Source organism: Haliotis asinina, chromosome 15, assembly GCF_037392515.1.
Source record: "Haliotis asinina isolate JCU_RB_2024 chromosome 15, JCU_Hal_asi_v2, whole genome shotgun sequence".
In the NCBI taxonomy this organism is placed as follows: Eukaryota; Metazoa; Mollusca; class Gastropoda; order Lepetellida; family Haliotidae; genus Haliotis; species Haliotis asinina.
Genome location: NC_090294.1, coordinates 24,872,406 through 24,939,776, shown reverse-complemented (window position 1 = coordinate 24,939,776; position 67,371 = coordinate 24,872,406). Strand labels below are relative to the sequence as shown.

Here is a 67,371-nt window from a genome sequence, read left to right as displayed (position 1 = left end):
TGGCCTTGACCATAGAGCTCAGTGACCGCGGTGTCTTCGACTTCAGTTGACGCTATTTATGTTAGTGATGTATAACTGTATGCCGGAACGATTTTTTAATATACAAATGTATTATTACATATACCGATGTTTTACAAAAATTCATGGGAGTTTTACTAATACATATTTGTTGGATACGAACAGCTTTAGTCACGGTCTGCGAAGCGTTCGTAACATTACGACCTGTCGGAAATCTATATTTTTTCATAGGATTACGAATGCTTCGAACGCTTTATGGATCGGTGCGCTGAGTGAATGAGTCAAATGGACATCACATATTGTACACATGTGGACAACTGAACCTGGATCTTCGACATGACGAGCGAACGCTTCATCTACCCGTTTGTTTTTACGAAAATGTATGCCAGCTTCATTGATACAGAGATGAAGGTTCTGTAGAGTTTTTGTCGAAAACGGATGCGAGGTTTACGAATGTAGATGTAAGTTTTGCGATAATAGGGACATAATTTATGAATACGGAAGTATGTTTTACGAACACAGATGCCATTCGCTTCAATAGAAGTGTGTACGCGTTACGAACATAAATGCTACCATTATGAATTGATATATGTCAATTATAAGATTGGTTTATGTTATTCAAGTGAATATACATGTTCCTTTCTTCTTTCGTACATATGTTTGCCTCTTAAAATAATGATTTTTAAGTGAATAAAGAGATAGCTATGCAGTCCTACGCAGTAAACACAACAAAGAACGAGTCATGTTTCACGATAGGATACTGTTCTACCAAGGCGACATTTCCGAAAATTCGAACATACGCGAGCAAAGTGCTTACATCGTAACTGGGACAGCGGTATATTTTAAATGATAGTGAATCCTTATAGTTAATGATTCACGCTGGAAGGCAACTTCTGAATGGTCGAGAACTATAACCAGAAGGAACAGTAGCAACAGCAGCAGTAGTAGTAACAGCATCAGAAGTTGTGGTGGTAGGAAGAGAGGCAGTAGTAGTAGTAGTAGTAGTAGTAGTAGTAGTAGCAGTAGCAGTAGTAGTAGTAGTAGTAGTAGTAGTAGTAGTAGTAGTAGTAGTAGTAGTAGTAGTAGTAGTAGTAGTAGTAGCAGCAGCAGCGGTGGTGGTGGTAGTAGTAGTGGTGGTGGTGGTGGTGGTGGTGGTAGTAGTAGTAGTAGTAGTGTATGAGCAGTATTAGTAGATTCAGTTCCATCAGTTCATATTTCTACACTGACTGCCATATGCTATACAGAACTTCGGTTCAGAGCAATTAATCAGTTACACTGGGTATAGTTGGTTATTATCGCTATTTGAGTAAAGACTGTTAAAACGGTTTTGCAAGATGCAAGTGATACGAACTCGAAAATATTCTACCTTTGACTGTGACTTTATTAGAGACCGGAAAGAGACTTGTATGATCGTTCAACACAGTAATGTGCTTATGCTTATTTTATGTTTATAACTGAATTCATTGATTCTAGATATCAGAATTTTAGTTTGTGATATATGATACGCTTGGCCCCGTCTCTTCAGCCCATGTGTAATGTCGACGATGTGTTCAGAGTGCGGAGAACCAGTTTATCACAATTCTAGATTTTGGTTGTTAATGTTGGTGCATTTCCCTGTATATAGATCGGTTATATAAAGACAAGAACATCTTTACAATAATAAGAATAACCTTCAGAACAATGTAACTCCCTCTTATATAAACTGCTGTTAATTACTGTCAATGAAATATGTGGGTACAAATTCAGAAATGCTCGAAATTTATCAACACCATTCGTTAGAACACACATTTGTTTCTTCTATTGCAAAATTTTTGAATGATTCTTCAGTATCAATTACAGCCCAGTACATAGAGCTCCTTTAACACAAATAAAAAGAACATGTGTGATACGTTTACATCCTCTCTGACAAATGTGATCTAGTACCGCCATATTTCATGCTCTGTATCTCTTCTTACATAACCTGAATCATTCAAAATCTGTTTACAGCGAATGGTTTTGCGCCGCTCTTAGCACCAGACACCATAAATGAGCTTCACACAGTGTAGCCATGTGGGGAATCGAACCCGGGTCTTCAGCGTGACGAGTTGACATCTCAACCACTATGCCACCCCGCCGCCCCTGTATGTGTATGCAGTCACACCCTAGGGATAAAACATGCAGAGCGCCGAGGATTCGAACTCAAAACCAGAGCATCCAGACTAATTAGGCAACACGTGCCTTCAAACATGATTGAACAACCACCTCTGCATGTCTGTTCTGTGATGAATCATGCGTTGGTGTTTATCGATGAGTTGCCTATGGCCTCATGCCACTTTCGTCATGACCGTGACAAATCGGGAAATGAAGCACACTTCCAGTTTAGAACTCAGGTCGATATGTCATTGGGATGGAAATATCCGGTGATCTAACCAACGTCAGATGCTTGAATCGATAGAGACGGTAAATATTAATTGAAGTTGTATAAAATCCTCATCTAGCAAGAATGGGAAACTCCTTACAGCGGTCGGTCCCCTGAGGAGCTTTCGTCTCAATATTCATTCGTTGCGAAAGGGTCAATGGGTGAAAAATTGCCAAAGGGAAGTAACTCTTGATACCCTAATTCCATTCAACAACACATTACGTCGAAATCGCCAGGCTATTGCGAAATTGTCACATGTGACGGAAATAGCGACGGGTTTTAGCGTCATGAAACTCTACCGTTTCCACCGAGTCACAGCTATGTTCCGCCCTTCGTGAGTCAGGTCTATTACTAAACCTGTGAAGTAATTGTTAGTCACATCGTTGCCTGGTTACAAGACGTAAATAAACAAATGCTCTCATCGGATTTACACCTGCGGTAACTGTATATATCACTAAGTATACAAAACACGCATTACACAAGAAAATCAAGTACGCGTGCGTGATTACGGGCTGTGGTGATATCAATTGCCGTGCCAAAGAAAACATACACATATAAAACAAACTGACCAAAAAATTCACAAACGTTAACAAAACGTTACTATGGTGAAAATAATCGCCAACAAACTGTAAACGTAACGTCAAAACACAAATGTAATACTGCTTTAAACACATAATCATCAAATCCCCATTAATTTCCATTCTTGTTATATTATTAGCGACCATCATTCATGGCTGTGTACATTCTGTTGCCCGCTCAATATACTTAGTTTTTAGGGTGGCTGAGTGAATTTAGTTTTAAGCCGCTTTCAGGAATATACCAGGAATACCACACCAGATATGGATTTCACTCATGGTAGCCATATGGCTTCCGCGTTAGTGTTTAGAAGTGAAATTATTCTTGTCTCTTGTTGCAATGGACTGCTTCAGGCTCTGTAATGGATATCGGTGTTGAACACGAGTTTGGTGTTTTAATATTGGTAAATATGTTTTGAAATAGCTGACACATAATAAGAGGGAGGGGGGACATTAAAGCCATGGGGTTCGGGGTGGATCGCATTTTAAATACTCATTTGTCAGCCAAAGATATTATGAGAGTACGTCTATTTCAATAGCATGTGGTCCCCTTACACAATTACATATGTTCTTATGTTCTTTTCAAATTGTGTGTATGTGTGAGTATGTATATGTGAGAAAGAGTGTGTGTGTCTGTCTCACTCTATTTCTCTTCTCACTGGCATAGGCCTAGATTCTAAAGTACACGTACAGAGATCATTACTTACGTCACCGGTGAGTATTTCACTGGTCCAAATGTAAATTTACTCTTCAAGACTGGGGTTCAATATATTAGGGGCGGCTAGGGTCCACCTCGGTGACCAGATGAACTAAGACATGATATTTTGTAACAGGAGTAGTCAGTAATTGTTTATATAAAGTAAGATTTATTACAAGGGAATATCTGTCATGAATGACTTCAATCAAATTAATTGTCAACGATTACAAATCAAACCGAACCAATTCCTTCTGATGGCTGATGTGAAGGAACTGTTTGTATGGCTATGGCAACTGACACAGAGAACGCATGTTGAACAACTCCAGTCCCCTCTCCCACGTAGTTCTGGATCTATACCTTGTCACGACTAGTTAACCTGTTAGATTTTTATCTGAAATGTGAAAGTATAACTCCACAGGCTGCAAATAACCCGGGGACGAAAAGAAGTACCTTATCTCCTGTTGAGGTCTGTGGGTAAATAAATACACTGCATCGGATTATCTCGTCTGGATGATGTGTTCAAATAGCCCAGAATGTTTTATGGCTCACTGTGGCATACATATAACTATAAATAGTATATACAACCCTTGACCCCGAAGCGATGACCTGACCCCGGGCAGGTGTGAGAGCAACACGCCCCAGGGGATGGAATTCTTCACTTCGACGCTGCTTTCGAGAATACCTCGGTCCAAGAATAGCAAGTTGGCCGTTCATTGCAACAGTATTTATGTGTCACTGCCTGGAGCTCATACTTAGCTGTACATCTTAATGAGCGCTGCCACTTTTATAACCGCTGTGTAAGGAGTTGAAGGGCTCGCTTGCCCCAGAATCTCTTGTCATAAAGTGATAAATCGTTTTCTTTGGTGACACAAAAAATTCCAAATCTGTTGAAAAATGTTTAAGTATATACTCCGAGGTCCTGTGTTTTGACTGTCAACAGACAAATGAAAGGCCACTCTTGGGAGAAACGGTTTACCATGAAAGATCAGTACGTGTAACTTACGTGGGAATCGATTTGTGGAAAAATGTTTCTCAGACCGTAATGTTCATGCTATATATTACTTACATTAATATTATCTCTTATGTCAGGCGATCTCAGTATCACGAGTATATTAAACACATTAGTACATTACGTGGCGCTCCTTTCACGAAGCAACCTTTAAGGTTATCCCAGCTTAATAGCTTAATTCTCATTCTTTAAGATTGCACCTAGCGACATACGATAACGTTAGTGCTTTCTGAAAGGATACCCAGCGCAATAATGCATGCGCAATCGTTATTTTTCAGTTGTCATGCACAATGATTCTGGATAATATTTGCACCCTAGTCGATAAAGGCTACAAGTGGTTTAGAGGTCAAGGTCAGTGATTGCAGGTCACCGTAACCCTGATGAAGCTGGTCGTTGTTCTCAATATCAGTCACTAGTTTGACTTCACAGTATCTGTTCCAAAGGGATCAAACATTTGATATATCTGGCATTACGCTTTCAGAGCAAGACACGTAATTTGTGGAAACTGTGCGGTGTCTGACTTTGTGTTTGTTTGTTGCTTAACGCCCCACTCAGCGATGTCCCAGCGGCGGTTTGCAGGTATTTGAGCCTGAACCAGACGATCCAGTGATCAACAGCCTCAGCATCGATCTATGCACATGGGATACGATAACGTGTCAGCCAAATCAGCGAGACTGACCACAAGCCGCTACTGGGTTGATGAAAGCCAGTACTGCCCTTCACGGGTTCTGACCTTGCGTGCTATCAGTTTGGTGCCTCACTTTGAGAGTGTGGGTGCTTGCACTGCTTGTGAAAGCATCGCAAATGCATAGCTCGCTGTTCATTCCTCTTTCTACTTAACTGGATTGTATATAAAACAATCCATAAAAGCACTAGCGCAAGCGTCGGATTGTATTATATCATCGTAATCTAAGACACGTACTGATATGAAAGCACAGAAGGATGCTTCATGTCTTCGTCTGTCACTGCACTACCGTCACGAAGTACACTCGACAAGGGTTGATTACCAAGGTCGCGGTGCCCTGAATCTGTGTAACGAAATCTTGACCTGTTAGGACGTCATGTTTTCATTAGCTGACATTCGTTCGGCTATTATATAATTTGCGACGGCTAATGGCACTCGCATTCCGCTTTGAATAATTCATTGACGTAAGCTTATTTATCAATGTTGACGGACTTCGCCAGGAGACGAACATGTAACATACACGTCAGCATGCTATGGTAGATCACCTGTTCAATTTAACCCAGGGCCGTAGACAACTGTTCTTAATAGGAAGGTGCGGGCAGTATCCAAATTAAAAAGAGAGCGGTATATCAATAATTTCAATACTTTGTTGTACAAACTTTGATCTGTAAAAAAATTCTAATGCCGAAGACCCGGGTTCGATTCTCCACATGGATACAATGTGTGAAACTCTTTCTGGTGTCCCCGTAATATTGCTGGAATATTCCTGAAAGCGGCGTAAAACCAACTTCACTCCCTCACTACAGCTTGAAGTGGAAATTGAATATTCATGTGGTTTTGCGCTTGCCGGACGAGCACTGACGCAATAATGATCTGATGACATGCACAATACTACGTCTTCGAGTCTGTCCATTTTCGTCAAGTATGGGTTGTTAGGACCTACGCATGGGGCGGTGGGGTAGCTTAATGGGTCAAGTGTTCGCTCGTCACGCCAAGGACTCCCGCATTGGTAGAATGTTTTAAGCCCATTTCTGGTGTGTTCCGCCGTGATATTGCCGGAATACTGCTGAAAGCCTAACACCATTCTCACTCACTAAAACCTGATTATTGTAGCGCCGATTCCCAACTTGTATGCTTGAATGCCTGCCCGTTAAACTAATAACGAGAATACCTACAGCGTTACATTCTAGATTTACGGGACCTTCCCCAAATAAGTGTCATATCTGACCTCACCTTTCGTTTTTAATCCATGTGGCGTCATCCTCTGAAAATGTGACCACTCTGACAAAGGTTAAATATTAACGAACGCGGCGTAGATCAAAACACACTGGCTCTTAGTCTGGTACCCGATTTGGAATTGACACCCAGCAATATGTGCTTGTCGTAGATACACATCGACAGAACGGATCAAGTGGTCACACTCGATGATGTACATTGGTTACATGGATCGATGCTCATAATGTCAGTCACTGGTTGTCTTGCCCAGATTCCGCCTATTACAGGAGGTAATAATTTAGAGTTAGCTTGTGTGTACGCTGTTTTAGCAATATTCTAGCAATATCACTGCCGGGGACACCAGACATGGGTTCCACAAATTGCACCCACGTAGGCACTCGAACCTTTGTCTTACTCATGAGGAGCGAACGCTTAACCACTAGGCTACCCCTCCGTCCAGTTCCATATAGAGGGACTACTGGTGATTGGCACAGGTTGATGTGGGCCTGTTGTAATATGGAATCCCCACAGAACCATAACTAGGTTATTATTGGCGATATGAAATAAGGTCGCCGCGTTATGATTTTATCTCCGCCATCGCTGCATGCAACAGACCAAAACCAGCCATCAATACATTACAGAAATGACTTCAAATGCAAATTTCAAACAGCAATATGAGACTTGGGTTGATGTGCATATTTTGTCTAGTAAAGCATAGCTTTGTGAATATCCGGTTTCAACACATATGTACATGATTTTTGTTGTTTTTTATTTTGTTTTTTGTGTGAAAACGAATGAAATTTTGATTTTCAGGTACATTAACGAGTCTCATATTTAACAGAGAAAAGGCTCATAATTTTAAAATAAACAAGCTCTGAGACTTTCTTAATCTAGAAGTCGTGGAAATCTTGACTTTCCACACTTTTTAGACTTGCCTATGACAGACTAGTTGCAGGAAAAGCAGCGTCTTAAATTTCTAAACATAACCCTTGTTTCATCAAACACCTGTAGTGTTTCTCCAAGGCACATGTAAGAAGAAGCTGCAACCTGCCCTTTAATTTTTTTTGTCCCATTCTTTTTGTTTCAGGTCCTGAGTATTGGAGGTTTTATGGGACTACCAGGGCCCTTATTCTCGAAACGTTCGTAGCCCTAAGAATTTTTAACTTTGATCGTAGTCAATGTGTTAAGAATGGGTTTATGAAGTTCGTAGGGTTACGAACGTTTCGAGAATAGGTAGCCAGGTGTATGAATGGTTCTGTTAATAGTCTGTTAACAGATCTGTGTGTTTCTTGTTTAAAGCCAGTACTGCCCAGTCTTTCTCACTGTTGTTGGAAATTATAAAGCTAGTGACTGATATTGTGAGCAAAGTCACACACTGTCGGTACAATGTCAACATTCAGCCAATTTTCCAAGCCTTTCCTTGCTCAAATTACTGGGCACCTATTCAAGCTTGAATCCCAAGGGGTCTTTAAATATTCAAATCAATGCAGATAGATGGATAGCATGAAAAAATGATTGTTCCTCTTTGTCGGCAGTCTGTTCAGAGTTGTTTTTGATGGCTGTTATTGCATGACTGAGGGTGTGGGATGGGACTCAACCTAACAAAGTACTAGAATCGGTACATAACTGAGAAGCATGGGCTGCTGTGTTGGCGGTTTAGACAAAACCATCAGTCTTATTTTCAGCAAGACCTTTGAAATCTAGGTATTTCATCCCTGTCTGGGCAGTCTCAACTTTACAATGAACAATCACAGACTGCTTCCATGAATCCACTATCTTAAAGTGAATACAAGACTTGATCTTATACAATAAGACTTTTATTTGACGCATCCCATTACAATAGGTATCCACAATAAATTATGTCACCTCTACAGGTTCAGATACTACAGAAACCACTATGTAGAAGGTGCACCATTGCCAAGGCAACATACCCAGTATCATTTTGGGGTTGACCTGTTCAATATGGAGAGGTGGACCAGCCCGAGTCATCGATCAAAAGTCAAGGTCGAGCGGAACCCATATTGCATAGACGGCAACATAAAAACCTCAAATGCCCCAAACTCTCAACAGGATATTTTGGCAAGTACTCATGCACGGTTAATTTCAAAATTCAAAATCAGATTCAGAAAATAAATCATACACTGTTTTTCCTATCTGAGAAAGGGAAAAGAATGAATATTGTGTCATGCAACTTCAGCGACCCACTAGGTCTTTGAGGCTGAAAAATACAATGCATGAAGACATTCCATAATTATTAATCATGAACTTATCGAACTAAATGAACCAATTTTCAGATAAATACATACTTCATAATGTGCATGACAAATGAGCCCTGGGGCCCCAAAGCAGGGTGGGCAAGGGGAGGGGACAGGGGTATGTGGGAATCTATAGGCTAAAATGTAACTTCAGGTTGTTAACTAATATCCATGATTTGCAGTAAACCAACACACAGCACTCTCTAGAGAGAAATTTGAAGTATGGCTTGTGCTGTTCATCATACAAACAAAAGTAAAAACATCAATGTCAAATTGTCATCAGAAATAACAACATAAAATTTCATTCACCTCAAGCGATACATACAGATATTTCAACTTAAAAATACACCCAATCATTTTCTTTGCTAAAATGTAATCTTCTTGTTCAGTGTACAATCTGGACTAATTTCTGATGATAATTCATAAGCTCTAATACAACATAGACATGAAGAGCAAGTTCTACAATAAAACAGTTCATCAAAACTCAACAAGACTCCAAGGAGATCAGATACCAAGAAAGAAGTAAAACACAAAAGGCCATGAATCCATGGAAACCGAATCCTAACTTATTGCTGTTTACAATAACAAGTGACAGACAATAAGTAGAATACATACAACTACTTATTTCAATCTGTGATTAGTTCTGACACTGCCATTTGACAGGCTAATGAAATCGGTAACAGCTTTGGTGCATAACTCTGACATAATCAGAAGCTGTTGTCGATGGACAGGTGGTGGAGTAGGACATTCATAAAACACAAAATATTTGCCACAGAATTACAGAGAAACCCAATTGAAATAGACATCTCCCGAAAAAGTTCAGAATTTAAAAAATTCTACATACCAAAATAGCCAAGTAGGAGAGTCTTTGTCGATAATATTCAGACTTTCCCAACACATTCGGGGCTCAATTTAGTGCTTTGTAACTTGCACTGGTGGAAATAATTCAATGGCATATTTCTGTCATTACATATTGCAATATAAGCAGTGCAACTGAAAATAGGCTGGGGCAACTTTTTAGCTTAGGTTGCATATCTTAGGTTTCATAGAATCTCTTAAATAAAGCCCTGTATCCCCTGAGTGAGAGAGTATCTGCATTACAAGGGTTTCACTGTACATGGCTTGGTAATGAGACAATGACAGAACACTGTGCAGTTGTTCATGGTGTTGTATCCTAGATCAACAATTTAAATCTTGCAGATGACCACTGACGAAATCCTTTCAGAGACATGCATACTAACAGTTTCATCTACCTCACATCTATGAGTATGCCACATTGCTATAAAGCTTGAGAACGATGTCCTGAAACGTTTCTTGATATAAGTAACATGCATGAAACAATTTGGTCAAAAGTTGTGCGTTCAGCATTTCAAGAACTCATCGGTCACATCACTGCAGAAACTTTCACACAGCAGTGCGTGACAAAGCAGCACAACACTCTTCATCAACATCATAAATGCAAATGAACTAGGAGGATGATTTCATGATCTGGCACGGAAACTGGGAAGAAAGTGCCTGATAACTTCGCAGCCACCAATCTTATTGTTATCTGGGCAATCCCACACGATGTTTATCACATGAATGAATAGTTGCCATGTTGTTAACCTACACAACATGCTGAAATTAGTTTTCACAGTATTACTGATATTTCGTTGTCATGGAAACTACACAACAGTCTATCTACAATACGGGTCAACCCAAATTACTGCAGTTAGTAAATGCAATTACAGAAGTCAGTGTTTCTGTTTAACATGTTTACAGAACCTGGAATCAGTGAACCTCGAATGATTTATCTCAGCTAGTTGAGTTCAACTTTTGTCCTATGTGGAAAACAGCTGGATAAAATAATTGAACTATAACATAAACAACTGACTGATTAACTAAGCAAATAAATCATTCAAAAGTGCCTCTATAGTCACAGTAGAGTTCAGTTGTAATACACATTTAGACATGCATTCCACTCATTTTCTTCAAAGATGCAATTTCATATCATTGATAAACACATGATAAACACCAAACAGATAATATACTTAATTATTTAATTCTTTTGGTTATATAACTTTTCCCTAATATTCTTGATACAAAGTATTATAAAGATTAGTCCTGAATAAATGTTTTATCACATTTAGCATAGCATTAGCTGATTAGCCACTATGTAAGGTTCTATATTTGGCAGTGGGTCGGTCACATACATCAACTAACATTCAGTACCACGTTCATGTCCAACAAACAGTATCTACACAATTAAGATAAGAAATTCTATTATAGACAATTCTGCTTAATCATTTGGATCACTGTATCAGTACATAAGTTAAAAATAAGTTGGGAAAATGTACACATGACAATACATATCTATGAAGCTCAATGCATGGCTTAGGATAAGTCTAGTCATACACTCACAGCATGACATATCAAGACATGTGAATAATACTACAATGTTGCTTTAATGCTGATCCATTTGACTACGTCCATGTCAATCCCAACGTCGATTGATGAGTTCATGGGTGTTAATGACATTAGACAGTTTGGTTCAACACTGCTTTTAACAGTATTTCAGCTTAATAACAACATGTCAGCTTGGAGTCGAGGACAAAGATGCTCACCACCATTTTGAGCCGACGAGTCAAGGATTGGTGGTCATAAACCAAGCATTATAATTGGGTGAATTGAAAATCTGAACCAACATCATGACTGATGTGCCTAACTGTGCTTAACTGCGGTGCTGGAGATGACTTTGCAGCTGTGTGCCCTTCCCCCAAACAAGTGACGATAGAGATCTGACCATCCCTGTAATTTGTGTGAGGTATATAAATGTCTCACAGATACCAGTCATCAGCATGTTTGTGGAAAAAGCTGGTCCATAGAAATGAGGAATTATGATGAATATGTAAACCACATGACCAGTGATGTTCACTGGAAAAACAAGCCGGTCCCTTGTCAGAAACGATGGTCCTATCATATGTCTCTTAATTTTTGCTTGTGACGAGCCAATATTTCTATCTGGTTTTCAAAATTGTCACTCTTTCACAATATGATAATTAGACCAAATGCAGAGAACCTGCAAGCAGCAGCAGCAGCGATACTGAGATGAATCACATCATGAAGGACTGATGCAAACCTAGATAAGCAGTATTCAAAGTTAAGGGGATTCCTTAAGTCCTTGAGGTCTTCTATGGTATTTGAATCACGTGAACCATAAAGATTTCACTTACATTACTGTAATGTCAAAGACTCCTTCACTTACATGCTTAACCTTGAACACTTGTAAGCATACATTCAACTGAACAAAAGAGTCAGACGTAAACCGCATTCATAAACAAATTACCATGATCATACTACTCATTAACTCCCGGGTCCGCTAAGAGGAGTTTGGATGAAGTCAATACATAGATGCTAATGGGTGATGGAGATCTAGAAGCATTCAATACCAGTCTCAATGAATATCACATGACATGACATCAACAGTGAAAGATCGTGTCCTCATCACGGGGTTGCGATCACGGGGATGCATGCGGCCAATGAAGCTTGACGACGGTGGCATTCACTGGGTGTACATTTTGATGATTCGCTGAGCTTCGCGGTAACCGGTTAGTAGAGCGCCATGAGTTGTGGAGTAGAATGATGGGTGAGTTGCTTCCCCTGCAAACATCACCTGGGGCTGGAAAAGATTGGAATTCAGTATTATAATCAGTCATACAGAATAACTTTAGTCAAATGACAAACCTGGGTGTACTTCAACCTGACTAAGTTTTCAATATAGAACACACCCACCCCAACCCACCACCACCCCACCCCTAAAAAGAGTTTGGTCACAGAAATTACAACATGCCATGATAAAGAGCATCATATATCCTCATCACAGACAGTGGTTCGGGGTGCAGTCAGCAGTATTCCAGGTATATTGACAGCAGCTGGTAAACAATTGAGTCTGGACCGGAAAATCTAATGATCAACATGATGAGATTCAACCTGCACAAATGGGATGTGGTGACAATGTCAAGCAACGCAACAAGACCGACCATACGATCATGTGATGATAACCATATGATAACCATATGTTGCTGTAGACCAAATCTTTAAAGGTATTACTATTAAATTGCTATCGAGGGCGAGAATTTCCATGGGAAGTCAGAGATTGGAGATCTAGAGATGCTGGCATTTCAGACAAAGCTGTGTTAAGAGTGAGTGAGTTTGGTTTTATGCTGCTTTCAGGAATATTCCAGCAATGTCACGGCAGGGGACACCAGCATTGGGCTTCACACAGCTGTTACAGCATTGGTCCATGATACTTGACAGAACTGAGGTATGATACCTTGGATAACTACTGATGAGATCCTGGACCTCAAACTATAATATATAGTGGCAGACAGTTAAAGTACTCAAAGCATGTCCAAACAAATAATGTTCAATTGGCCCCAATGTGCAACCAGTATGGTTAAGTATTATTAACCTTGACAGAGTGGTTCGGTGCTTGTGCCATCAATAAATGGATTGTTTAGCTAAGCATTCAAGTATAACCTGCAATTTATGACTGTAACATGCTGACTATGGTGAAATACATACTTCACTCACCACAAACGCACAAGTCAGGAGAACAGCTGAATGTGGTGTAAACATTCACTCACTACAACCAAGCATTGCAGGAGCACTGTCCACTGAGTCTCACTACAAACATGTAGGGTAGAGGTCCCAACGACTGTATTGTAAACACTCACTATAAACATGTAGAACAGGAGTATTGCTGCTTATGAGTGAGTGATCGAGAAGGGGTATGGGTGAGTGAGTAGAATATTACATCATATTTATTAATATTCCAGCGATATCACGGTGTGGGACACCAGAAATGGACTTTACACATTGTACACATCCGGGCAATAGAACCCAAGTCTTTAGCTTGAAGAGTGAATGCTTTAACCACAAGGCTACCTAACTGCCCCTGATGCAGATGGTACAAACTTCAGTAACAGTCAAGGACCAACCTTATCCATGCCTGGTGCTTGTAGTGGCTCCATGAGAGCATACAGGTCACTCTGACAGGATCCGACAGCTACAAAGCTGTAGGAGCCGCGGGTAAATGGATTGTTGCCCCACCTCGTTCTGCAAGACATACAATACACTTACACACTTCAAATATATTCAAAGCAGAATTAAAACTCACAATTTGTCCCTAGGTCTTACTAATGCAGAACACAAATAACAGGAAACAGTTAAACTCTTACTGACTCCTCATATTCTACATGTTTTTAAACAACAAACTCAGTTGTGGTCATTAACATCAAGTCCTGCGATTTATAGACATAAAAATACTTATGGTTCTTGTTAAAAAACTGATCAGCATTCTTGAAAAAAAAAATGTTATGAAGAAGTCATAACCAGACTGAAATCCACAATGTTCAAGTTCAATGTCGAGGACAGTGATCAAGGCACTGACCTCCAAACTTTAATTATAAAAATCATCCAACATCTCAAACGTACGTGTAATACGTGTTGACTGTGGCAACTCACCTGAGTACTCGCTTGGGCGGTGGAATGTCATCTTTCCTGAGGAACTTTTTCAGGACATTGACACAATCTTCCCCGATTTCCTCCTCAGTCAGGGATTCCATGAAGAGTGCCTCCTTGCCGGATAGCCAGCCTGGAACAATGCATGTCAACATGAACACAGTGACACTCCAACAGCACTGGATGAATTGCAGTATAACAAACATAAGCAGTCCTGTTACATGCCACAATAATCAGTCCCACAATACATGGACTGATCACTACTGCACCATCACTGACATAATTCTATAGGGCCTCAGGTGGCCAAGACATAAAAGCCGTTGCAATTTGCTGTACAGTTGCATACCAGGGTGGTGATCCAAAAACGCTCATAATGTTAAGTGTTGGAACTCTATAGTTTATCTATCATAGGCTTTACCAATGTTGTAGCACTATGAACGCTTTGCGGATTAGGACCCAGAAATCTGTTTTAGGTTTCAATCCCAGTTCACTCTATTGTTTCATTGTCAGTCAACACCATACCTGTGCTCAGAGGGTTCCAAGTTGGTAAATGTCTGAGACTTGCACCACTCAAGGTCTCCGTTATTTGTTAACTAACGCACAAAGATATAACTGGAAGAGATCCCTACAAAACTACCACTATCAGTTGTATGACCATAAGACAGCTCTTCATCTCTAAATATATATAATTTTGCGATGTGTGAAATTTAAGCTGGTCCAGTGGTTACTGGCTAGTAAAAAGTTTGCAGTGGTTCTGATGGTCAGTGAATTATTGATGTAGATCTACAAATGCTCTTTGGACCAGTGAACTACAGACTGGGCCACTAATTATTGTCCAGTCACTGGCCCTGTGCTCTAGTGGGATATTTTGAAAGGTTCCTTTCCCTGATTTTGATAGCAGCAAACAAACCCATCTAAAATTGAAAAGAAGACCCAAGGAGACTAGAGATTCATGAACCTGCTAGATTTGCCTCATTCTGGGATTTAGCATTGCAGAGGTGTAGACAGTACGGAAAATATGGTTCTGGGACTGTGAGACAGATAATATAACTACATGCACTTAACATGCTCAGTACAGAGCTCCATCATGGCAAATATATGTTCCTGTTCACTGACGTGTGACCAGGCCTGAAGAACATGCTAGAGCAGCCATTTAACAGAGCTTACAATAGAACAGAGCGGAAATAGCCAAGAAAGAGCCTGCAGTAGCAATAATGCTACTTCCTGTTTTTCAGCTCCAGGCTTTTCAAGATTGTGGACAAGGAAAATATAAGCTGGACTCAAATTTCAGAAGGAAACAGTTTTCAGAACTGACACTTTATGAGACTTGACCTGAGGTCAGGGTTAAAATGTAACGTGCCTCAGTTTCTCTGCAAATATTTTGCGTTTCAACAGTTGCCTTCTACCAAATTGAATAATGGAGTTCACAAAGAAGGTTCCCTGGTTCTGCCTTATCATGAAGGCTCTGGCCAACCGTCTACCATTTCTTTCAAACTTAGGCCAAGTTCATCAGTTACACATACAGTCTATAAAACAAATTAATACACAATAAAGAAGCAGTGGGGTACAAGGACCTATGTGGGGACAACGTACAAAGCCCATTTCTGGTGTACCCTGCCATTATACAATGTAATCTTGACTTTTCTTAGCTGACAAGATTGTTTTTTCCTAATTTAGAATAGACTGTTTTGGTTTTGATGTCATGAAGACATGATCCAAATGGGGAGAGAGAGGGCATGAGAAATTGGCTTCACATACTGAGCCCTAGACTAACAGCTAGTGTCGGACATGAACATATTTTACTGAAAAAACATTCTCAGTTAAAAAAAAAATAATATAATGAAATGGAGCCCTGAGACTTTCTTCTTTTTCAGAAGCTATGGAAATCTAGACTTGCCACATTTTCTAGACTTGCGCGGGCTTTCTTGGATATATATACTTCAGGGTCTGTACAACAGACTAACTGAGACCATGTTTGGGTCTTGTTTATGATGAGGTTATCCCAAGTCCCTGTCGTTGTATGAAGCGCTGAGCATAATTCAAGCAATGTCATTGGAGCCAATATGTAGTTGACTCTGGGACAAAATACCAAGTGACTAATACTATGAGTGACATCCAAGGCTTTTGGAATACAGGCAAAACTCAACACCAGTCATGTGATTATCATGCTCATATCAATAACACATTGAACGATAAAGATCAACATTTGGATTTTTCAATCCCAGTCTTTCAAGAGCATTAGTCAAATTATTTCACTTGAAAATATAATTTGAACAGCAGGCAGATGTATTGAAGATTATTTTGCGAAAATGAAACATCTGTGATGATCATGAAACACTATGATACCTACCTGGAGTCATAACTTAATATTGAACCTGACCATTGCTACTTGACTATAGTCTACATGACTAGTCATCAGCATGGTCAGGGAAATGGAACTAAATTTATTATTTTCAGTTTTCATTTCAGATAATGTATTCTATTTTTCTGAACATGTTCTCTGAGCCACATGCGGTGATACTAAAATGAGTTGAATTAATAGGCTACCAAACAACATATGGTGGATATGATCACATGTAAATGAACAGATGAAATAATGAATAACAAGGAAATGTTAAGTACTTCATATGATGAATAGTCATTACAATGAGTCATTGAATATGTGTGTGTGTGTGGTATGTGTTTATGTGCTGATTATATGCATGTATTTATTCCTAACATAAATATTCCTAACATCCTAAGTACTTCATATAATGTATAGTCATCATAGTCATTACAACGAATGATTACATGTGTGAATGTGTGTGTGTGTGAATATGTATACATATTTAATCCTAACATAACTGATGGCTTTACTCTTGAAATATGTGTATATATGTATGGATGCAAAGATTGGTGGGAGGATGGATGGATGGATGTTGGGTGGATGGATGGATGTTTGATTTTATTTTGTAATCATTTATCATATCAATGATTTCAGTATGATTTCCCATGAATTGGTCCAGTATTGTCTTCTATGGATGGTTTCAGCATTACATTCAAAGAATCATGGTTTCAAATGCATTTCTGATGATCTGATTCAGCATTCAGCACCCATGTGAGGAATGTCATAGGCATGATGAGCGAAACCTTTAATCACTAGGCTACCCCACCGCCACCACACCCAACTCTCCGGCTTACTATCAAGCCCAGTTCACAAGTGTTCTATGAATTCATAACTGTTTGTCGGAATAACTCCTGTTACACAAGCAAGAATATATATTACTACAGAAAAAAATCAATGGAACTTGACAAAGATTTTAGACAGGAGCTTACATTAAAAAACAATACATATTTCAATATGTTCAAACCCAATTCCTGATGTAATCCAAATTGGCAGCTTTGACATTGTTAACTAATGTTCGAATATTTACTTACTGTCTCTAGAATTTATACTTGTGTCTGTTAGCACAAATTCTGACAGAATTCAATAAATATGCACAACATAAATAACAGCTGACAAATACAAGTCAGTTCTCCAGGAGAACATGAAAACAGCATCTGATATGAAATATAATGTTCAAGGACTATCTACTCTACAGCTCCACTGAAGTGAGAGGCAAAGTAGATGGGACTCCTACCATGAAAACCTGCCCTGAGCTATGGGCTTACATAACATGCTTCATTGAATGCACGATCGCAGGGCTGCTGTTGAAGTCATCTTGCAACATGTACTAGACATGACAGAACAAGAGCTGAGTGGACAGGGAGTTGTTTTACACAGCTTGCAGCAATATTCCAACTATATGCCTGTAAATTATCAAGTCTGGACCAGACAATCCAATGATCAACAACATGGGCATTGACCTACGCAGCTGAGATCTGACAATGTGTGTGAACCAAGTCAGTGAGACTGACCACCTGATCACCTCTTACGACAAGCATGGCTTACTGAAGGCCATTTCTAACCCAGAACTTCACAGGTTTGAGCTGGAAGAAGGCCTGCAGGGTTTCACAAATTGACTATCTTTGTGTTTACATTTCAAACGCTCACTCAGCAAGATTCCAGTTGCAAAATGTAAATAAGTGGAGCAGACAATCCTGTGACTGATACAACCATCAATATAGGGTATAATGACAGGTAGTGCTGGCTATCAATCAAAACATACAGTTTGATAATCAGAGGTTAGTAATCAATCAATAATCAATAAACAAATTGATAGGTCCGAAACTTTTAAAAAATATGCAAGAACTCCTTCTACCTCTTTAACAGCATCCTTGATATCTCCAGTGTACTAGTATACGTTCCAATAAATCTCCACTATACCCTTGATGTATCTATGGGCATACCAATCACAACTCACTTAAATTATTGAACTGATTCAGCTTGGCAACCCAAATGATGCAGAGGTACAGTGAAAGCATCCTCGATATCTCCACTATACCCTGGATGCATTTGGTGGTCTTATAAATTTTATTACCCTCCTTGGCTGGCACAGCATTTTCACAATAGCCAATCAGCTAAGCCACCGTTACAGCTGAGCTTGCCAGTGTCAACAATGATAGTGGTTGCTGCTGCGGTTTGGGGGAAATCATACAAATTGACAGGTCTGAAACTTTAAATAAATTTTATGCAAGAACTCCTTCTATCTCCTTCAGAGCACATGTGCATGGTTTGTGCTGCCAAGTTTAATTGGTTGGATAATCTGAACAGCAAACATGGCAAAAGTGAGATGTAATTCACTCAACTTGCCAGGGTCGACACCTGATTGGTTAAAAAGCCAGGCAAGGTAGGTAATAAATTACCCATAGATGCATCCAGGGTATAGTGGAGATTTATCAGAACGTATATCCTGGAGATGTTGTGGATGCTGTGAAAGAGGTAGAAGGAGTTCTTGCGTATTTTGTAAATGTTTCGGATCTGTCAATCTGTCTGTACGATTTCCCCCAAATCTGAGTCATACTGCAAACAAACCTTCACAGCTACAGCTGCTATCTTTGTTGACACTGGTAAGTTTGGTCATAATGGCAGCTTAGCTGTTAGGTTACAGTGAGCCAACAAAGGGAGGTAATAAAATTATCAAAATTAGTCATAGATGCACCAAGGGTATAGAGGAGATTTATCGGAACGTATTCCCTGGCAATTAAGAAGATGAGTGTTCCAAAGAGTAAATCAGTAGGCCCAAATTTTTGTGTTCGATTATGAGACAATGTGACAGATTGCTTTGTCGTTCCGTCACTGTAACCAATCTTTAATAATTTCAATTATTCAGACCCCCAGTACTAGGGACTCTCAGTAGTGATTATTGGGGGATATCATACATGATATAAATGAAAATAAGTCCCAGGGGATGACTGTACCAAAAACTAATGAAAGATAATGTTTCTGTGTAGACAAAACTGTATAACATAAAATTATGCGTACTAGTTGCTACTTCGTGTAAATGTTTTAAATTTTCTTATATGATGTAGTTCACTGGTGAAATATTGTGTATCTGGAAAATCACTTCGATGATGCAGGAGGGGCTCACATATGAATCGTTCTCAGGAAAAGAAAATAACATGCCGAATCACTTCAAGTTATGATACAAATCAAAAGGTTCAGAAAGTTCAGGATTTCAGAGCAGTCCTCATTTCTAACTACTATTCCTGCAGGGAAATTTGTCAATTCTATTGCTGACGCCCTTTTCGGGAAAAATGAAAATATAACTGTTCACGTCAATATTTACATCAACACATGATTTGCAGAAAAACAACAAGGAGCAAATTTCACAGTTCTTATGTGAAAAAACAACATTTATAATATTCACTTCATTTAACAGTCTACATGATCATGAAACAATAAACAGAACTGAGAGTGAGGAGCAGAATATTGGGGAGCAAAATATTACTGTCATGTCATGATTTTCGCCTTTCCATGTCATGACAACCAGAACTGCCTCTTCAGCAATATTATACATTTTTGCAATCTCATGTCATAGCATATGCACATCATACAGGTGTTTTAAACATCTTGTCTACCATGTTTTCCGCCTACATTCCACTGATTTCCTAGATGCAGAACTCATTTAAAACACATAACATAGTGTTTATATATCTCTTCTCTGCAAAAGTGATTTCTGTAACAGGTGCAAGTGCAATGAAAGGACAGTGTGTAGAAGCATGGCGAAACATGGGATAGAAGGGATTGGATACTAAAGCACATCAACATATGGCCAAAATAATCACTATATTTCAAGTGTTCAAAATCAATCAGGTCCGGGAGGCTTGCCACTAAAGTTTTGGAATCCATGAAGCCCAGATCATCAGTTTTAGGTTATAACAGAGTCCCCTGATTGAAATATTTACATGAAAATCTAATAATCTATCTCATTCTAATATATACCGAACAGCAAAAGAAAGTTAAAAAAAAAGAAAAAGAGAGATCTCATAAAAGTATGCATTCATGCTTACTTTTTCTATTAAAACACCTTGAAACTTTTGCAGTTTAGTACAGTAAAAATCAAAAGAAGTTATAAAAGAAATAGCAAAAAGACACAAATTCAAAGTTTTCCAGATACACTATACTGAAGGATATCACACATTATCAAAAAAAAGCCATCATCTAGACAAAAGAAAACCATGTTTGACAATGGTGAACTCTGTCTTTTTCACAAAGGACAACTTCCTGAAGCATATATGCTTAGTATAACTACTTCATGAATAGCAAACAAGTCTTCATATTTAAACAGCCGCATATATTGACTTACAATGGCATCCCACAAACTTATTGACAATGAACTGGTTGACAAATTTGACTAGCTTGGTTTTGTCCTGTTTGGGCAGATCTGCATCAAACCATCACAATGTTCCATATGATCATACATGACATAGGTTTCCGAAATTCTCTTAGCACTAAGATAGTCGTAAGTTAATGTTAATGTATAGCACTTATGACTATCTTAGTGTTAAGAGAGTTTCAAAAATCTATGCCAAAGAATATAGTGATCATGCATAACAATGCTGATGACTACTTGAGGATGACATACATGATGGTGAATTTCACTGAATGTTTGCAGTGGAGCAAGGGTGTTGATTGGCAACTTATGATCTTAAAATTGCTGGGCAAAAAGCTAAAATGGCGAACATACCCATGATAAAGAATCTCTTTGTCTCTATTCGTCCTAATTCGCTGTCATTTTCTGAGAAGAAAAAAATCAATTAAATCTGTTTCCAGTTGATGTTTCTCAACAATAAGGAAAATATGATTAAGGAACTAGAAAGATAAACATAAACTGTATCAACATTTTCTGATATACAATCTATGTACACATAATAATCAAGCTTCTGTACTCATTGGAATTTATTTTGATCTTGATAAATTTATGATTTCAAATTTGATCATGATAGTTGTCAAGGAAACTTATTTAAGATGAAAATATGTTAAATAACATTAAACAGTGTTCATTCAACATGATAATACAAGCAGGACACTTTCACAAAACTTATTACCTACATGCAACAGTTAGATATATAGTTTCAAAAACGAGAAACTTCAGACCACAAACATAAAATGCACTATAAACATTAAATCTCCAATTGTCAGTGCTGGTATGGTAACATAGGGAATACGCAGTGGGCACACAAGGGAGTGAATGAGTTTGGTTTTATACAACTTTCAGCAATATTCCAGCAACATCACGATAAAACCTGACAGTTAACTATGTCAATGACAGCTGTAGCATCTTTTTGATCCAGCTCTTGGTTTGGCTTAAAAACAACTGTTGCTGTCTTCATCCCACCCATTTCACTTTGGAAATGACCAATAACCATCAAATACTGCCATTTATGGTGCTAAAGACAAGCGATACTTTCTTAAAGCTTTTATGCATACTGAATGAACACTGTAATTGCAAAGAAAATGGAATCTGATTTGCCTGATTTCAGATTAACACATGAAGTTTCCTTCTAAACATACCAAAAGTTATGTGTTTAAAAATGGCAACTGTTTGCCTTAAAATTTCCAGTCAACCATCAAGACTATCAGTAAATAGTATCTATAAAAAATGATAAACAGCTCTTTTCTAGAAGCAGATAGAAAAATAATGCTGAAATAAAAACTGAAAGGATCTAATACATTTACCTCTAAAAGCAAATTTGACCAGAATTACTGAATCTGACCATGTTCACCTAGATGTGCAAGTGGCTTTGGACTAACAGAGAGGCTACTTGAACTCAATTGTTTGAAATTATCACTGAAGGTATATCCGACAGGCACATGTATAGTCATGATGATCCCCACACCACTACAAAAAAAACAAAATTTTCAAAATTGACAATTTCTGGAATCAGTAATGACCTACATGATTGAAAATGTGAAACTAGATTCACTAAATGACATTAAATGATGTTGAAGATGATCTACAGATTGTGTGATGAATCTTAACATAGATGATTTGTCTTTCCTATCACTGTCTGCGTATATCAAATTAAGATTATTATCTCTGAAACTATACTTCTCCAAGTGCAGATCTGACAACCACTCCCTACAGATCATATCAGGTGAACTTTGGATTAACCAGTTGTTTCTAAATTCAGTCTGTGTCAAAGAACAGCTTTTCAAATTGCTGCTTGTCAAAATCTAATTTATACAGTCAATTCCAAATAATGAATATGAATATCAAGGATGTAAAAAGACACAGTGGATATGTTTTCAATACATCCAAGTCTGCAAATGTCTACACTCAAATATACCAGAAAAAATCATATGACTACTTTGTAAGTTAAATTTGTTGGAAATCAAACTTCAAAATTTCTAAATGGAAAATAAATGAAGCCAAATTATGTGAGAAAGGTGACACCTGAGTGGCTCAAGAATGTGTTCTTCATTTAGACAGGGCAGTCAAAGTTCACTTAGGGTTCACCTGGAACTGCCTTTGGTGGAAGGGTTGTCTGTCTTCACAAAGAGTGGTATCGTATGTCCTATCAAAGTCTGTCTACACAGACAAGTACAATGAGTGAGGGCTGGGAAACAGTGGTCTCGTACAACATCACTTCACAGACCATAATAGGATACACACAGATCTGTGTTGACATGGTCGACATGTCAGCAAATCTGACAGCACACATAGCAATATAAGGTCATCTGCGCAAAACAAAGTGCAAAAGTCAGCAAGATCAGCGTGCAAGGCAGTGAATTAGGATAATTCTGTAGTCAAGACAAAATTAAATTCAATCAGTCATTGTCTTTGAATCATGTGGGCACAGTATTTGTCAAGAGCTGAAAGTAATAAAACTTTGGAGTCACTTGCTTGATTTTGTGCTTTGGCAACACTCTAACATAGAGTTCAACTTTCTACATTGGTTTTTAATGCCACAACTTTACAGAGTGATATTCTAAAACTACTTTGGTTTTGGAGAAGTGGTCTTAGTTAAGCTTAGCATGTGCTACCTGATCTGATATTGTTCTGACAGAGCTCACTAAATGGTTAAAATCACGAAACGTTCATTCCTCAATCTTAAACAATGGCGAATCCATTCATCATATTCATGCCTTTTATCTTCAAAAGGTACATGAGATGATAAAATCAATAAACACATGTTCAGTTCCTTGAATAAACATAGACAAGGGGTATTTTGAACCATAAGTCATTTATGAATCATGTTGGCTAAAGAGGATTGTGCCATATCATCATGATCATACTTGTCTCTTTGGATCCTGTTTACCCAAAACTAGCGTTCTGGCATAATTTTGAGTTACAGCATGCAGTTAACCTTTCAGTTAGGCAGTCTTGATCATTTGGAGATCAACAGCAAATTTAGTAGACCCTGGATTACAACTAGTGACTTTGTATCACTGCAGTTAAACAGTTAAACAGAATCTGCCAAAATGTATTTGTGTATTCATGGCATCCATGAGGTAAATAAGTGTTTTCTGAAAGACTATGACAAAAAGCACCAGAGGATGGAGAGCTTTGATTTGTCACAATCTGTTTGTACAGATATAGCATAACAACCCATTCTTGAAAGCTCCAGTCAGAAGGGCAATTAGAAATGAAATGAAGGAAAGAGAAGAACATGGTTATCATCAGATCGAGTACTGAGCTATCAGCAGAACAGATAGTTTAATATCAGTAAACATATTGTTGTCTCAGTGTAGCCCTGGGTGTTGCACAGTCACACATGTAGTAGTACTACTAGAGATTCATACAAATTATGGATCCATTTTACCAATCTGTGCAGAATGGATGAAACAAGCCCACAGGCTCCTTCCTCACCACAACAGAAATCACTTCATTTGTAGTGCCATAAGTGATGTTTTCAGTAATCCAGATTATAAACTCAGTAAACTGAGTTTGATCCATTTCTGTCATAACAAAACTTCATGGCCATGGTGCCTTCATGTGGAAGAAACACCCTAGTTGAAAATGTTGATGCAGTTTTCAGATATTTACTATTTGGATGAAAACAACCAACACCTGTAATTAGTGCAAAACCAATCTGAGCACACAATACCTGGTTTTGAATATACCAGGTTTTTAACAGATGCAACTCTGACAAGCAAACAGGGCCATCCTTACCCGCATTTGAAATGGGATAAAGTATCTTCATCCCCAAACCTAAAGACTGTTATTTAAGTGCTAGATTTAAACACAACTCATAGACTAATCTATGGTTACACTGGTAATAATATAGTCACCAATTATCTGACAGAAAGTTTTCCAATTTTCTAACTATCTGTGCCAAAAGACTGTTTTCATTATAGCTGGTACACATGTACTTACTTTTTGCAGATTTTGTTGTTAATATGAGGAATGAGGACAGTCATAAGCTGAGACAACAAGACACAAAAAAGATATACTAGAAACAGCCTTCAAAATTGTGGCAGACTGCTATCTGTGTATCCAATATTTACCTTTCTTCAACCATGAAATACACCAAATAAGCAAAGCATAAAGGACAACAGCAGTACACCATGGTACAAGCAATGCTGAACTCTACAGAAAGCAGGAGCTGAAATTCTAAAAGGGAAATCCACTCAGATTTATACTTACCCACAAGAATGTTTTCATGAACCACCTCGAAGGAATATATTTTGCGGTACCATGTTTTCCGTAAATCTCGCAAAGGGTCTTTTAACTTATCCCAGAGAAGTTCTATCCTAAAGACATCGTCATCCACAATGGGTTGATCAAATTCCAGAATCACTTTGTCTACTATTCCAAAGCCTAGATTGTCAATAGCATGCAGCTTTTCCTCCGTCAAAGAAGGGTTGAACATCCTATCACATGCTGCTTTTAGTACACCTAGCGACACAGTGGAAATAACATGATTTGCATAGAACTTTTCACCATTTTCACATTCAACACACACCTCCCCACATGACTTATCCTGCATGTCCCAATGCACAGTCTTTACAGGGGTGTTGAGGAGGATGTTTTCTTTGGGGATATTTTTCTTCAGGATTTCAAGCACAGTTTCAAATCCAGGAGGAATAGTGTAATGGATGCCAGGGAGTTCTTCATAACACCCAAACTCTCCCAGCGATACTTCCTCCAAACGGTCACACCCACTGATACAGCACTCCAGCAAAGTCCTCTGGTTGAATATTGATTCTCGCAGAAGTCTGTCTCCATTGGAGTATTTGTTGAGCTTTTCTTGAAACTCACGATGCAGGAATGCACCCACACTATCATTCTCCTCTGGGGTGGGCAAGTTGGATTGAAAGTAGTCCTCACACTGCTGGATGAGCATTCCGTAGGTGAAGTCCACTTCTTTGACCATCTTCTCGCTGATCATCTCTCCGTCCTCACTGTAGAACAGGTCTCTGCGACGAAGACTCTTGTCTTTGTTACGAAGCTGCAGTAGATGATTCTGGTCTGCTATCTGATAGATGGGGTTCCGCTCAATCCCATGGATCCAGTTGGCACCAAGTTCTGCCTTGTGTCCATCTTCACCTGGAATAATGGAAGACCAGATTAGAAAAACAGAAACCCAACATGTCAAAGGGTCAAAACAGAAAATGTCCTACCAAATGAAACGAAGTTAAACCATCAGCCCCTTGTCATGCTCATCAAAAAACACCATTACCTTTGCCAAACACTAGAATCTACAGAAATATTTCAATATGTACTGGACAAAAAAAAAATTAGGATATTGTTATTTTTATGATTGATATTTTATCAGTGTGTCCATGAATAATCAGATCATTATTCATGATTTCAAAATTTACACATGATATCCCTAACTATTTTTGTCCAGTATATATAAAAAAGAGCACATATGAAACTGAAAGAAACTTCATACCCTATACTTAGCATCACTGGAAACTGAGCATAAAATCAAAGTGTTCTTGTGATAGAAATAATATTCTAAATTGAAAATTTAAAGGGTGCAGATTCAAGTTCAACAATAAAACATGATAAAATCTGCATGCAATTCCCTAATTTCAAACACTGGCAGAAGCCGTTTCAATTACATAATAACAAATTATTCTTGACCGGTATAACTAACATATACAAAAGTCTAAAGACTAGTTGAGAAATTAATCTGAAAATTCTTCTTTTAACAGATCGATATCCATGCGGACAACATACAAAACACACTGATTCAAACACTTCAAACTCTTCATGTCGGGTTTAACATCTGGCAAACTGGCCAAGTTAGTGATAATTTCAATCTCTGCTTAATCATGTCAGAGCTATATTTCTTGACTGCAGCAGTGATTCGCTCCAACACTTGGCAGTTTCTAACCACAGACGAACTTAATTTGAAGCAAGTAGAGGCCGAGGGCATGTGGTACCAGCCAGCTGTTTTGTTGCGATATCTCCACTTATCTACTGTAGACACATGTTACATGGTCTGTCTGCATGTGGGGGGCCAGGAATCTGCAACACTGGAGCCATCCACTCATTCTCCGGTATCGGGCAAGTGTACTAGCTTATTTAAAGTACATCTCTACTTTAAACTCATGAGTAATGAGTAATGCTGTTTGACAATCTATGAAAACAGATCTCAGCTCAAAGCATTTATCTTTGACAAATTAGTGCAGATTCTAATTTAATCATGAACAGACTTTCATCTTACAGTTGCTGTCTATTACATAAATACTTTAGCGCTACTCTCAGTCGAAGCATCAGGCGAAATGCATAATATTTCAATGCATAGTCAGTACATTGCTGCCAAGAGTCACAAACAGACATAAACAGATTAGTACCTAGAGATTATTTTGAATAGGCACTGCAATATGTAGATCTTATTGGGAGAGAGTGAGTTTTCGTTTATGCCACACTCAGCAATATTCCAGCTATATGACGATGATCTGTAAATAATCAAGTCTGGACCAGACAATCCAATGACCAACAACATGAGCATCAATCTGCGCAATTGGGAACCGGTGACATGTGTCAACCAAGTCAGCAAGCCTGACCATAGGATCCTGTTAGTCGCCCCTTACGACAAGCTAAGTCGCTTTTAATGGTAAGCATGGATTGCTGAAGGGCTATTCTACCCCGGGACATTCACGGGTCAGATCTTAATGGACAAGATACGTACAATAGCAGTTGGGTCACAATAAACAATAACTTGATATAACTTATATCAAACAGTCTGTGATTGTTGTGCATTTAGACATACAACTGTGTTTTCAGGAAAAGGACTAGTCCCTACTGCAACCTTTTCCAAACTCTGAATGTAACTATCCTAGCAAAACTCTTTGCCAGATTTTCAGCAATGCTTAGTTGCTTCACTATCAGCTCTTATTACCCGAGCTTGCAAGACCATACAGAACTGTACAAAAATCAGGTTACCGATCAATGAATAGTTTTAACTGTCATCATACATGTTGCAATGCCCACATGAAGAAGGATTAGAAAACATCCACTTATAGAGGATCAATTGAAATATGAAATCTGTTAACAATTTTCTACTTTGCTGGAATGTTAAAATGGACCTAGATGTACAGTGAATGTATTTTCACTTCCATTTAAAATATAAACTTAGTGAACAGCATGTGGATGAGCAATGTTAACCCTAAAACATGTCTCAAATGAGACCCTGTACCAAACTGCGTACTTCCTGTATCAATCATTCAAAGGTTGAGTTTGGGTAAATGCTAACTGATAAACTGGCAGTAATTCTGTTCCAAATAGATCATGGTTGACAAGTGTGTGATTCTGTCTAATCACAGCAACCTCTGTCTTTATCCTGTTTCAACATGGTAGCACAGTTTAGTGGGGAAATCTATTCCTCAACACAATAAAGGCCCAGGGTTAATTCCAAACACTGGTTCAGTTTGGGAAGGCTATTTCTGCTGTCTCTGAAAATAATATTACGGGACAATTTTGCAAAGTGACATAAAATCACACAACATAGTATTGGTCTGCAATGGGTTTTGAATATAAAACATCACATATGGCAAATGAAATGGAAAGACAGTTCATATGCTTCAGACAACAGCTGCACAACTTCAAGCTAAAATCTCATCACATACCCACAAACTGATGCATTATTAAATTTTTCACATCGGTAATATAGTTGATACAAATGCAAAAAAAAAACAAACTGAATATATCATTTGCTTCCTTGTACATTTATTCAGATTACCATTAATGAATTGAGTATTTGCGTAAGTGAGTTTAGTTTTACGTTGCTTTTAGCATTATGCCAGCAATATCAACACACGAGTCCCCAGAAATGGGCTTCACACAGTTTAACATGTCGAGAATCGAAGATGGGTCTTTGGTGTGATGAGTGAACCAGTGTTAGATTTGGGTGAAATTTTGAGTGGGTCCAAATAGATGAAAATAATGTTTCTGGACCCCTCCAATGTTAAATAGATGGGCAGATGTAAAATAGAGGGGGTCCTCACTGACTTTCATGAGTCAAAACACTCCAAAACCCTCTTTTGAGCCAACACTAAGTGAACGCTCTAACCATCTAACTATCCAACCATCACACCAGCGTTTCCCTGACACAAAAAACCTGTGTATTTGACACAGAGACTAACTCTAATATGCAGTGAATTTAATAGCTCAGGTCATTGTTGATGCAATGCCATTGGGCCCTGTTCAGATAAATCCAGAATTTGTGTGATGACTGCAATGACTGGTTTTATGACAAAGGAGTTTTGTCGTTAACTGCTCAATGCTGATTAAATATCTGACCTGCCCTAACTTGCTTGTTCTTTTTTCGTTTTTTTGTCGTTCCCAAACAATCACATTTGATGTCTTGATGAAAGTTGACTCCCCACAACATGTACATGACTCCCTCTCAAACTCATAACACCAGGGAGTCACCATGACTAGTAAGTTTTTATGCCTAGGGAAAACACTGCAACCAAAGGCAAAATATTTTATTCTAGAATTAAATGGATCGGCCGAGTTTATATTTAGAACTAATATTGCACCTATGACAGCAATTTTTTATCCATACACCCACACAGACTAATTTAATGTTTTCTAGGGACTAATTAAATGTTTTTATTGATCTACATGTATACTAAAATGTCTAGTCAATGAAAACTCCAGCTGTTCCTGCTGAATGGACATTTGGTCCAGATCTGAACTTCTCTTTCACTTGGATTACTGTACATGTGCTAATTTACTGGGAGTGGCTGCCCAATACAGATAGCCTGGCTCACATTCTGCTCAACAGATAACACAGTAAGAAGGTCTCACAACAAGATACCAGCCACCATTACACACGCAATCAATGCCAAGAGTGGCTGGGGAGTACACATTTTCTTGTCTGTAACACGAAAGATGATACAGAGGTGGGGATGGTGTAAACTAAACATAGTTCACCCCTTTAAGTTAACAGAGATTCGTACACTCACTAGACAAAAACCCTCCTTAAATCTAAATACCATTAAGATCATGGGGCCATTGCTACAATCTTCTTTGGTACAATGGACCCTGTTCATGGGCATTTATGGTTAGTGTGCATTGTTTTGTTGAGTAAGCATTGTTAATAATCACGAAAATATATTTTATGATTATGATGTGTCATCTGTATATTTGCCCAGTTACTGCTTCAATCTGACACTCCTTCAAAGCAAGAGTCAAGTAACATTCTGTTTGGTTTAGTGAGGTCATCTTATAAATATAATTGTTCAAACATTTAAAACCTTCTGAAGAAGACCCCAAAAGTTATATTCAAGTGAGTAGGGCTAAATAGAGGGTGACACAGACTATGGCTGTGTGACTGACAATACTGCTTGGATTTTTAACTGAACACCCTGAAGCAGTCTTCAAATATATTTTGAAAATATCACTGAAGGAATTTTTCCACAGCACTGACATATTATTCCATATAGGCAAGCTGGTAAAATATTGTGACAGTTATCAATTTGCCCCAAGGATATTCTCAACAATAACACTGGGCAGATTGCCTCTGGTGAGTACCTAACCTTTGAGTGGAATGTGTAAATTTTTCAGTGCAGACTCCAGACTGAAGACGACATCTCACATCATGAGAAGTCATAAATCTCTAAAAATAACTCTGATCGAAACAAGCAATTCCAATTTAACAAAAATGAAGCCCATGGACAATTCAGTCTGCTTAAAATCACAGAACTACAAGAAGATGGAAGGAAATATATCACAGTGACTGCAAGACCAGTATGGGATTCAGATGCCCAATTCTTATAATCTTTGAAAAACATTTGAAAGCATACATCGATTTAAAGACCTTGAGTTAACTTGCACCAGGTGCATATCGAAAACTAAAACCCATTTGACACAAAGAAAAACAGTTCACAGTGTTGAAACAGATGCATAAACACGTCTTAATAAATAAACCTCTGACGACTGTCAAGATTTTACATACACAAATCTTGATGCACACACAGCTTGATGAAGTCAAGCAGAGGAAAGCATGACAAATTACATGTCAGTGAGTGAGTAAGTATGGTTTTACAGCGCATTTGGAAATATTCCCGCAACATAACAACTCGGGACACCAGAAATGGGGACTCTACACATTATCTTACTCACACATGAATGTCGCTTTCCGATAGGCAAAGCGCTATTCTATTATTTTCAATGTACCCCGCTTACAGGCGATGTATTATTTTCAATGTACACCGCTGGGAATTCACAACTCTTCTGCTGCTTCATGGTAGTACTTCTTTGCCTCGAATACCATTGAATCACACATAAAGCACAGAAATTACTGATGTTTCGCGATTGAAAATCAATGGAAGGAAGATGACTCTAAATATGCTTACCTTGTGTCATCTGCAGAATGGAGATTCACCTTACATTCAACAGAAGTGCTTCATTCAGGGACCATGAGCTCATGTACCCTCGAGGTTTGTCAATGCTCCCCGAGTCCTCGAGGGTACATGAGCCTATGGCCCCCTCGCAACCAGTGAACAACTTACATTGTACCCATTTCGGGTAAATGAACCCCTGCCTTCAACGTGACAAGCAAACACGTTAACTACTGGGCTAACCCACCGCTCAAACACTACACATGCCACACTGATTAGAAAAGTAATATCGGACAAAAAGCTTAAGGTTTTGTTAAGTGTGTCCAAAGACTGTTTCATGTGAAAGTAAATATTACAGGTATTAGTCAGACACAAACTTGAAAACATTTCAAATTATCTTGGTGATGGAGACAAAAATACTATGTTGCATTTTTTCAAAAACAGGTTGTACTGGCAGGGTTTTACAGTTAAAATGAACCTGGAAAGAATGTACTGACAACAAAAAGACAAATACACCCTGGCAGTGTGTGTCAAAAGTAATCATAACATACATGAGCAGGCAAGCCAGACACATAATATACAGGCATTAGTGCTTTTGTGTGATCATGCAGCAACTTCAAAATAATGATATGTGCCACGAATGTAAGCTGGTGTTCACAATAAACAGGTGAAACTGGCAATGTAATTTCTACCAGCTATGGAGTTTATGCATATTTTAGGGTGTACAAGAGTTTTTATGTTGTTGACCTGTGTACATCAAAACAAGGTGTTATTGTACAGACCTCCCTAATTCTATGCAATGTGTACTGGTAATATTTTTCAAATAATCATTTCCTGGTTAACACTACTACCAGACTAGACAGGTGCTTCCTAGTTTGTCCAAATTACTTACAAACAATATCTGAATGGAGCCCCGGACAGGTCTTAAATTCCAACTGTGGCGATCTAGACATGCCAAATCAGATCTAGACATGCCAAATCATCGTAGTTGGGCTCATATCAAGCTTATTCTCCAATGTCTCGGTGGGCTACAATTACAACCAGTCTTAACTAAGGAAGATGTCAGCTTTGTGATAGGTCAGTTTGTCTTCTCATGAATAAACGAGTTTCTAACCCAGACATTATCTTTACATGACATCATTATTACCAAACATGATGCTACGTTTCTGGTTTCAGACTGAACAGGTTTCATATGATGCTGGAAACTAAGGCAGATACTTTTCTTCTTATGTATAATCAGATTGAAGAAACTCAGAAACCCTTTAACTTTGAACATTTTGCTTGTTGAGTGAGTGAGTGCAACATTTCAGCAATATCATGACAGGGCCACCAGAAATGGACTTCAGACATTGTACCCAGGTGTGAACACTTCAACCACTAGGCTGCCCCACCACCCCAACATTTTCTTATGGAAAGCGCCATGACTTTCATACTGTGGCACACTCATGACCAATATATAGAATTTTTAGAACATCAGATCACATAAACCATAGCTTGCACAATAACTGCCCCCACAGTGGACTGAACCTTGTGATATTGGTTTGTCTGCTCCAAGCCATGGACCACCCAAATATTGATGAATGGTGTTAACGTATTAGCTGAGATGTTGCTGACTAACACTGAAAACCTCTTCCATTTACACCCAGTCCCACTGCAAGACATTAATATCCCTCAGGTCAATAAAAGGCTGCCATGGCTGAAGCTCAAACAACAACTGACAAGATCACTCAAGTTACTAGCATAGATTTGCTCACACTGCTTTAAGCACTGGAGTGAGAGACTGTGTCTGGTGACTTCAGCTGGATATTTGGGGAGACAATAACAAACACTTTACTTCGAAAAAGCAGAATAAGAACACTCAGATGTTACTCTCAATCTATCATGGCAAAAGATGAAAAAGGTTTTGAACACAAGCTTAGTCTGTTGTACAGACCCTGAAGTATATATATCCAAGAATGCCCACGCAAGTCTACAAAATGTGACAAGTCTAGATTTCCATAGCTTCTGAAAATGAAGAAAGTCTCGGGCTCCATTTCATTATATTATTATTTTTTCACTATGAATGTTTTTCAGTAAAATATGTTCATTTCAGAGACTAGCTGTTAGTCTAACACAAGCTCTGCAAGTTACATTATATTTCTTACAGGTTGTGTTAAGTTTAGAAGAACGCACCTTGAAACTGTTCAAAACTAAAGGGAGTCTGGAGCCCTTGAGCCTTCTCCAGTAGCACCTGAATCCAGAACATCCATGTTCTTAACTTTAATGTTAGGGTTATGACATAAAGGACTCATAACTGTCACTCTCAAACAATGAGATACATATACCACTGCTCACTGACGAACCCAAGCAGAACAACATATTCATCAATCAGTCATTCACCTTTGCCAGAAATTTAAACTGAATGTCCACAAAAGTGAAAATTATATAACACATGAATGACTGTTTTTGCTGCAGTCAGCAATTTCACAACCTATTGGATCAGATTAGCCTGCCATTATCTCAATACAGCAGTATTTGACAGCCATTGGCCTCAATTGATGCAATGTCAAACAGGTTACAGAGAGTAGAACGTTCTACAACAATCACAGGTTTTACTGATCAGTGATAGAAGAAACCTTTCAAAATTTCCCAAATGACCACAGGACCAATGACTGGACAACAAATAGTGGTCCTGTCTGCACTTCACTGGTCCAAAATACCATTTGTATCTTTACATAAACAATTCCCTGTCCACCAGGACTATTGCAAACATTTCATGTAGTAGTCCTGATGAATCTCTACTAGCCATGGGCCACAGGACAAGCATAAATTTTGAACACTGATCTATGTATTCGTAAAATATAGCTAGGAGGACAGACTGCTTTCAACACTAACAGGTCTATCTGTAAACCATCTCCTGTTAACTTTCATCAGGAAAAGACTAACAAAATCAATAATTGTGAAGACAGACATAATCGTGAATCATTAATATAACATCTGAATGTACATAAACAAGTTTAACTAAACTACAGAGTCTAACAACAATATATTTCAAACATTACAGTTCTGCCATAAACTACTACTTAGAGATAATTCTGGTCTCCAATCATCCATTTCATGTAACTAAATCGTAAACTACATCCACTTATCTCTACATGATGGTGCAGCAGCTATATTTGGCCAGCTGCTTACCAGTCTATTATGTTTGTGGATGTATCACAATACTCAGACAGCCAGGATTTCTTTAAAAAATGCATCCATCTGCCCAAACCATTATCCTTTTCAAGTCCAACAAAAAGTTCTACCATGTTTATAATGAACACCATGAATTGCTGTCAACACAAAGTAGCCATATGTGTTGAATAAAATGGCAGCTGATCACTAAATGTTTTGAGAAAGGCTGAAGAAAAGTGGGGGAGGGAACTATTTGCTGATGGGAGAGGGTTCAAGGCTTTCCTTGTGGGCTTGCAGCAGTGGAGGCTATTTTCATAATCTGCCCTCTGAAGCTTTGTGCTGTATTGTTTGCACTGGCCATGTCAGACTGACCTCTCACTGACCTGACAATGACCACAGAAGTGAGAAGTAAGAACAGGCAAACTGAAATCTAATACTTAAACACTTCCATGCCTAACTTCCTTGTACAGTGGAAAATTATTGGATTTAGATTCAGTGTAAAGTCCAAATGGGGAGACTTTCGTTCAGCACTAGACACTGCACACTGACAGAATCACATAACTGCTGATGCATGGTCTAGATTGACTTGCACTAAAGGTTCATGACTTCTTGTCGACTGGGGTACTGCAGACATGTACCCTTGCCAAAATCAGAATGTGTAAACATATCCATTCCAGACTGAGCTGCTTCCTTGATCAGAATTTTCATAATGTTGTATTAGATGCAAGTGATTTCGTTACATAAGAAGTGAGCATACACAATATTAAGGAACATATGGTTTTGGTTTTGGGTTGCAGACTCATCCAAAATATGCTGCATGTTATGTGATTATCACAGTAATAAAATAATCTGATAAACTTGGTATCTGGAGCAGATAAATATGCAAATGAGGATGAGAATTATTTTGAAACTCCATACATCAATGCAGTGTTTCCAAGTAACTACCAAAAAATGTTTCCAAAATGCTCCAAAATGCTGCAGAATCATGATGACAGCCATGGCTGATGTAATTTTAATGTTATTCCTAATAAAAGAAATTGGCTAATAATACATTTGACCAGACGGAGGTACCCAAACCTTGAGAGCAATCCAACCCAGGTTCCACTAGGAAACACTTACAATCTGAGTAATCTTTATAAATGCTGGATATGTGCACAGCAAAATATATTTTCATTTTGGGGAGGTGGGGCAGCCTTGTGGTTTAAACACTGCCTTATCACGCTTAAGACCTGCGTTCGATTCCCTACATGAATACAATGCCTGATGTTCCTTGCCGCGATATGACTGGAATATTGCTAAAACCGATGCAAAACCATGCTCATTCACTATATATTCAAAAGTACATTACTAGTATTCATATTAATTACACAAAAAAACAAATACTATAAAAAATGTAATAGTTTCATCAACATACACCCTATATCAATACAAAATCAGATTAACTTGTTTGGTTTCAAAAAGTACCTTTTCTCATCTGTTGTCTGTGGTCTAGGTGGATTGGGCAGCAAATGTGGTTAATGCAAAGTAGCTCCAATCAAAACTTTGATGACTGGGATTAAAACTTAACAACTGATGCTCAGTGGCCTCATTTTGCAAATGAATGTTCAATCACCATAGCTTGCCACAAACGTTTGTCTGGAGACAAGGTGTCATATATATCCTATTTGCTTACAAATAACGACAAAGTTTTTGAAATGTTTTTCAAACTCAAACTGGTCACAAAGCATCTAACTCGTTAATCAATGACACTCACTGTCAGTAACTACCTCCATCACAATCAAATAAGTGGCAGAGCGTTCACAACTCAAGCAGAAGTCAAACTGTAAATCATCACAAAAAGTGAACTATTAAACCAGCCATGGGATTTTTGTTCTGGTACTGCCTCAGGTACCCAAATCATATATGTCTTGCTTTCTCAACTGTTTGAATAAAAGTTTTACATTTTCTTGTTGATTGTTTTGATAAAGAAAACATTCACATTCCAATCTCTAGAAGGTCACAGGGTAATTAACAACACATCAATGTCAGTCTTTTGTTGCTGGTAAAATGCATGTGCAGAATGAATGGATACAAAGATTCATCTGATATGACAGTATGTTTTAACAGCTGACAAATATTCTCTGAACTGTAAATGCTGTTTTCATAATTCTTATAACATTTCAACTGTGGTTAAATTTCTAATACTGAAATGATACTGTAATCCCTATCTAAACCTAAAGCACATGGTCACATGATGGTGAATAAACACTACAACCAACTCCTGTGAGAGCATTAAGCAGCAATCAAAACATCGGTAAGTAGAAAAGTATTGCTCAATCACCTGTCCCTGACACTGTGAGTTGACCCTGTACTGGGTCTTTGTGTATTGGGATGGGCTTAAACGGAATTAGCGTAGGCTTTCGCCCATTACACCTTCGAAATTACCAATCACTTCATGAAAGAGCATTTTCATTCGGATTTGTTGTAAATATTTATATATCTACCCACTACACGGAATACATTCTTTAATTACAACCTACTGCCCACACATCCTTTCGTTTGTTTGGCAGAGAGATCCATGCCTTATAAACAAAGCAGAACACATCCAGCATTCCCATTTCAAAGAAAGTATCTTCATTGATAAAATTCAAGCCATAAACGTGCCTCATCACATTCTCAGACTTTAAAAGATTAAAACCACCACCTGAAACTACCCACAACCAAGGTAGCTTCTATTCGACAGGCTTATCCATGTGTAAAAGTATATGGACCAGTTTGATTTCAAATCAGCTGATCGACAAAGAAGCCATTGGTGACCGATCGAATGTTCTGTATGGCAGACAGAAGTGTGGGGGATGTTTGGGTCCATAGAGTGCAATTGACTCAAAAGTAAAAACGATGAGTTATACAACAATGGGCGATTTTGTGGTGTTGATCCTTCACGGTGGTATTTCCCAAACAATGTGGCAAACGTTTGGATCTAAATATAAACTAGCGAGCGCCCTTGTCCGTCCTTCACCTCAAGTTTGACAGCAAAGTCCCGTGGCTAGCCAGACAGAACTCGCGTTGTTCAGTCAACACACCGTAAACAAATATCTGCCCTAACCAATACGCCTCTTATATCCATGTCGTCTTTGAAGATCAATATTGGGACATTACGAAAATCAAACGGGGCCTGTTATGAAATACGGAAATCACCAGATCACGCGGCGATCTCATGAATTCTTTTTCGTTAGGTTTTCACACGTAACCACTTACCCACATTCACACTCCATATTCTTCCTCCAGTGCGATTAGACGCTTCAAGAATTTTGAAATTTTTGAAACCCTTTCTTGATAGGTACTCTCCGGCTGCTATTCCTGATATGCCACTTCCAATGATTATGATCTTTGGTTCGGAATCCCACTTCTTGTTAGTCTCCTCCTCATCCATGGTTCCTGTTAACAGCTGACCCCCGGCGACGGACTTGAATGAAAACGGTGCAGATGGACAAACGACGTTATAAATAATATCCTAATCACACCGATATCAAAGTATATTTGTAGTCTTTTGTGACTGGCGAACAACACTCGTCCTGTAAAACTCTTGAATGGTCATGGGCCCCACATTCATGTTGCTTGTGTCCCGGGAAATGCGGTCATTTGGCAGTCTCACTCAGCATTAATACGCCTGTGTGCTGACGTCACTACCACTATATGCTATTATCCACACTGCATATAACCATGCTTGAAATTGTGAAAGGCTTCAGACAGACGTTCAGAGATAATCATTATTTCATATATTAATTTCATGACTAATCAACCACGATTGCACAAAATAAAGTGTTGTTTGAGAGATTTCAACCACGAGCACATGCTTCATAGGTATCTGTAAATGATGGGTTACCATGAAACGATTTGCTAAACTGATGTATACATTCGCAGTGTCTAATTATTTTTTGATACATTTGTGTGTCGAGAACATATGTTCTATAACATATACTGTCTACATGTCTTAAAAGAAGTTCTATCATATTTTAGCTTTAACCGAAAGAACTTTACACACAGTCAGATCCAACATCTGAACCGAAACGGAGTTTGGCGAATACCTTTACTTCAGTCTCTTTACAGCAGACGTCAAATAAGGCGTCACTTGAACTAATTTAATGTTAGTAGTTGTTCATCTACTAGTACACCGCACCTCAAGAGAAGCTTGTGTCCGTGCTTCCACTAGAAGAAGTTCAAGGATTTGTAGCCCAAATAAGAGAGGTCATGTGTCGTTCTAGTTACTAGATTAAGGTTAAACGAACACTTTATGTTTAATTCAGTTATTATTGACATTAGTGGAAACGGTGAAATTCTGTGAATGGTATATCTAAGTCTTAAGGTCAAAGGTTAGAAACTTATTTGCGTCGTCTGCTTGAGGTCAGACTGTGCTGTCAAGATATCATGCGTTTATGATCTGCGTTTTAGTTTTATTAGTTTATTCGAAATTAGATTATTTTTAACTTTGCACACAAAGCGATATTTTAGTCCCGCGCTATCCCGATTTTGATCTTCATCAGAACGCAAAAGTCCATCTTCATCAGAACGCAAACGTCTGCCTCTCAATGAATCCTACAAGCTTGACCAAGCTCTACAACAGTTTCGAGGAAACACAGTCAGTAGGCCACGGAAATCGTTTTGCAATAAACAGGGACAGAGAGTCTTTATTTCTGGACAGGCCGATGTGCCGGACACATGACTTTTCAGATACGAATTATATGTTATATGTATACATGAAATAAGAATTTTATACAGTACCCACTGAATCAATATATTTCATCCATTAAAATATGGAGTAAGACGTAAATTTCCCTAAGGTTAACGAGTTGTTGTATGACAAGAATTATCCCATTGACAAATAATTTATGAATGCGATTGTGAATTACCAATGATAGTAAGGATATGCAGTGATAGAAACTGAAACATTCGCCAGACGTGACTTCAAACAAAAAACAACAACAACAACAACAACAGAAAAAACAACAACAAACCCCATCTGTTTTCATTTTGATTTGTATGGGCTTAGAAATAAGTATGTTAAAATTTCAAAACCTCTTTTGTTAATGGAAAAACAGAAACAGTGAGTATGGATGGACATAATTATTACACATTTCAGTCTGATATGGTTTGAAAAGGCAAAGTGGACAATTAATACACTAAACACTTTACACGTACACCACATTAGCACGATATAAGGTATATTTTTAAGAATTATACGATGTGTGTTTCATATAATTCCCCATGTTTTATTGAATGGTGGCTCGAATAGCAAAACTTCATTCCATTCTTATTCAAGACCACGCGATTTGATCAACTTTTGACAGGCCGTGAAGATGATTGGAAAACCATTCATTGACAAAGGTGTGCTAGCCAATATTTACTGTTCATTTAAAGTCGTCCCACTCTCCGTTTCCCAGGAGCGCGGGAATATCTACATCACGAAACGGACAAGGACATAGGCGGGAGGTTTACTCTGTCGATGACTGGCGAACTTCCCCATTGAACGAACGACTCAAACTTGGGGTCAAAGTTCACCCGTCTGACTCCCGCCTACAACAGATACGCCCCCAAGTGGTATTGGAACAGACACCTGTTGACAGCATTGATTGTCGTGTCGTCCGTGTACATGTTCTATACTCCAATGACGAGGCAGTTTGTTTATATTTTCCGATTTCTTATTACAAGCCTGCTTAGGGACGTAACATTTTGTACATTTCCTGAAAATGTAGACGCGAGTTTGAGCACACAGTTCTATAGCTGTGTTAGTTACGTGTTTTCGCTGGTAAACATCCAGAAAGTAAACTAGAGTCGAAAGTCACATAAACTTGCATGTCAGAATTTGACATTTGAAAAGTGAGGTAATACATTTTAAACGTTCTTTCGTCCACAATGGAGGGATTAACGAAATCTGTGTAGACATAGAAATGCAGTTTCACCCAAACCCCTGCCTTGAGTGTATACATAGACGAGGAAGCATTTCTGTAAATTTGTTTTATAAACAGCCAGTAAATCTTAACATAATTCAGCATACATGTGTATGCATTCGATCTGGAGATTACAAGTGCATACACTGTAGAATATAGAAGCTCTCTATTCCCAGCATGGTGTTGACGTCTGCTGGAACGCTGAACCCAAATCCTGTGACATGTATATCAATTATTTGTAAACATTTTTGTTGAACTTCGTTAGCGCATAACCCATTTATATTAAAGATATTAAAATTAAGAGCCAAAAAAGATAGTTTAAACGCAGTATATAGTCGAATATTTATCACTGTTATCAGGATCTGTCTGTGAAATGGCGGTAGATAGCCTAGTGATTAAAGCGTTCGCTCGTAACACCGACGACATGGGTTCGATTTCCCTCATGGGTACATGAATGTGTTAAGCCAAATTCTGGTGTTCTCGCTGTGATAGTGCAGGAATATACACTGTTGAAAGCAGCGTAAAACCATGTTCACTCATATATCTATGACAACGTCTCTTGTTGTTTAAATATACACTGCTGAAAGCAGCGTAAAACAATGCTCAGTCATATATCTATGACAACGTCTCTTGTTGTTTAAGACCCATGAAGGTCCCTGGGTAGAAAAGGCCTTGAGCAACCCAAGTTTGCAACCCATAAAAGGCGACTCAGCTTGTCGTAAGAGGCGACTAACGGGATCGGGTGGTCAGGCTCGCTGACTTGGTTGACACATGTCATCGGTTCCCAATTGCGCCGCCATATAGCTGGAATGTTGCTGAGTGCGGCGTAAAACTAAAACTCACTCGCTCACTCACTCTTGTTGTTTAATCCCTATGCTTGCTGTATAGGAATGGGAAGGTTAGATTTCCGGATTGTTAATGACGTGAAATTACAATTCACTCAGTATCGTATGGACGTATATCAATATATTTTCATTTCAGGCATAGCAATCCGCTGTCAGTTGGCTGTCTCCAGTCACGTAAGTACAGTGTTAGATATATACGCAAACACAAAAGTCTATATGAAATGTTTTATTATACATTAATTTCTCCCTTCTAAAACACCTTTCTGCCTAATGGTGATGTCATATCATACAGTGTATATATTATTATCCTGACTAGTTTTTGTAAAATGCCGCACTACATATTGCTAAGACATCCAAACAAAACAAACCGGAATGCACTCATCCCTGCAGATGAATTAGGCGAGCAATTCTGTCGTCAGTTCTGTACTTATACGCCGTTAACGCATGTTCAGCAGTTCTACTTGCAGATAGGTCGGTACGTACCCTAACCATAGTACTGATGGATTCTGATTCCTATGGTCACTTTTGAATGCTGCAGCTGAGTGATTGAGTGTTGTTTTACGCCACATTTAGCAAAATTCCAGCAACATCACGGCGGGTACATCACAAATGTGTATAGCCTGATTATCTCAGTGTCCTTGTTATACACACCTCAAAATCACGCACGCACGCACACACACGTACACGGCTAGTTTAATATGTTTGTTTTACGCCTCACGCAGCAATATTCCAGCTGTATGAATGCTGTCAGTACATAATCGAGTCTGGACTAGGCAATCCAGTGATCAGCGTCATGAGATACGATTTACGCAGTATTGTGAGTGAGTAAGAATAGTTTTACCCCGCTTTTATCAATATTCCAGCAACACCACGGGGGGAGATACCAGAAATGACCCTCACACAATCAGTCTCAAAATGAGAAAGTCCATTTTTAATGTTATTACACGGAGAAGGCATTAGTCTGACGGTGTATTGTCACGTGGCGGTGCGCATTGTTGTATATGATACATTCATTTCAAGTATGTAATTATCTTCAAAAGGTTTTGATGTAACTACAATAACAGTTTAAAAGACAGGGCGTAGTATCACATGTACGTTAACACATTATGATCATTATCACATATATACGATATTGGTCTCTTCATGTAGTCTCTCTATACCATCATCATAAAGTTTTGATGAGTTGAAAATAGACCTGAGTGGAAAACCTACAGCGGAATGGGTTTCCTGTTACGCATTTACGGCAGTAGCGTTGAATGTATTTTGTTTATCAACACCTTGTGTATTTAACCACCGATGGTCTACAAGCACTAAGCTTACAATCGACCATTGGTTATACGTCGAAAAGAGAAACAGTGGGAAGTTCCGTACTAACAGTTATGATGCTCAGTTAATATCTACACACCAAAAGTACGAACACACCTGCACACCGGACAGTGACCTGTGTTTACAAGCTCCTCGCATTGCCTTTCAAGTGATCCGACTATGTGTTATTATCGAACTCCTCACAGCGTCTCTAAAATTCAGAGCAAGGTCGTTCTGTTCTGGACTTAATCCAACAGTTTGCAACCGACTCCCGTTTGACTGACTGTGTGGAGAGAGCTGTGTTTATAAATAGTTATTGACTGCCTCGCTATACGTACAATACACAAGTTCGCATGGTCCAAAGTAATTTACGTTTCATGACATCAGGTATTTTCTCCGAAAAGCTATTTGTGCATGGGGGTTTGCCTTGGATCCCAAACAGATCCCAGGGAGGTCAAACTGTGAAAAAAAGTCACAATATCACTAAAATTTTATTTTTAACGTGTCCATATTGAAGTACTTGGAATTTTTAAATTCATAATAAGATGGTTCACTGAATGTCACTCGAATGTAGGCATTTGGGCATATTCACAATAATTCCCGATGAAACAGGATGAAAAGCAATACTAATGTTACATTTGTAGATTTGTATGTGTAGAATTGTGCTAGGGTATCCTATGTTTATATCCCCATGTGCGTCATTACGCATATAGTAAATTGCATTCAAGATGCACCTCTGTTGAAATTTGTCACCATTTCTCAATCTTTTCAGTCGTTTGCTTAAACTCTAATCTCTAAAACCCATACACTTATGGTGTTGTCCATGTATATGTAATGATAGGTCCCTCGGTGACATTTGTTTGTAAGAGACTGTAGGTTCGATCAATTATAGAACACCGAAAAATCCTAACATTGCTGCACGACATCGGACAGCAAAGAATCAAATATAACGTATTTGTATTCTAACTCATCTCTCCTAGATGTCGAGAGAGCATCATTGTCTAACCATACCATGTTGTTAGGCTAACAGCTATGGCCTCTGAAATGAACACATTTGACAGAAAACAAGTTTTTAACTAAAACGAAATACAGTAAAAAGGAACCCTGAAACTTTCTTTGCAGAAACTGAGGAAACTGACTTTCCACACATTCTAGACTTGCATGGGCTACACTGGGTATATTTGTTTTAGGGTCTGTATGACAGAGTATTAGTTAGTTGAAGGAAGTACTTCTATCACCACAGGGCTCTCGTGTCAAGAAGGGGGATGCCACGAGTGCTCAAGAATTTCCGGTGCGTTAGGTGCAGTCCATAGAGTAACAGCATGGAAAACGAACCTGCAAACTAAGCGATAGTCTGTCTCCCTGACTGTTGAGAATATATTAAATGGGAGTCCTGCACAATGCCTAAATAAAACTTATGGGTAGGTCTGGGCTGCATGTGTTATTTTTGAATGAGATAACCTTTCTCCAGGACTAAATGCAAGTCTTGCTAGATCTACTGCGGATGTTTCAGAGTAGCCTTGCTCCAAGGCTGTGCTGAATGCTAATCTCATGGATGTATTCTAGTTCTACGCTTTAAAGAAGCACGTCTGGATAAGCGGACAGTACAGGACGCCAGTCTGATATGGCAGAATTTATCATTTAAACTGTTGATAATTAGCTTAGAGACTTATGCAAGTCAGAGGTTCAGAGGTTCTGTGGCAGATATATAAAATGACTAAATTCCCTAAAGTTTGAGTGAGTTTAGTTTTACGCCGTACTCAGCAATATTCCAGCTATATGGCGGCGGTCTGTAAATAATCGAGTCTGGACCAGACAATCCAGTGATCAACGTCATGAGCATCGTTCTGCTCAAGTGGGAACCGATGACGTGTTAACCAGGTCAGCGAGCCTGCCCTAACTTTCGAAACATGCGGCCCGTTAGAATAGCTTTAGGCAATAGGACTCATCCTCATTATATTCGTTTGTGCTGCATCTTCATCCATTATCCGGACCCGTTTTTTTAACAGTTGTAATCCTTTTGTCTACGTTTGTGTCTATGTATATACGCGTATGGTTACGGTTCATCTTTCAAGAAAAAAGTGTTACATTATGACTGTATCCTACATCTGAAATGGTACCCCGTGAAAAATCTAGGACAGAACTCACACACCTAAAAATTACACATGTTTTGCTTGACCTGGCAAATCCATATCAAAAAGGCTGGCTAGGTTGTTGTTTAACGTCGCACTCCGCAGCAATCCAGCTATGTGGCGGTGGTTTGTAAATAATCGAGTCTGGACCAGACAATCCAGTGATTAACAGCATGAGCATCACTCTACGTATAAATGAGATCGATAACATGTGTAAACCAAGTCAGTCAGCCTGACCACCCTATCCCGTTAGTTGCTTCTTACAACAAGCTTGGGTTGCCGAAAGTCCATTCTAACCCAGACCTTCACGGGTCTCATCTCAAAAAGAGACCACTTAATGTTTGTGGAAAAACAGCATTTATCTCATGTAAAGGTATTTGTTAATGAACCTTTTGATATCGACTTGCTGCCATAGGTAATACATTTGTCCGGACTTGCTAGAATAAAGAACACAGTAGATGTGTAGCTTCTTAAATTCTGATAGTCAAGGTACGGGCGAATATGATGCGGTACATAATTAAGTGTTAATTATTGCTAGGTGTTCTGGGTTCATATATCGATGCGAAAAGACATGTGCCAGGTGTATTATTGTTTCTAACGAATTATTATTCTGTTGATCTATTGTCATTGCACTGTTTTTGTTGTTGCGAATCCAGATGCATTAACATGTAATTAATGATAGCCTAAGGCATTTGGTACAGTTGTATATCAGTATGTATCGATAAGGTAGAATAGGTTATAACTGAAGAGAAACCAGAATTTAAAAAAGCCCTTAATCATGGATGGTATGTTGATGTATTGGAAAGCAACACGAATGGTAAACGAAATCAATTGTTGTGCAGTGTTATTGCTATGTATAGATTAGGTTAATTTTATTCACCACTGAAGACAAACTAGATGCACAGGACTTTCTAATGAATGTAGAAAGGTTTCCTAATATTACGAGAATAGAAAATGCACCCACCCAAATTGTAGTCTGTATGGGAATTAAACTCAGTTTGCGAGGTACTTTGTCAGAAACTGTAGTGTAAAGCTAAGGAAGTTCATGCACCCTTTCAATTTTCGTGGCTCTGGCATTGGCCACGAGCAAAGAAATGGCCGCTGCACACGCACCAACACCTACAACGACAGTCGGACAGGGATAATGTACATCATTGTGTACGTGTCATGATCGTCTTCTATAGATATGTAAGCTGCTTATACATCAAATCCGTTGGTCGTAGCTTTTAAACTGTAGCACTCTTTGACATGCAACACTCATCCGAAACCCTTCATATTTTCTTCGTAGGTATCCGTACACCGGTTTCCCCTCGTCTTTGTGTCAGTGAATGGTAGGACAGCAGGTAGTATCAATAATATGCTAGTATACGGAAACTGGACGAGGCAATCCCAGTGTTCGCCATACGGGCTCCTTCGGGTACCCATTACAGTCATGGGTTTGACTACTCTTTCATGCCTAAATAATTAGGCTTTAGAAAATACATGTCGCAGGATCTGAAATTATACATACGTGTACATTCATATTCATATTTCTCATATTTGGACGCAGATGTCACCAAACCGATAAGAACGTTCATCTTTAAACTGGCTTTAAATCATTACAAATGTGGGATATCAAACAGTGGATATACCTATAACGTACGAAATACAGTACAGACCTTGGTATGAAGATCAATGATATGCGAAAGGTTTTCATAATCCTGCGTTTGCCGTGCAATGCTGCCTGTAATGGGTAGAGTGTTCGTCAGAAAATATCGAAAGGGGCATTATTATTGTTTATCTTGATATGAACAAGCTCTGGAAGGTCAGTGTTTGATTCCACTGTGCATCTGGAAGGTCATCCTTTCAGATATTTGTACACCTAGAAGTTCAAGTATTGAGTGTCCTGTACATCTGGAAGGTCAGGTATTGAGTCCTCTGTACGGCTAGTGTTTGCAGGAGTCCACTGTATATCGGAAAGGTCAGGAAATACGTCCTCTATACACCTGGACAGGTCAGCGTTATGAGGAACTAGTCCACTGTACACCTGGAAGATCAGGGTTTGAGGCCTTTGTACACCTGGCTGGTCAGGATCTGATTCCCTTGTACAGCTGAAAGGCCAGCGTGTAAGTCCTATGTACACCTGGAAAACCGGTTTTTGAGTCCCCAGTACATCTGGAAAGTCAGGGGTTGAGGTCTTTGTACACCTTGAAGGTAAGGATTTGAGTCCCCTGTACACCTGGAAGATCGGAGTTTGAGTCCAATGTACACCTGGAAGGTTATAGTTTGAGTTCTGTGTACGCCGGAAAGGTCAGAGTTTGAGGCCATTGTACACCTGGAAGATAGGAGTTTGAGTCATTTGTACACATTGAAGGTAGAGGGTTTGAGTCTCGTCTACATCTGGAAAGTCGGGGTTTGAGGTAATTTTACACCTTGAAGGTAAGGATATGAATTCCCCGTACACATGGAAAAACGGAGTTTTAGTCCAGTGTACACCTGGAAGGTTATGGTTTGAGGCCTTTGTATGCCTGCACTATCATTGTTTAATTTCCCTGCACATCTGGAAGGTCGGAGTTCGAATCCCTTTTACACGTGGGAAGTCAGTTTAAGTACTCTATGTATCGAGAAGTTCACGGTTTGAGTCCACGGTACATCTCTAAAATCCTAGTTCGAGTCCCTTGTGCATCTTGAAGGTTCCCTGTCCACATGTTTCCCATTCTAGCAGCCTTTTGGTTTCGACCTCTGTCGTGACATCCTAAAATGAAAAGTGTAATTCACCTTCCATCCCTCACACTTCAGACACGGCTGCACCGTTATTGCCTTTCGATAGTGTCTATTTTATGTACGCTTGTACAATAATATATTATTTTATTGATATATGACAGAACGTACTCGAACACATGTGGGCTTCTCTCCCACTCTCCTATCAATTTACTGAAGGTGAAGGTTATATCTCTATATCTCCATCGATCGGAAATAATAAGCCGTATTCAACACTCAGTATAGATCTGGAAAGTGCACCACCGCGTGGGCGGTCAGTACCCTGATACATTGTATAAATGCTCCGCTGCGAAATGCGATCGACATATGTACTTATTATATTTACGATGCATGCATTTTGTTATCTACATAGCACTTTTCTGTACAAAACAATGTCAGTATATGCTAATTTCGATATGTTCACAGTGGTTTTGCCATGCGTTTATTGGTAGAACTCTGGTGTAAAGAACCAGACTCGAATTCGTATATGGAATGTCTAGTCCAGACTTGTTTAGTTTTGGGGTTTTTTAGGTGTTGACATATTCCTTAGTGCGACGTTAAACAAGAGGCAAACCAAAGATGAAAGCCCAAAGAGTCGGATGGGAAAGAGATGGGATGGGAGATGGGAGATGGGAGTTGTGATGAAGAATCCTCGGGAGGTAGTGATGGGAAAGGGAGGGCGGAGGGTAGGGTAGATTTCTCTATCCTTAGGCCCACGTTCGAACCCAGCTGCCGACAGAACGGCTCTTGTACAATTCCATTCAATGGACACCTTTCTTGATTCTTTCGTCCTATCCTCCCACACATTTTTGTCAGAGTAAGGGTTAACGTCATGTGCAAGGTGAAGGGTTGTCCTTGACCTCCGAGGTAATGCGTTACGCCAGCAGCAAGGTGATAATGTCTTTGGGCTATCTTCAACGTCAGCCAACCCTTTATGTTTATGTCATCGTATCACTCTTCCAACATCCACGTTATCTTAGAAAGAAGATATATTTTCGCGTTTTACTGCGTATCCATGGCTACTTACTGCTTTATCTACAATACCGGAATGTGTGGTTGCATTGGTAAACGATATAAGAGTGCTGAAACTGAGAAATGGTTCTGTTCAGTGTGATTACATTTGTGTATGTTTACCATTTGATGTAAACATGTTTGAACAAACTGAGGTATTTCAGGACGAGAATTCCTCGCGTTAAGTCCCATTTTTCTGTTTAATTAATGCTTTTCTATATCATATACACTTTTGTCACCATTTTCAGAAAGTGTGCAAGATACACCATTAACGAATGCAGATTGCTAAGTTGGTTGAGCCTTTACTTGATAATACCATGAAACCTTACACTGATATGGACTGCCTCTATGGTGGAGTGACCAGGCGGTTTTCCGGTAAAATTCAAAGTCGGTTGTTCGATGCTTTGGCGTGCCAAGCCAAAACGTTGAAAGAAGGTACTTTTTGTTACCCTGGAGCAAGGTAAGAAGAGTACGAAACAGACTGAAGTATCGAAGTCAGTATAGAGGTGGTGGCAGGATGAACAAGATGAACAATCGGACGACTCTCGCATGCATTGTTTCAGGGGGAGGAACAAAAGTTTTGCTGGGCACTTTGAAGTTGGGAGAAAATGAAGATACGAAACATTTAAACGTGTTACCTAATCTAATTTTTTGTACCAGTATGTGAATTGAAAAGAAGAGTTTTTCAAGGAAATGGTGGCGCCTGCGTTGGTTACATGAGTGTGTGTGTGTGTGTGTGTGTGTGTGTGTGTGTGTGTGTGTGTGTGTGTGTGTGAGAGAGAGAGAGAGAGAGAGAGAGAGAGAGAGAGAGAGAGATGTTTATTCCCTATTGACCTTATGGCTGAGAAATAATTCCATGTGAAGTGAAATATTAACTTACTAATGACCAAATGATAGGGCAAGACGATGCAGTAAAATTGAAATATATCTTCATGTGAAAGTCCCATCTCACCATAACATTCACCAGACTAATATTCTTTTTTATCAAAGTCAAGTTTTATCCTTTGCACATATCCGGACGGTGGGGTAGCCTAGTGTTTATAAGCGTCGCTCGTCATCCGGGTTCGATTCTCCACATGGGTAGAGTATGTGAAGGTTTATTTCTACATCTCGTTCACTTTGCACATATCTGAGCAGCGACAGAAAGGATTTGTTTCACTTCTGATATTTACCTGGTGATAAAAGGTGATATAAACCACAAAGAAGGGTCGCTTTGCAACAGACATAAAGTACCTTACCTTAGACCCTACTAAGTAAATGCGAGCCAGGGAAAAACACAAATTTTAAAATGTAAAATTTATACAATACACTTGAACCCTTCAAGGAATTCCGGTGCATGAACAATTTCCAAGCAACCTAGGTAAACAAAGGGATCTGTCAGATTAGGTGCCATGGTTGACTACATGCCATTGTTCACAATATCGATCATTGGAGTATCTGGTCCAGACATGAGATTCAAACAGAGTGGGCAATGTTTTGTGTGGCGTTCAACAACAAACGAACTACTGTTTAACCTAGTTAGACGTGGCCCGTTAGTGTGTTAACCCCGTCCTCCTGGCGTACTGGATCGCATGTTTCACTTAAATGCTCTCCAGAATGCTTTGATTCCAATCAAACGGCACAATCGTGCGACGCATACAGTCAACACTATCATTATATAGCTTGAAGTATACATGCCTCCATTAGATGGATATCGACATCGTAGTATGCACTCGAGATCAGTTCACCAGACTGTATCAAGCACAGGCAGTATCTATTTACAGCCGTTCATTATGTGTGGCATATATATGCTTTTGATATGATAATCACGCGACAACTCAGTCGGTGGAACGACACACACAAACGCCCCTTTCCACCGGATCTGAATCCGATAGGTTATCTTGCCAGCAGTTTTGAGAATGAAACGCGACGTGCGTCACACATCATTCATAACTGTTCTCAAGTAACACGCATACCGTAATGGTAAACAAGTTTTTGTGTATACATACGTCCTAGCAATAGTTCGCCGTGGTGCACTCATGGTTTCCCTGACCTAAGTGAATGAAAGGACATTCTCGGGGAAACTACGTTGTTTACGTATGTTTGTCTATATACACTAGTCCACGAGTTAGCTATGTATATGAATGTTGAACTAAACGTTCATGCTGTGTATATAATTTCAGTAAAGTACTACGCACGTCATTGCTTACGTAGCTACAGGTAACTCACGACGTGCTTACCAAACACCCGATGTCACGAGTGATTTTTGTTAACCATTCATTTACCTGTCATCGCTTTTTAACGTTTTACGACCAATTGAATATATATTTCGTTAAATATATTCAATGTACATGTTGTTAGTTAGGACATAAACGTGCGGCCATGGAAAGGTATATTTCGCAATGATAATGACTCTAAACTTCACTTTACGCGTCCGGTTGTAAATCAAATTCTACATGGTATAACTACGTTAAAAATTATAATAGATACATACTACGCGGGAAAATCAGGTATATAACGTGATTATATGCCCCAGAATGACTTTCATTAACCAATAACAATCCAGTATTTACTGAAGTCATAGTAGAATACGTTTTTAGTTACGTTATATATGTGCTCAAGGAATAAAAAATGATATGATACAAGTGAACCGTAAATGTACTCTGCTGAACTGAGTACGATATTGACAATCATTCACAAACTGTCCAGGCAGTGTCTGTAATCCTTTCAGACTAATTCCGCAGTGGGTTTTCACTTTTCTTTAATATCAGTGGTGTGCTTTGAAATAATGTGTTAAAACTGAACTTCTGGGAACCCAGTTTCAGTGTTAGCTTCCTAGATGACCTGTTTGTAGGTTTGATGTTTCTGCTTCACATTTTGGCATGCAGTTGAACTTCCTGGGCAAATGAAAGACATGCCTCCATGCCGTTTGTGGCAGATACCACCCATGGTTTTAAAACAATCATTTAGTTGACTTAACAAACATGCCTTGCCTTACTTTAGGTCAATGACCGGTGGATGTTGACATGCGTGCTTTGGGAATGTCGATGGACAAAACGTCTTGACCTCTCATAAACGTCGCTCTTGCAGAACCTATCCAATAACATGTACAGAACCATTATTGGAGCTATAACTTCGGATGAGAAGGAAAGAAATACCTGTATGGAATTCTCATTTTGTAACTTGTTCTTTAGTGTTTAGTGTCATGCATTAGTTCCAGCTGTGGGGAAACTGCTGGGTCACAGAACTTTCAGTCTTTCAGAACTGCCTTTTTAGGGGGCGAAATTGCCTATTGCTGTTAACTCGTGAATATCTCGGTTAGAATTGATCTTCTGCAAAACATGTTGTTAAAGGCGATTAACGCGATCAGGTGGTCACGCTCACGGTGCAGCATATCTTCGTATTATAAGTTGCGTGGTTCGATGCTCGTGCTGTCGATCACTGGGTTGTCTGGTCAAGATTTTGCTAAGTGTGGAGTTCAACAAATAAACAATCAAGCATATTGCTGTTTCATCCCTAAAGCTGTCGCCCATGAAATTGGGAAGATGCATGGGAATTGCAATTTGTTGTACGAAATCGCTTTGTGACGCGTCCGAGACACCCATTTATCTAAATGAATTTACCCCGTATTGCTGCGCTCCTACTTGTAAACAAACGTCAGCGCGTTTTCTCGCGAACTCGAGATTTCTAACAGAAGCAACAAACGGTCTTTTTAAGTATTTAATAATTCATCAATACCAGTGTGCTTTAAACGCTCTGTTTGTTTACATGCGTGCTCTTGCAACGTCATGCTGGTGTAGCAGATGCCCTCTATACAATAAACTGGCTGTGGACGGGTAAAATAAAGGGGCATGCACACTGTGACATGATTAAGCTTGCACACTCAGAACGTCCCGTGACACATGCACACAGATAAAACATTTACATTTTTTAACATAGTGATGCTCTATATTCTGTTATTTAAGATATACACGCATGAACATACGTGCATCTTTAAGTGATCTTTGGAATTGATGTATTATCATCTACGTCTAAAACGTCATGATAAAACAATACTAGTCTTTATTATCCCTAAAAACAGATTGTTCTGGGTGTAAGGACAAATAACCGTGAGAATTATGTCAATGGAGCTCTGAACATCGACGATAACACCAGGTGAAAAGGTATTTTTAATGTTCAACGTTCTCATTGTGTAGGAAATCAGTATAAGTCATATTACATCAGGTGGAGACGATATCTCTTAGAAATTCATGTCTCCGTAATGACTATGGACTGGTGTTCATATTTCTCCACATGAAAGGACAAAACATGTCAACTTTCACTAAGCAACCTTTACTAAGGTTAACCTTAACTCCCATTCTTTAACATTGAACTAAGGTTACCTTAGTGACCTTCGATCACCTCAGTGCTTCGTGAAAGGAGCCCCACGTCATTAAAGGTGAACAGGAATTGTACAAAACTGTCGAAGCTACGTGTCGAGATCTGGTCTCGTATTCTTAAGATCTCTAGAATTTCTTGTGAAAAAGAATGATTACAGTAAACAATGCCCATCACTACATCAAATTGAATAATTATTTCAGTTCGTGATTGAGTTTAACTGTAGTTCGTTGCAAGCATTTGAACAAGTGACTTGAACCCTTCGAACAGTTCGTTTTATCCGTCAGTTGGTTCTAAACGTGATCATTATATAGTTTTGTGTATTTACAAATACGATACCCCGCACAGGAGTTTCGTCTTATTCAGGTTAATAAGTAAAACGGTAAAATACCCGACACATGTGAAAAAATAGAGAAAATCTTTTAGGACATCTTTTACGTAAGCGTTTTTCTATAGCTGGCGTTTGTGGTTAAGCCCCATAGGATTCTGTTAGAGTCGGTGCCCAGCACCCTATGTTGGTCGGAAGAGGCGTCTTATTGCATCGGCTGATTATGTTCGATGATATGTTGTTAGCTGCAGAATCTAGGCTTCAAGCACACACATACCATCGCGTAACGTAGCGTCCCGTACCACATAACGTAAGATTATCCAGCATTTGAATAAAAATTATCATATGCTTACAAGTAAAGAAGCGGCTGCTGTCTGAATTCGGAATACCATCTGTCAGCACTGATCGAACTGAAGCCATGTGCTCTCAGTATACCCCGTTCGCTCAGTGCACAGTGCAGCTGAATGGAATCACTGGGTTTTAAGTAGCAATTGTTCGGATGCTGGGTGTTCAGCTGGGTACAGACACGGTTATTGATCGTTATGTACTTCCTCCCGTGTCGAAGGTTTCTTAGGACAAACACCAAGGTTCTTGTGCTATTGACAATATGTAATATTTCTCCATCATGAATGTTGTATGCGGAATACGTTGAAGCAGATCTCAAAACACTCAGAACTAGGTCTTAGAGGCAAACAGTGTACAGGAAGCTGATGAATATGCGAAACATTAGGTTAAAAAAAAACCCCGATCGATCAGTGATTCTATCCATGCTTATCGTAAAGGACGACTAACAGGATCGGGAGGTCACGCTCGCTGACCTACTGGACATTTGCACGTCATCGTATCCCAATTGCGTAGATCGATTGCTCATGCTGTTGATCACTGGAATGGCTGGTCCAGACTCGACTATTTACAGACCAGCGCCATATAGCTAGAATGTTGCTAACAAACCAACCACCGACCATTGTTATAACACTTTCATTAACTCGTAACTTCAAGCTCACTTCAAATAAACATAGGATAGTGGTTGTTCTTAGTGCAACCATTATCCTGTGTGTGGCCTGTCTTTACCAGGTTGGGTGGAGGAGCCCAGCGTTTGCTTGCCATGCTGAAGGCATGTATTCCATTCCCCACATGGGTACAACACAACTCACTGAACCCAACTGCTGAAGCCATTATAATTACAGACTGTCCATGTCCGTGTTAGCCTCTGTGCAGGTACACAAATATATCAGTCGCACGGTCCGAGTCTTTTCAGTTCTATTTGGTAAACCGTTAGGTGCATGTGCCATTGACAGATTCAGTACATTTGCGAGTACTCTGAATTCTGTGATCAGCTTATGTGAACAGTTGCAGTATTCGCACGGGAGCGACGCAGTCACATGCACCATGAAATATCGTGTATTTGACAGGTGTTCATATTTCTCCACATGAAAGGACAAAACATGTCAAGTGTATTTGTGATGACGCTTCAGGCGTGACGCCGACTTTCCACAATCTGGGCATCGTCGGTACGTTTGTGTCGCAGGTGTGAAGGTGTCAGTTTGACAGAATCACACGCATGTGAAATGATGCATGTGCACATCGACAGCGGGTTTTGTCTAAATCTGGAATAGAAGTAACTGTTGACCTCTACAGGTCCGATTAATGACTGGACTCTGAATTTCCCGAAACAGATCTCGTTATAAATGACGTTCAACTCTAACCTGTCTCACAGTTCCCCTTTGTCGATCCCTTCCTGCAATACTAAATCCCTAAATGAAGCAGGTCTAGATTTCACAGTTCCAGTATGTCATATCTCACTGGCACGCCTATCAATTTAAAACGAATGGTCTGTTTCTATTAAGAAATGTTATGTATCCAACTACACTCCAGTAATCCTGCATTTTAGTTTCTGTAACTACAGTTAATCGCCCTTTGATTAGAACGTATATATGTATTTAGTTTAAAATACTTAGCTTTTAATTCAAAAATTTTTATTTCCTTTTCCAGCCCACCCAAATATGTTATGTTAATGTTGTTTTTCTTTGACAGTTTATAATGGATTTTGCCCCAATGATAAGACAAGACAGTCGTATATAGAAACAATGGCATATGTCAGACCATTGTTAGCCGAGTGCGTATGTTTGTTCATTATTAGTTGGTCCGATACAAAACAAAAAGACAAAAGGAAAAGACGATCATTGTTTTAAATTGCCAGTGGGTATTCACCCACTTCAGTATCTAACGGTGCTCAGTGATCCGAATATGTAAGACGTCACAGAGGTCCCGCTACACAGAAACAAACAGAGATGACACTTGTTTGTTCTTTGTTTTGTGATATACGATCTTTAATACAGGTGATGTACCCAACATCGTGACGCAGATGAAGGGGACAGAGGTCAACCAAAATGTCGAGACCCAAGTAACTTTGGACACCGGGCGAAATTTAAGGCGTAAAACTCTCATTAATTGTCAACCGTTTCTCTGCAGATGAAATTTATGCATCGCGTGGCATCCAGACTCCGTCACAAAGTGACCCAAGTGGTCATATGCCCCAGTTCCATGCTTTTAGCACCTGTTCTTGGCTTCACGAGGAAGGTGGGGTAGTCTAGTGGTCACTTCGGACGTTCCTCCCATGTAATGCTGACACACCGTGATATAGACTGAAATAGAAGGGCGTTAAAGCGTCTCCCATTATGTCAACGCAGACCTAGGAATCCGCTTTGTGTCACGGTCCTTGGGTGGAAGTTGCTTTCCTGTTTGGGAGTTAGTATTAATGCCAGCAATGTACGATGACTGTGATAGGCATAAATTCATGACATTGGTTTATGAGGTGAATGAAGGGGAAGTTATCAAAGACGTACTGAACGAACCTCCACTAGTGTTCACATAGTCTCCCTTGTACGTCTTCGTTTCGGCAAGCTGTCCCATTTTGCAGCAAGTATCATCTCTTCTTTAAGTCTTCTTTTTTTTGCTACGGTGGATGTGCAGAACTGGGTCATTTGACCTTCCCAGGATAAGATAATCTTGGGTTCGAATCATCATCATTTATGTAGCGCCAAATGTACTGCTCATTACCGCTCTCCGAACAACTCAAGCATATAAAGTTAGACAGTTATGTTTTCTTAAAATGGTATGTCTTCAGTTTAATTTGAATGTGTGTTCTTTCCTTTCCATGTATTTAGGTCGCTGCAATATAATGTGTCATTGATTCCATCCATAGAAACCATAGAATGGTTTATTTTACACTTTAATTGAATGTTTGTTGTTGACTTAAAGTCATTATTGTATTTCACTCTTTCACTCTTCAATACGTTGATGCTTAGAGATTGGTTGTATTTGTGTGCTAAAGCGAAATAGTTAACCACCGCTTTTAGCAATATCAATTCAATGGGCATCCGAAATTGACTTCACAGATTACATCCGTAAGGGGAGTCGACCCCTGGACCTTAATTAGGCGTGACGGGCGAAAGCTTTAAGCACTAGACATACGGACACAATTAAATGCCCAAATCCACGTTCACAATAGCTCTTATATGCATTTTTCATCTTATATTGAACTTCAACGAAACGCAATTATGTTTGGTTGTTTTGCACATCAATTTACGAACACAAAACAAGTCTCTAAGGCAAGTACTGCCTAAGGCAAGTACAGCAGTACTGCCTGCTCATCTATACTTGCCTCTTTAAAGGATACACATACTATACACGCATGGGCTTAGCACTCTGATAGTTCAAACAAACTAAGTACAACTGTACCCACAGAGGGCCTTGGATCAAGTGTGGAAGGATGAATGATGAACTTCGACATGCTTTGGCGGTAGTGAACACGACTGCACGCATATGTCGGTTGTTCTTGCCGGAACACAGGACCTTAACCTCTGTTTTGTTTTATATACTGAATAGCAAAAGAAACGCAACTATGTTTTGTCATTTTTCTGAATAGAACACTTAAAGATGAATGCTTACTTTTATGAGATTTCAGTTTTTCGAAACTTGCGTTTCTTTTTCAGTATAGTTTTTAACCTGTCGCTTTGATGTAGGAAGACATTTCGTCAAAATAACTATGATTCCTGTTGAAAAGCTCCCTTGTGTTGGAAGCAAGGAAACTTGACATTGATCTAGATATGCATGGGTTCTAGATTGCCTTGTTTGGCTCTCTCTCTGTAGAAGGTAACTATTAACCCCATATAAAAGGCATGCCTTTACTCACAGTGGCTGCCTTGGTTATTGATTCCTAGATTACTGTCACTGACCACATGTCAACTGCAGTTATCCCTGAGGGTGGTTTGACTGTTTGGATGAATGGACGATAGCGTTATTTGAGTCAGACTGCGTGTCGGCAATATGCTGCTGATGTTTAGCTCCAGTAAAAGTTATCTTGTTTCAAAATATGTGGCTACTATGTAAACACTATGAAACCCCAAATGGGTCCAGAATGTTCTAAGAGCTGAGAGAGATGAGGCAATCCAGACTTGCTGAAGTCTGTTCTTGAGCAGAACTCCAATTTCTTAATCGTTGACTTGCCCAATCCGGAATACATTGTACTATTGTGTTTCAAAAATTGAGCTGAACTGATATTCAATATAGCAGTGGTATATTTGGATGGGGAACCATTGGCGTCTCCTATAAGTCATGCTTGCCGAATTGTACAAATCTGTGTCTGGCAGTGTTCGATAAACCGACCTTACTCGCTCGGGTGTTATAACTGATCGACCCAACGATGCATTGTGATTGTCCATAACTCGATGGCTAGAACAGTACCTAGCAATCTGAAAAAAACATCTTGGCTGTAATATTGGCTTGTGTGATCAACTGAATAATGCGAGTACACAGATCCTTACTAATACCAGTGGAAAATACCCTCACAACGCATATACAACAGAAATCTACAGGTGCATGCTCAGTGTCCACTATAGCTGGCAAGTCTAGATGACTGCAGTTTTAGGGAAAGAGTCGCTGGACTGTTATGTTTTGGGTGTTAGTCTGATAAGCTTGTTACAATCTGGGCAGTCATGTTCCTTTATTTTATGCTGTTGTAATCCCTGGCGACCCAAACCTTCAGGTCGTAATCACGACAGCTAGCACTAGCTGTTCACATGCTCACCCAACAGACATGGGTTTGACCGACCACTCGATGGCGATCAATGACGCAGACTGGCCTTATTCTACAACTTCATCTAGCCACTTATATACCGGCACATGCTCCTGGGTGAGATTATCCGCATTCTTACAAAGGCAAAGCATGGTTTACTTTCGATCACATATCTAAATCAACTCTTATTTCCAGTCAGCGGGTCACTTTGAGGCCAGCGTCACGAAATGACCAGCTGTCAGCTCTAGCGGGAGTCAAGGCTCTGGTCAGCCATTTATGCAAATGCAATCAGTGTCAATCACCGGGCAGAAAGTGTCAATGCACTGCGTCCTCAGAAATGGAAATGAATGTTAATGTTTTTCAACTGTTTTGGATACGTAGTGTTCAGACTTTACCGAGGTCGTCTAAAGTCCTACTGATCCTTAGGGGAAAGGTGTGTTCTCAAGGCGTACCAGACACACGTGATTGTGGATTCGAATCCTTGATTTGCTGTGTTTCTTTAGCTGTAAGCAACACATCCCTGATTGATTTCACCTCTCAAGTATTATCTCCGATGTCAAACTGACACGTTGTTGGAACATATAATAGATCGAAACTCAATGGAACAAAATTTCCTATTAGGTCAGTATTGTTAAACGTAGTATTTCATATTTTTAGTGTTTTAGGTTTCTTGAAATGTTCTTAGTCACCTAACCTTTTCTCTCTTAAAAGAATTAGTACACCTTTGTGTGCATACGCTAATATTGTTTCATCTCTCCGTTGCTGAGTGTCAGTCTGACGTGATGTTCTGATACACCCATCTTCCGTGTGTACTGCAAGTTTCTCTTCAGGATTCGAGACAGGAGTAGATGCTGTGGTAAGTCTCAGCTAGATAAAGATCGGGTGGCCAGGATCTTTGACATTGTAGCAGTCACACTTTCAGTCACCGATGGTCACTCGATTATTCACAGACCATGTTGATATAACTTGCGTTTACTAATCCGATTGTTCGTCGTTTCGTTTTCGCAACTGGCGCCATGCTGGCGACATCGACCTTGACTCACCTGATGTAATATACCCATCTCATACAGGGCATCAATAACGCCCAGGACGACCACACGCTGCCCGATACATTATTACTTCTGTAATGAGATATCGTTGATTACGAATGATTAACCAGTGTTGACATAGCAGGATGTCATTTGTATTAAGACCGTCCGAGTCTTTGCCCGTCCTGATATTGAGAAGCTTCAGGTTCTGATTGCTACTGATTTGTATCACAGTTGAACGTGGATTATGTAACGACCAAAACATCTTACGTGTTTTCTACGTATAAAAATAATCATTCCATGGTAACCAGAATGCTCACCCCAAGATAGTCAGACCAAAACTGAAGTTGAATGGCAATATAGACTGAAAGGTTGTTTCTGAATGCAGCAAATTTCCCCCGGAGGATACCAACTGCTTATTCAGAGTGAGTGTATGAGTGAGTGAGATTTACGCTGTTTTTGGTAAATGTTCCAGCAATTTCACCATGGGGGCACTAGCAATAGGCTTCACACATATACCCATCTGGGGAATAGAACCCAGGTTTTCGGCCTGACAAGCTAATGTTCTAAACACAAAAACACCCAGTATACGCATACAGAAATGAGTACACGGCGTGTGTCCGTTCAGTCTCGCCTCACTACACTGCTGACTCATGTGACATATTGGCGTATAATTTGATACAATAAAATAGTACTCTCTTTATCTTGATTAGGCTACGTTACTGTCACGCTTTTGCAATTTCATTGCATACTATGGAAGTCTGACTCTTCAAATCTTAAATGTACGTGCTCTCATGCTTCAATTAGTCAGTGGAATCTCATCACAGACTCCAGTAACTCCTGGGGTCAAAAGTTGAAGTCCGTCCGATACATTTCCACTTCGCAGCGAGAGTTTATGGCCGAACAACTGACCACGTGTATAGCAGGTTCATTACTGCCCACCAAGGCTATCGTATCCATTGACATCAATCGTCACAGCTGAGCTGTTTTCCGAATGCGTCAGAGCGTCTGAACTTCAAAGGTGAAGGTCGCGCTGAAGGGCATCTAAGTCAACATGTTTCTTACTGTTGGTCAATTGTCCGCCATCATAATTACAGACATCATAGAACAGATGCTCTTTTGACTTTTAGTCAAGTTAATTATCCATTTAATGCACTACCCTGGCGATATAGTGTTCACAATACCCAAGCTACAAGGCCAATCCGGATCACAGACTAACATCTAGCCTCTGAAATGAACATGTTTGGAAAAAAGTTCATAGTAAAAAATAATAATAATATAACGAAATGGAGCCCTGAGACTTTCTTCATTAGACTTGTCACGTTTTCTAGATTTGCGTGGGCTTTCTTGGATATATTTGCTTCAGAGTCTGCACGTCAGGCTATCTGGATCACGGGTGGATTGGTATTCGATTTCACCATAGGTGCTGGATATGAAGCTGATATTTGGTGTGCTGTTCACTATTGCAGGTTGCTTCTCTAGCACGTTCCTTATCATTCACTATAAGTGGGATACCCTATTGTTAATGCGTTCGCTCTTCACGCCGAAGACCTGGGTTCGATTCCCCACGTAGGTACAATGTGTGAAGCCCATTTCTGGTGCCCCCCGCCGTGATATATTACTAAAAGCGACGTAAGGCTTATCTAACTCACTATTCACGATAGTGTAATTGGCTATGTTGCCTTTCTACTATAGAAGAAGTCGATGAGCCGTTGTTGCTGAATGTTTGGCTAACGCTTAGTGTGTCTGTATACAGATATACTTTTCATAGGATCAAATCCCATTTACATTGAAAAGGATCTTAAGTGAGATAGGAGACTAAACCTGAGGATAGACTTGCTTCATCTAGTGCTTTAGAACTGCCGGGAGGGAAAGGCGGGAGGGAAAATTATGTGGTGCAAGGATTGTGAAACAGACAAGGGGAATACGCTCCATCCTTGTTTAAGTGGATTGGACTCACAGTCTGTGGCTAAATAGGCTCTTGTCCAGCAGCAGAAATATGTAAACTAAACCATACTGAAAAAAAAAATGTTGATACAAAACCCTGACTGCAATGGCGGAATGATAATATCGCAATCAGTTATCGCGATCTGTTCGACGCCGCAAAATTCACAATTAACATGCCCTTTAACGCAAAAATGTGTATGAAAAACGCCCATCTATCAAAAGCATATTCATCGTTGACTGTAACAATTTGCTGGAAATAACTCGTACAGCTAGTATACTACACATTTGACATCAGAGCATGTGATCAAACATGATATATAACTCCCATGCTGTTGATCACTGGATTGTCTGGTTCAGACTCGATTATTTACACTGGAATATATAATTGTAGTCACTCACTCACCTCTCAGATGAAACTCGAGAAAGAAATTTCCGGTTAGTCATTTCTAGATTTCTATAGCCTGTCAAACCTTCGATGGAAGATGTCGCAAAGATTTTCATAAAATAAAATTCTATCAGAGGATATCGTATGTAACAGGTGACGATGAAAATCAGTGAAATATTATGGAGGGTTCTGTTGTTCATTGCCTTTTTGAAACAATTTATTTTTTAACTTTTTATTTATTTAATATGCTTTTGTGGTGTTACATTCTACACTGAAGGTCTTTGACAAAGTTTAGGAGTGAACATGTGGCATATATTTCCAGATTAGACGGCAGGTCATGCATGCTTGTCTTCGAGTCTGGTCAAGACTTATTTGTTTACAGATCGCCGTCACACAGCTATATAATATGTTAAACAAACAAGCGTACGAGGGCATAGTTATGGCTTTACCACGCTTTCACCAACATTCCAGCAATATCACGGCAGGGGACACGAGAAATGCGGTTTTCACATTGTGCCCATATGGGGAATCGAACCGGTATCTTCACCGTGAGCAGGCGAACGAAAGCGCACTTACTCATGATAGTGTTCAATTTTAGCAATGACTGGAAACTAATACTAATCATGTGTAACCCACAGGAGCAGGCACTGTTAGAACAACTGTAGTGTTTGTTCACAAAAGTGCACAGACATGCAAGCGAAATAAAACCCGACTGCAGATTTGATTACGCTAATTGAGTGTCTATGAAGATAATGCACGCCCTGACATATTTTGACAGCATGGCTTCGTCTTGAGTAACAATATTTGCCCTAGTGGGAGACTCACTGCGCCACGTGTGGTCATAGGGTTCGTGTGCACTTAAGAGCAGAACGCATATCTACCATGATGTTCCGTTCGTCACTGCCAAGTCTACATCCACGTACAGCGCTTCTGAGATAAGCAAGGATACGTTTCATATTTTCTTTCCGAGGGGGTAAAATTTAGCAACGCGGTGCATCATTGTGATGTTCTGAAGATATAACAGCAATATATCTTGTTCTAGAGATATTCTTTAAAAGCATGAAGATTGCATTCAGAAATATTCTAAAGTACATGTAATATGTGAAAATAAATCTTGGCTCATTTCTAGAATTCTTATCTGGAGAATTTGACTGGAGTACGTCTCATCTTACAGTTATGAAAATAATGAGTGCAATGATAATGACTAGTGCTTGAACATTTGTAAGAGACGTGCGATGTGTATGCCATGTGTATACATTATCTGAATTACTTCGTGGGTCGCCTTAAGATGATGGTGTGATGAACAACGGGGAGACTTCTGTGGATATACAACTTCTTTACTACTATGTCGCACATATTGATATTAAAGAAGTTGCATATCCATACAACTCTCCTCTGTTGATTGTTGTTGATCTCTTATAAGCGTAATGTGAGACTAGCACAAGTCTCTAAAATAAATATAGTTTCAATGATAATTTCTAAATAATATCAATAAAAAAAACACACTGTCCCTCTAACAGAGTGTCGTCGTACTGTCATCTTATTATCTAGACATGCCGCTTAAGAGGATAAAATTACACTACATCCAAAGAATTAGCAACCGGTACGTATACACCCTTGGAGCAAAGCTAGGGTAATGTTTCTTTGTCAGATTGACCGTGACAATGATAATGTCATGATCAAACGAGTGCTGCCAAAGACCTGAGTTATAAAATGCAAGGTCATGCAAAAACAGTCAGAAAACACGTGCTTCAGGGCACAGACACAATATTTTCATTCCGAATTCCACACGTCTAAGCATTTTCCCCATTAGGTTGTATATGATTTATGCACATGTAATAAGCCACGACATAAGTTAACGTACGTTCTAGGCAACTCAGGGTCAGATATTGGAGCGGGTCATTACATCCATTTTCACAGCAGTGAAACTGTAGACGCCAGTATTGGTGACCCAGATAGGCACGTATTCATTTACGTCAGCTTGCCACACAAGGTCAGGCATTGTGATGCGATCCTGTTGTAAACATTACCCAAAACATGAAATTCCCCTATACTCTATAGGCAAAGATCCCGGGTGAACAGATAGTATCTTAACAGCCGTGCGGCAATCATTCATTGCCTATTGGGCTGTTTTCCTAATCTCAGTTATAGGACTGTGGCTAGCTACGTACGTAGTTAAGCCGACAGTAATGATTTGTCCCGATAGACACTAACTACTTGCCGCTGGCTGTACATTTGAATCACAGTCCATTACGAGTAGGTCAGGTCCAGCAGAAAACGCTAAGATCTGACTGACTTTAGACATTAAGACTGAAGTTATGTCAGCGTCAAAGTAATATTCCGAACATTCTTTACATCGGTGATGGGTGAGTGATAGAGTGGGGAAAATGGTTGTCCAAAACGAGGACAGGAGCGCGGTTATCTTGAATAGAGGTCGTTAGAAAGGAGACTGTGATAATTCTGTAACTGGGCTGATTCCATGAGATGGGAAAATAGGAAAACTATTTGCTGGTTATAACGCTGGCGAGTAATTCTAGCCTGTCGTCGTCGAGGGACGACATAGCTGCATCTGTGAGAACGTATTATCACTGACGTGAAGTTGTATTAACACTTGTGATTGAGGTTATATTTCTCTTCACTGTGATCTATTTTATATCCGCTCCGTGTCACCAGTGACTGCGACTTCCCGTAATCTTGACCCATTCCAGATACCAAGGTTCGTTTAAAAAAAATTAGCACCCTTTTCAATAGACTAACGCTTAGTCGCTGAATATAATATTGATAGTAAGAAATCCAGAACCTGAGGAACTCTACACTTGCTTCATTTAGGGCGTTAGCATTGCTGGGACGGCAAGGGAGAAGGGACACTGATGCGGTTCAGGAACAATGATACAGACTACCTTTTCCGCATAAGACGGTCTACTATCTCCATTTCACATAGTCCTCACTTTTTAGCATGTATTAATGTTGGCCAGAAATGAAACAAAATCTTCAGACCATTATGAATAATACTGAAATGGATAGACTCTGTCTGCAGGGTACTGGTTGTCTTATGTGAAAATCTTTCTGTTTTACATGAGACATGAGTCAATGGAGTGGTCTGATTTGACCAAGGCGTCAAGTAAATACATATGTCTGAACAGTAGTTTCATAGCATTTATCTTTACCTCCGATTCACCCTTTCAATGTTATCACCCTCACAGTACCCTTCATATAAATCCCCAAATTATCCATAATCCAAAATGTCTTCATCAGTATCACTGCCTCTAATATATGATCCGACCCCCATATCCGGTCATCAGATATGAGATCCGCAACTACACTTCACCTTCACCTAAACCGATGATGAAGATGTCACCCATATTAGAGATGCGCAGTTACATTCACTCGTCCGTTCATGACCTTACGCCTCTCATCTTTTTACCAGCATGTCCCAATTAACCATTTCCCAGTCGCTGTTCTGAACTTGACGACACGCCCTTGCTTCGTTGATCTCTGATAAACAGTCTGCTACCCGCCACGTCAACCGTGACTCTGACGTCGTTAAAAAGTCCTTTATCCTTACACGTATGAATATACCTTGTGTTGTTGTGGACCTCCTGTGACAGCTTATCCATGCCTAGTTATCCACCACGATGCATCTTGGACTCGGTCTTCCCTTCATGATTCATCACAAAGTATCTTTAAATTCTTATAATACTCTTTCACCATCCCTTTTAGGTGCCCCCTACCTTCCTATAGCTATCGTACTACGCTGCATCTCTCAATCTAATCCTCACACCTTATTGACCCTTACGCGTACCAGCGAATTGTAGCACCTACCACCATATCCAAATTTACACGCACTACCATGTTCACACTTGCATCTACCATCACATACCCCGGTACATCCAATACTAAATTTTCTCTTGCATCCACCATTCAAATCCACCCTTACATCCACTATCAAACCCACCCTTGCACAGGAAGTCAAATCTACCGTTACGCATGCCACCAAATGCAATCTTACGCTCGCCACCAAATACAATCTTACATTCCACGAAATCCAGTACAACGCCTGTCACCAGTTCCAACCTAAACCACGCAACGAATTCTACCCATAATTACAACAGTCTCCATACCCGCTCTCATACACGCCATAAAGTCCAGCTAACAGCCATAATGTACTCTACCTTATTCACTCAACGCACCCCCTTTTACCCTCACCATCTGCTATGCGGTCAGTGCTATAACCACCAGTGTTGTGTATTCTGCCTGCACTCTGTGATCTCTCTCTGGGAGGTAGATGCTCACTCAGCCGTAGTGCACGAAGTGATGTGATGATGCCGTCGTCGTGTTAGACAACGTAACACACCTTGACCTACCTCTGTCAGTGAGATCGGGTTCAAGTAGATTACGTCAGTAGATTTAATCTTGTAATCATTTCATGTTACGAGAGATTAGTTTTCCTCAACAAGCAAATTTATAGAAGTTCGCTTTAACGAAATATGGCCAGTCAGTAGCCGAAAATGGCTGTCAACGTTATTGAGTATAATGTAGAGAGCACATAATTTTGACAGTTGAATTGTAGGTATAGCTGCCTAGTACGTTATTGGAGCGGTTGTTCAAACCTGAACCAGACAAACCAGTGATTGAGAGTGTGATCAGCGAGGGGAAGGATGACAAACAGTTTTCGACCTTGACCGCCGATCTTTTCTGTTACCTCTTACAACTTGATGAATTCATTTACTTACATTACGAGTTCTATCACAAATCTGAGAGGAAGAGTTGACCTGTTTAATTGCTTAACCCTTCCCACCAAAGTTGGCATTCACCGTATGGAAGTTTCACGCGTCGCTCTTTCGTGTTTACGTTTTGTTATCAAATACTACATTCCCGAGAGGAACTGTTATATGTCTCCATATGTACGCACACTCCTACATCAACAACGTTTAATAACTGACGGTTATATAGGTCAAACTGATATTTTTATAACCTTAGATCTGTCATAATGCATTGGGTGTAGATGAGGAGAACTGTTCATAATTGCAGTAGCGATTGATATCAGTTCGTAAAATTTCTAGTTCATTAAATGTCAGGGATACACGCTGGGTTTTCTGTTTTTTTAAAGGTGAACCAAGACACACATCTCAGGTTGGGCACGGCAGTTAGTGAACGAAGCTTGGCCGACTGATGCAGGGTTCTGTCTAGCCTAACGCTTATAGTCTTTGAATATGTTTAACCAACGGTTACCCTGCGTGGTGACTGGGTTCCGTCCCATTGCGTATTTTAGTACAATAAACAGTCCAGAATTGTTAAGACCAACTCATTCAACTGGATTTATAGATATTAATAACTATTATCAGATCACTTGGCTATGTAATCACTCTTATATTGCAACAGTTGGCGCCTTCCAGATTTTGCAAACATGTCGTGCAGCGTGCTCTGGTAAAGGGAAATCTGGAAGTCATGGAAATCTCAAAACAAAGCTCAGCAGCTAGAAAAGTTTGGCTGTCTTTGATATTATACCAATTAATGTACGTTTGCAAATACACTTAATAAGCGCAAAAAAACACACAACCGGTGTTACCAGTGAGCTATTTTGCGAGTTCTTCAAACAGGGACAGTCTGTGAC

General features: G+C 39.4%; 1 protein-coding gene across 2 annotated transcripts; it reads right to left on the bottom strand.

Moving 5' to 3' along the window:
* Positions 1–8,398: 8,398 nt before the first annotated feature.
* LOC137264849 (spermine oxidase-like) lies at positions 8,399–38,335 on the bottom strand. 2 transcript variants are annotated; one of them, XM_067800195.1, is made up of 6 exons: positions 37,915–38,297; positions 25,367–26,269; positions 21,464–21,514; positions 14,358–14,487; positions 13,832–13,949; positions 8,399–12,510 (listed from the first exon to the last, which is right to left on the bottom strand). In XM_067800195.1, the coding sequence occupies exons 1-6, from the start codon at positions 38,087–38,089 to the stop codon at positions 12,394–12,396; spliced, it is 1,494 nt and encodes a 497-aa protein (XP_067656296.1). In that variant the 5' UTR covers positions 38,090–38,297; the 3' UTR covers positions 8,399–12,393. The 2 variants fall into 2 exon arrangements, with proteins under 2 accessions (XP_067656296.1, XP_067656297.1); XM_067800196.1 differs by lacking the exon at positions 21,464–21,514 and having other exon boundaries at positions 37,915–38,335.
* Between the last annotated feature and the right edge of the window lie 29,036 nt (positions 38,336–67,371).

Bases quoted from the DNA above. Each gene is read 5' to 3' on its own strand.
- LOC137264849 (XM_067800195.1), bottom strand. From the start codon at position 38,089: ATGGATGAGGAGGAGACTAACAAGAAGTGGGATTCCGAACCAAAGATC. The intron at 21,515-25,366 runs GTAAGTATAAAT...TTTTCTTCTCAG, and splicing joins TCATGAAAACATTCTTGTGG to AAAATGACAGCGAATTAGGA. The intron at 13,950-14,357 runs GTGAGTTGCCAC...TATGTCTTGCAG, and splicing joins CCGCCCAAGCGAGTACTCAG to AACGAGGTGGGGCAACAATC.